Source organism: Panthera onca, chromosome D4 (assembly GCF_046562875.1).
Source record: "Panthera onca isolate mPanOnc1 chromosome D4, mPanOnc1 haplotype 2, whole genome shotgun sequence".
NCBI classification, from domain to species: Eukaryota; Metazoa; Chordata; class Mammalia; order Carnivora; family Felidae; genus Panthera; species Panthera onca.
The window spans coordinates 46,361,279-46,432,849 of record NC_138351.1 but is presented as its reverse complement, the minus strand read 5'-3'; the positions used below and the strand labels follow the sequence as shown (position 1 = coordinate 46,432,849).

At 43.1% G+C, this 71,571-nt stretch overlaps 5 protein-coding genes across 5 annotated transcripts; all 5 read left to right on the top strand.

Annotated features, from left to right (window-relative positions):
* Positions 1-5,235: 5,235 nt before the first annotated feature.
* LOC144614055 (interferon alpha-like) lies at positions 5,236-5,987 on the top strand. Its single transcript, XM_078436156.1, has one exon. The coding sequence runs from the start codon at positions 5,244-5,246 to the stop codon at positions 5,985-5,987; it is 744 nt and encodes a 247-aa protein (XP_078292282.1). The 5' UTR covers positions 5,236-5,243.
* An 8,208-nt stretch (positions 5,988-14,195) lies between these two features.
* LOC145713082 (interferon alpha-like) lies at positions 14,196-14,926 on the top strand. Its single transcript, XM_081791057.1, has one exon. It carries the CDS (start codon positions 14,273-14,275, stop codon positions 14,837-14,839), a length of 567 nt encoding a protein of 188 aa, XP_081647183.1. The 5' UTR covers positions 14,196-14,272; the 3' UTR covers positions 14,840-14,926.
* A 5,544-nt stretch (positions 14,927-20,470) lies between these two features.
* Positions 20,471-21,107, top strand: LOC144614059 (interferon omega-1-like). Its single transcript, XM_078436160.2, has one exon. The coding sequence runs from the start codon at positions 20,473-20,475 to the stop codon at positions 21,064-21,066; it is 594 nt and encodes a 197-aa protein (XP_078292286.1). The 5' UTR covers positions 20,471-20,472; the 3' UTR covers positions 21,067-21,107.
* A 21,909-nt stretch (positions 21,108-43,016) lies between these two features.
* Positions 43,017-43,790, top strand: LOC144614060 (interferon alpha-like). Its single transcript, XM_078436161.2, has one exon. The coding sequence runs from the start codon at positions 43,172-43,174 to the stop codon at positions 43,739-43,741; it is 570 nt and encodes a 189-aa protein (XP_078292287.1). The 5' UTR covers positions 43,017-43,171; the 3' UTR covers positions 43,742-43,790.
* A 5,353-nt stretch (positions 43,791-49,143) lies between these two features.
* LOC144614061 (interferon omega-1-like) lies at positions 49,144-49,843 on the top strand. Its single transcript, XM_078436162.2, has one exon. The coding sequence runs from the start codon at positions 49,144-49,146 to the stop codon at positions 49,732-49,734; it is 591 nt and encodes a 196-aa protein (XP_078292288.1). The 3' UTR covers positions 49,735-49,843.
* The last annotated feature ends 21,728 nt before the right edge of the window (positions 49,844-71,571 follow it).

Here is a 71,571-nt window from a genome sequence, read left to right as displayed (position 1 = left end):
TCCCATCGCCCATTATCGCATCGTCGCATCGCCCCATCGTCCCATAGCCCCATCGCCCCATCGCGCATTGCCCCATCGTTGCATCGCCCCATCGTCCCATCGCCCCATCGTTGCATCAGCCCATCGTCCCATCGCCCCATCGTCCCATCGTCCCATCGCCCCATCCTCCCATCGCCCATTGTCCCATCGTCGCATTGTCCCATCGTCGAATAGCCCCATCGTCCCATCGCCCCACCGTCCCATCGCCCCATCGCGCATTGCCCCATCGTTGCATCGCCACATCGTCCCATCGCCCCATCGTCCCATCGCCCCATCGTCCCATCGTCCCATCGCCCCACCGTCCCATCGTCCCAATGCCCCATCGCCCCATCGCCCCATCGTCCCATCGTCCCATCGCCCCATCGTCCCATCGCCCCATCGCCCATTGTCCAATCGTCGCATTGCCCCATCGTCGAATAGCCCCATCGTCCCATCGCCCCACCGTCCCATCACCCCATCGCCCATTGCCCCATCGATGCATCGCCCCATCGTCCCATCGTCCCATAACCCCATCGTCCCATCGTCCCATCGTCCCACCGCCCCATCGCCCATTGTCCCATCGTCGCATCCCCCCATCGTCGCATAGCCCCATCGTCCCATCGTCCCATCGCCTCACCGTCCCATCGCCCCATCGCCCCATCGCCCCATAATCACATCGTCCCATCGTCCCATCGTCCCATCGTCCCATCACCCCATCGCCCCATCGTCCCATCGCCTCACTGTCCCATCGCCCCATCGCGCATTGCCCCATCGTCGCATCGCCCCATCGTCGCATAGCCCCATCGTCCCATCGCCCCATCGTCCCATCGCCCCATCGTCCCATCGTCCCACCGCCCCATCGCCCATTGTCGCATCGTCGCATCGCCCCATCGTCGCATAGCCGCATCTTCCCATCGCCCCATCGTCCCATCGCCTCACCGTCCCAGAGCCCCATCGCCCATTGCCCCATCGTTGCATCGCCCCATCGTCCCATCGTCCCATCGCCCCATCGTCCCATCGCCTCACCGTCCCATCGCCCCATCGCCCATTGCCCCATCGTTGCATCGCCCCATCGTCCCATCGCCCCATCGTCCCATCGTCGCACCGCCCCATCGCCCATTGTCGCATCGTCGCATCGCCCCATCGTCGCATAGCCGCATCTTCCCATCGCCCCATCGTACCATCGCCTCACCGTCCCATCGTCCCATCGTCCCAATGTCCCATCGCCCCATCGTCCCACCGCCTCACCGTACCATCGCCCCATCGTCGAATAGCCCCATCGTCCCATCGCCCCACCGTCCCATCGCCCCATCGCCCATTGCCCCATCGTTGCATCGCCCCATCGTCCCATCGCCCCATCGTCCCATCGTCCCACCGCCCCATCGCCCATTGTCGCATCGTCGCATCGCCCCATCGTCGCATAGCCGCATCTTCCCATCGCCCCATCGTCCCATCGCCTCACCGTCCCAGAGCCCCATCGCCCATTGCCCCATCGTTGCATCGCCCCATCGTCCCATCGTCCCATCGCCTCACCGTCCCATCGCCCCATCGCGCATTGCCCCATCGTCGCATCGCCCCATCGTCGAATAGCCCCATCGTCGAATAGCCCCATCGTCGAATAGCCCCATCGTCCCATCGCCCCACCGTCCCAATGCCCCATCGCCCCATCGCCCCATCGCCCCATCGCCCCATCGCCCCATCGCCCCATCGTCCCATCATCCCATCGTCCCATCGTCCCATTCCCCCATCGTCCCATCGCCCCATCGCCCATTGTCCCATCGTCGCATCACCCCATCGTTGAATAGCCCCATCGTCCCATCGCCCCATCGTCCCATCGCCCCACCGTCCCAATGCCCCATCGCCCCATCGCCCCATCGCCCCATCGCCCCATCGTCCCATCGTCCCATCATCCCATCGTCCCATCGTCCCATTCCCCCATCGTCCCATCGCCCCATCGCCCATTGTCCCATCGTCGCATCGCCCCATCGTCGAATAGCCCCATCGTCGAATAGCCCCATCGTCGAATACCCCATCGTCGAATAGCCCCATCGTCGAATAGCCCCATCGTCGAATACCCCATCGTCGAATAGCCCCATCGTCGCATCGCCCCATCGTCGAATAGCCCCATCGTCCCATCGCCCCACCGTCCCATCGCCCCATCGCGCATTGCCCCATCGTCATATCGCCCCATCGTCGAATAGCCCCATCGTCGAATACCCCATCGCCGAATAGCCCCATCGTCGCATCGCCCCATCGTCGAATAGCCCCATCGTCCCATCGCCCCACCGTCCCATCGCCCCATCGCCCATTGCCCCATCGTTGCATCGCCCCATCGTCCCCTCGTCCCATCGCCCCATCTTCCCACCGCCTCATCGCCCATTGTCCCATCGTCGCATCGCCCCATCGTCGAATAGCCCCATCGTCGAATAGCCCCATCGTCGAATAGCCCCATCGTCCCATCGCCCCACCGTCCCATCGCCCCATCGCCCATTGCCCCATCGTTGCATCGCCCCATCGTCCCATCGCCCCATCGTCCCACCGCCCCATCGCCCATTGTCGCATCGTCGCATCGCCCCATCGTCGCATAGCCGCATCTTCCCATCGCCCCATCGTCCCATCGCCTCACCGTCCCATCGCCCCATCGCCCATTGCCCCATCGTTGCATCGCCCCATCGTCCCATCGTCCCATCGCCTCACCGTCCCATCGCCCCATCGCGCATTGCCCCATCGTCGCATCGCCCCATCGTCGAATAGCCCCATCGTCGAATAGCCCCATCGTCGAATAGCCCCATCGTCCCATCGCCCCACCGTCCCAATGCCCCATCGCCCCATCGCCCCATCGCCCCATCGTCCCATCATCCCATCGTCCCATCGTCCCATTCCCCCATCGTCCCATCGCCCCATCGCCCATTGTCCCATCGTCGCATCGCCCCATCGTCGAATAGCCCCATCGTCGAATAGCCCCATCGTCGAATAGCCCCATCGTCCCATCGCCCCACCGTCCCATCGCCCCATCGCCCCATCGTCCCAATGCCCCATCGCCCCATCGCCCCATCGCCCCATCGTCCCATCGTCCCATCGTCCCATTCCCCCATCGTCCCATCGCCCCATAGCCCATTGTCCCATCGTCGCATCGCCCCATCGTCGAATAGCCCCATCGTCGAATAGCCCCATCGTCCCATCGCCCCACCGTCCCAATGCCCCATCGCCCCATCGTCCCATCGCCCCATTGTCCCGTCATCCCATCGTCCCATCGTCCCATTCCCCCATCGTCCCATCGCCCCATCGCCCATTGTCCCATCGTCGCATCGCCCCATCGTCGAATAGCCCCATCGTCGAATAGCCCCATCGTCGAATAGCCCCATCGTCCCATCGCCCCACCGTCCCAATGCCCCATCGCCCCATCGCCCCATCGCCCCATCGCCCCATCGCCCCATCGTCCCATCGCCCCATCGTCCCATCGTCCCATCGCCCCATCGTCCCATCGCCCCATCGTCGCATCGCCCCATCGTCGAATAGCCCCATCGTCGAATAGCCCCATCGTCGAATAGCCCCATCGTCCCATCGCCCCATCGTCCCATCATCCCATCGTCCCATCGTCCCATTCCCCCATCGTCCCATCGCCCCATCGCCCATTGTCCCATCGTCGCATCGCCCCATCGTCGAATAGCCCCATCGTCGAATAGCCCCATCGTCGAATAGCCCCATCGCCCCATCGCCCCATCGCTCCATCGCCCCATCGTCCCATCGTCTCATCGTCCCACAGTCCCGTCGTCCCTTGATTCCGACGCCTGATCACCCCGTCGTCCCATCGCGCTAGCGTCCCACTGTCCGCTCATCCCGTCGCTCCATCGCCCCCTCCTCCCACCCTCCCATCTTCCTGCCTTCGGGCCCTGTCCTCCGTACCCTCTTACCCCCCAATCCTGTCCGAGCCGGTCTCGGCCGCGGCCTCGGGCGCACACGCTACCCTAGGCTGACAGCGCGATTCAACGCGCTCGCGCGGGTTCGGAGCCTCCAGTTCGTTTAGGAAACGATTGTTGGAAAAAATGGCCCGGCTGCACTTTCGGCGCAAAAGGAGCGTTCTGGACACAGGGAGCCCAGAAAACTCAAGGTCCACGCCTCCCTCCCCGTGGAGGATGTTCCTGGAGGAGGAAGCACAGAGGAGGTGCCCGCCAGGCGTGAAGGGCGGGGAGAAGCAGGGCTCTGCGGGGATATAAAGGCAGCACACAGTTGGCGCCGAGAGCGCCTCAGCCCTCGCTTTGCCCTGGCGCTCTTGGAACGGCTCAGCCTGGAGTCCCCCGAAGCTGCCCAGAAGCTGCCCCGACGCTCCGCTTTCGGTTTCAAAGTCACAGCTTCTTTGCCCCAAAGCCACTTCCGAAAAGGACGGCCGCGGGCCACCTGCCGGCCGCCTGGAAAACCACCGAAATCGTCAATGGCCCAGTAGCTGGATCGCCAGAGGACTCTCCCTCCATCATTTGCTACATTTCAAAGCTGTGTTGTGAGAGGTGGGCTTCCCTTACCTAGAAGAGGCCACGGTGCTTACGTTGGAGCCTTAGCGTGAACTGGGCTCTAAAACTAAATGCGAGTAGTTTATATTTGATCATTTAGTTCTACTCAAGTTATTCAACTCATTTATAATTATGTCAATTGCTGAAAAGAAATCGATGTTGAGAATATCTTGATGAATATCTAGCTGCTAGTGAAATGAAAAATTGTTTTTTGATACGAAGCAAAATTAAAAGTTAAGACCTAAAAATACATGTTAAGACAATACTGTAATTTTTCATTTGTTTTTAGAAGTTCTTGAAAACGTTTTAAGTATATCATTACATGTATATTATTATTGTCTTTGTATAATTTTCAATTTGAATATGTAACTTAATACATTACTATTTATATACGTAAATATGTTAAAATTTGCTCTGCAAACTTAGCTATAGAGATACATAAAATGTTAATAACTTTAAATTTACTTTTAGCTTAAAATTTTTATCAACTTTAACCCTGCCTTGGATAAAAAAGGAAGTTTGGCACTCTCTTTTTCTATGTATAAAGGATAGATACAGAGAGAGTACATAAATAGATATAGAGTATAACTGTGTCATTAAAATTTCATTAGGGGTTCAATTAGCAAAAAAAAATCTAAAAGGGCTCAGGGGTCAGGGGAAGGGGACAATAATTAAAAAAAAATGGTTGAGAAGCACTGCTCTAAACCCATTTGGAGAATGCAAAATGAAAAACAGAAAACAAAAATAGGAAGTAAGAGGAGATTCGGAAAATGGAAACTCACGTGTTCCCATTTAGGAGGTGCGCACAAGGGAAGATGTTCAGAGAACCTAGAGCCACGGGTCACAGAGTCGCCCACCCCAGCCAGGCCGACAGCATCTGCAAGATCCCCGATGGCGCTGCCCTCTTCCTTCTTGGTGGCCCTGGTGGCGCTGGGCTGCAACTCCGTCTGCTCTCTGGGCTGTGACCTGCCTCAGACCCACGGCCTGCTGAACAGGAGGGCCTTGACGCTCCTGGGACAAATGAGGAGACTCCCTGCCAGCTCCTGCCAGAGGGACAGAAATGACTTCGCCTTCCCCCAGGACGTGTTTGGTGGAGACCAGTCCCACAAGGCCCAAGCCCTCTCTGTGGTGCACGTGACGAACCAGAAGATCTTCCACTTCTTCTGCACAGAGGCGTCCTCGTCTGCTGCTTGGAACACCACCCTCCTGGAGGAATTCTGCACGGGACTTGATCGGCAGCTGACCCGCCTGGAAGCCTGTGTCATGCAGGAGGTGGGGGAGGGAGAGGCTCCCCTCACCAACGAGGACTCCATCCTGAGGAACTACTTCCAAAGACTCTCCCTCTACCTGCAAGAGAAGAAATACAGCCCTTGTGCCTGGGAGATCGTCAGAGCAGAAATTATGAGGTCCTTGTATTATTCATCAATAGCCTTGCAGAAAAGATTAAGGAGCGAGAAATGAGACCCGTTCAACATGGAAATGACTAAAGTGTGACGAATCATATCACACTTTCCACGTGTTCTGCCATGTCAAAGAGTCATTTCTGCTGTGATTGTGACATGAATGGCATCAATCTGTCAATATTTTCAGGAGTCTTAAGTACATCATGTCAACTCTACAAGCACTAGTCACTTTCCGATGACCTTGCTGATCTATTTAACAATTTATTTATTTACTTAACTATTTATAAGATTTAAATTATATTTGAATAATAATGATGTACTTTCACTTTGTGGTTAAGAGAAAAATATATTCTTTATATTTATTCAACTTATTATTTTCTTTATTAAATATTTTCTATAGAAAAATTCTTGTCTTTGTTTATCATTTAAAAAAGAAACAACTCTGATGAAAGAATGGATTGTGCAATTCACTTATTCATTACATTATTCACGTTATACATTAAAAATAGACTTTCTCTAAGCCAGTCTGTATGCGGCTGTCAGGATAGGGGTGGACATAACAAATCCAGTTCTGCTTTTGCACCAGTGAGTTTTGTGGAGAAAGCAACCTAAAGACAATAATCACACTGAATTTATATCTGTTATATTAAACGGTAGGATGAGGAGAAGGGGAAAAATGGAGTTCTCTCAGCAGAATCTGCAGGAAAGCATGCCAGGAAACAGAAACAAAAGCCGTAGATATCTCCTATAATTGACTGGTAGACTTCCAAGTGCGAATATTCTTTGGAAAATGGATATTTGAGTCTGCAATTTACAAGCAACTCCATTAACTGAAAGCCTTAAAACAGAAGCGGTCACACGGGAGGAGGAGAGCATGAGCAAAGAACTTCAGATTGATTCCTCGAAACTTCAGATGGTAAAGGGAGAAAAGAGCCACAACAGAAACAGAGACACTTCAGATGGTAAAGGGAGAAAAGAGCCACAACAGAAACAGAGACGGAATGGCCATGAGGTAGTAGGGTAAGAGAGAATATCGGTAAAAGTCTATTTCAAGGACTGAAATGGCTTCAAAGAATTGCATCATTGTAAAATGTGGATGTCAAGTGCCCACCGCACTGGGATGAAGGGGGCATTGAAGCTTTGGTGAGAGCTGGTTTGGAAGAACTCACAGAAACCATATTGGAGGGTGGGAGGGAATGAGTGAATAAGAGAAGAGAAGTTCAGCTATAAGGAGCAAATAGTTGTGAGAGATGTGCCTGCTGCAATGCAACAGGAGAATAGAATGGGAATTGGGAATTACGTGAATTTTTTTTTTTTTTCCTGCAGAGTTCTCCGTTTTGCGCTATGTGTGTCTCTGGATAGATACATGGATTGGATGTATTGGCAAATCATGTTCATATGCTTAACGTTGTGTTTATTTTAAAGCATGGCACCTTTCATTCCTTACCATGATAATCTATTATCATTTTGATGCGTACTATGCGGAAGGTCAGGAAGCTGTTCTGCGGACGGAAACCTTCCAGTATGTGGGGAAGCAGATGGAACTGACCTTAGCGAGGGCTGGGTGGAATTCACAAGCAGGCACCACAGTGAGCGGGTGGAAGGTGGTAGCAGAAGCCAAGGGCTCCTGCTGGCTTCCTCTCACCTGGGAGCCACCCTAGCGTTTCCACGGCCATCACCACGGTCAGTTTGCCTTTGATTTCCTGGTGCCTCGGTGCATCCCAATGCCGTGACAGCTTTCTAGGAAAGCTGAGTGGAGAAAGAAAAAGATGCTGTATCAAAACTGATGGGAAATAATGGTATAGGCCCTTCCCGTTTTCACTCTTGCTTCCCTCTTTTGGTACTGACCTCAAGATGAAGGAGAAAGGAATTCAGAAGAGAAGTCCACCCGTGCCTATAAAATTACTAAATTAAAAAGAACATATACAATGTAGAAAACTCCAAGCTAGTAAAGAAAGGGGTTCGTTTTCTCTAGTATGTGGCCTCCCTGCCCCACATCTTCGCTGTGAGATGGATCACGATGGACCAAATAGCTCAGGAGAAAAGAACTGACTCGCTAACCCCGGAACCCTTATTAGTTACTTCAGTGCAAGCCTCCAGCAGCAGGAAGATCAACACTGAGTCCCCTGCGGCCTCAGAAACTGAGAGCATGAGAAGGACTCCACAGGTTAATAAACTGAACTCCACATAGAAATCAACATTTAGCAAAATAAAATTCCTGTTGCTATTTACGGTTACAAAAAAAAAAAGATAGTTTACCCACACCAGTGCCCCCTACACACATGAAGTGCATAACGTTTGTGTCCTCTGGAAGCTATGGAAAAATCTGACTCTTGAGCACCTGACAGAAAGAGAAGGAATTGGTCACAGAAACGAGCTTGGGTCGCAGACAGTTGATTATTTGGGGGACAAAAGCAGTCACCCTCCAATAAAATTTTGCTCAAAGCTGGAAGTATGATGAGCTGACCCCTGGCGGCCAGTTACAGAGAAAGAGAGAGTGAGCGAGGGGAGCCAGGTGTCACACACAGGGCTATGGGCACGCTGACCCAAAGGGACCAGGCATCTTGACTGATGCGCAAAAAATAAAAATCACAACAACAGAGCTCAGGATCGGAGGTAAAAGTATGTCCTGAGCAAGGAGAACACCACCTACCTACTTTTGATCGTAACACAAAAGATTTCCGTCATTTGAAAGCTTTGGATCCCTTTACGCTGAAACATTTGAAGTACTGGGGCAAATTAAACTTCAATGAAATAGTGAAATGAGTAATTCATAGGGTTAATGTTTTCTAATCTAATCTACTCTAATCTAAGGCTTACATAAAGGAAGGAAAAAAACTTGAGAAGAATAAAACGTATACAGGAACATTCAGAAAATGAAAACGGTTTTGTATTAAAAGACATGTGAAAAAGAACTTGAGATGAACTAGGGCCCAAGATGCCCCCCTCGCTCGTCACCCAGGCCACCAGACCCCTCAGGTGCCCAGCACGCACCCCCTCTGCGGGCCTCCTGCTGGATCCCTGTGGCCGCATCTCCTTTCTGGGCTCTGACCTGCCTCCCGGCCACGGGCGGCTTCACAGGAAGACCTACTGCTTCTGACACAGATCAGGAGGACGTCCCAGTTCTCCTGACTGAGGGGCATCCCCCCCGGGGAGAGGGTGGGTGGCTGCCGGTTGCAGGAGGCCCAGGCCACCTCTGTCCTCAGGAGCTGCTCCGGCAGACCTTCTAAGTTCCTCACAAAGTGCCATCTGCTGCCTGGAACCCGATTCTGCTGGACAAACTGCCCGGGGCTCCAGGGACAGCCGGAACCTGGGACACCTGCCTCAAATGCACACACCCGGACACTCCTGCAAGAACCTTTCACTAGAGGACAAAAGTTCCATCCGGGACTTCATCTCAGTCTAAAGAGAAGCAATGGAGTGATTGTGCCTCTAGAAAGATGCCTGAGTGCAAATCACGTGATCGTTGTCTGCATATTCAAATTCGTAACAATTAGTAAGGAGGAAGGAAGGAGACCCCAAAATGATTCTCTTTAATACATGAAGTCACATTCCCAGGTATTTAGTCATTTCACCGACTTTATTTCTGCTCTCGTCTTAGAATGTATCGAGTTAAATTGTTCAAAAATGTGCTCCAATGTTCTTCTCCAGTGATTATCTCTCGGGCCTCTTTCCTTGGGAGACACTTACCTCTAACGATGGGACATACGTATTCATGTATTGGCGGACGTTCTGGTTCCCATCCAACATGTAATCAGCTGGGCTGGTCGTCAGCCTTGACCTTCCATCAACTACAACACAAGTGCCAAACAAGCTGAAAAGCAACAACTCTTCTTAGATCCATCAGAGAATTGGGGTTCGAGGTGCCAGCTGCCGCCCTTAGCTCTGCAGAAAGAGGGGGATGCAGACAGAGACCCTGGATGACTGGGAGCAGAAATGCAAGAGTTTAAAGCACAGCTGAAGCTCGTATTGGTAGAAACACTGAAGCTGAAATGGAAGAATTACTGGCAGTTCCATATGGATGAGCTTGAGATCGAAAAACTGCAAGATATCCTGTCTTTGGGGGCCACAGGCTTTTGTGAGTGTTACCTTCGGGAGAAACCTTCACCAGGTTCTCACTGTGAAGATGAGAAAACAAACTCCTGGTGCTTCCAGCAGAGGAAAGGAAAGAGAAATCACTGGCTGGGAATCCTCTCAGTCTTCTGTTCCCCTCAACAAAGGCCTGCTCTCCAGGGAAATGATTTTCCTAGAGCCTCCCCCCACCCCCACCGGGGGAAGGGAAGTCCAGCCCTCTCTCCTCTTCCACTCGGGGGACAGGGAGGACAAAACTGCAAGCCCCTCTAACTTTCCTGTGTCCCCTTAGCAGGGTGGTCACGTTAGAACATTTAGAAGCACTTAGCGGAGTATTTTCCACTGAATGAAGGCTTACCATCATGTTCTTATTTATTCGTAGAGGTCTATAAGAGCATAAGTAACTTCTCCTAGCCCTCTCTCTGTAACTGACTGCAAAATGCTGATAGTCTAAAGAAACAGAATTGGGATCAAGTGGCTCATCAATGTAATTATATACCTACTAATATACTATGTGCACATAGATACTATGTATATACACGTGCACTATGTATTCTGATACTAGCACGTTCCCCTTTCCTCCCGCTTCTCCAGATCTCATTCTTCACCTGCATCTCACAGTGTTTCCTTCTGCCCCAGTGTAGAAACCCCCAGTGAGCTCTGCTCTCCTCAGTCTCTCCTCCTGAACCTGCCCTGCCCATTCACACAGCTGCTTCCTTTTCCGCTGTGGTTTCTGGCCATGTGCAAAAGTCACTAACTGAAATCAAGAGTTGTGTGAAAGTTCTAGGTTTTTGGAAACTCTCATAGGAGAGTTCTTGTTCTCTTCTTTTTCTTCTCGTGACTATTTTTGGCCATGACAGAATGCTCCTCCTGCAATGATGTAACTAGCTTAGGGAAAAAGGAAAGAGAAAGCAGCATCATTTTAGTCAGGGGTCTGTTAAAATATTTACGAAGGAAGAGTGCCACCTACTGGCCAAGATGGACAAAGACAATGACCGGGTCTGGAGACGTGGCTTGTGGTCTACAGAAGTCTGTTCCCAGGCAGGAGTCTTTTCTACAGAGAAAAATGGCTCTTTCCTGGAAAGAACGGACTCCAATAACATAATAAGCCAATTTCCTTACCTTGGATACAGTTTTGAAAAAGCACAAGTGTTCTCTTTTTTTTTTTTTTTTTTTTTTTTGAGAGAGAGAGAGTGAGCACATAAGGGAGGGGCAGAGAGAGACTGGGGACAGAGGATCTGAAGCAGGCTCTGTGCTGACAGCAGAGAGTCTGATGTGGGGCTTGAACTCATGAATCGTGAGATCATGACCTGAGCTGAACCAACTGAGCCCCCAAGAGCCGTTAGCTTCACAGCAAAATTGAGTGCGAGGTATCGAGACTTCACATACTCCCCGGTTCTGTATATGAATAGTCTCCCCCATTATCAGCATTGCCACCCCAGGTGGAATAGTTGTTACAATTGCTTCCAAGGGTATAACAGTAAGTTCCTAGGGTTGTGAACCAGCCTGGAATATTGCAGTGGTCTGTGGCACTGCAAAGCTCAACATTGGGCCAGTCTAACAAAACATTATTCCTTAATATTTATTTTCTCTCATTGGATTTTCTTGGGTATCATACGAGAAGCACGGACATTGGATTTGTGGAATATACACAAAACATCTGCAAGATCAGTGTGACAAACCTGGGGCTAAGCCGTCTCTGTGATTGGAAGAGTTTCTCTCCATTGTTTCTTGGATCTCAAAGTCATTCTGGGAGAGGTGGCCTTTGCTTATTTGTGAGCTGCTATGGGCTGTCTTGTGCATGTTGCTTTTGTCTGAGCCTCGTGTGAAATGGGCTTTGGGAATTAAATACAAATATATTATATTTTATGATTTAATTCTACAAAACTCACTCAACACATCAGCAATTATCTAGTGGGAAACAGAAAAATATTGTGACAATATCTTCAAGAGTATCTAGCAGCAGGTTAAGTTAAAAATTATTTTGTCAGGGCGCCTGGGTGGCTCAGTCGGTTAAGCGTCTGACTCTTAATCTCAGCTTAGCTCATGATCTCACGGTTTATGAGTTTGAGTCCCATGTCGGGCTCTGTGCTGATGGCGCGGAGCCTGCTTTGGATTCTGTCTCTCCTTCTCTCTGCCCCTCTTCTGCTTGTGCTCTCTCTCAAGTAAATAAATAAACTGAAAAAAATTATTTTGTCATGAGGCAACATTAAAATTCAGTACACTGGAAATAAATCAGGGAATAATTTAAGTGAATAATTAAAATTTTTTCTTGCTTTTAGCAATTTGGAATGGTTTTAAATATTTAAGTACATTGAAATAGTTATGTCTTTATAGAAATTTTAATTTACTTATGTACTTTATATAAAATTTATATAAGTAAATAAGTTATAAGTCACAAATTAAATTTAGGTCTGGAATAGAATAGAGACTCCAGAATCGGACCCACAAATGTATGGCCAGCTAATCTTTGACAAAGCAGGAAAGAATATCCAATGGAAAAAAGACAGTCTCTTTAACAAATGGTGCTGGGAGAACTGGACAGCAACATGCAGAAGAATGAAACTAGACCACTTTCTTACACCATTCACAAAAATAAACTCAAAATGGATGAAGGACCTGAATGTGAGACAGGAAACCATCAAAACCCTGAGGAGAAAGCAAGAAAAAACCTCTCTGACCTCAGCCGCAGCAACTTCTTACTTGACACATCCCCAAAGGCAAGAGAATTAAAAGCAAAAAATGAACTATTGGGACCTCATGAAGAGAAAAAGCTTCAGCACTACAAAGGAAACAATCACCAAAACTAAAAGGCAACCAACGGAATGGGAAAAGATTTTTGCAAATGACATATCGGACAAAGGGCTAGTATCCAAAATCTATAACGAACTCACCAAACTCCACACCCAAAAAACAAATAATCCAGTGAAGAAATGGGCAGAAACACGAATAGACACTTCTCTAAGGAAGACATCCTGATGGCCAACAGGCACATGAAAAGATGCTCAGCGTCGCTCCTCATCAGGGAAATACAAATCAAAACCACACTGAGATATCACCTCACGCCAGCAGAGTGGCTAAAATGAACAAACCGGGAGCCTATAGATGCTGGCGAGGATGTGGAGAAACGGGAACCCTCTTACACTGTTGGTGGGAATGCAAACTGGTGCAGCCACTCTGGAAAACAGTTGGAGGTTCCTCAAAAAATTAAAAATAGATCTACCCTATGACCCAGCAATAGCACTGCCAGGAATTTACCCAAGGGATACAGGAGTACTGATGCATAGGGGCACTTGTACCCCAATGTTTATAGCAGCACTTTCAACAATAGCCAAATTATGGAAAGAGCCTAAATGTCCATCAACTGATGAATGGATAAAGTTTTGGTTTATATACACAATGGAATACTACTTGGCAATGAGAAAGAATGAAATCTGGCCATTTGTAGCAACGTGGATGGAACTGGAGAGTGTTATGCTAAGTGAAATAAGTCATACAGAGAAAGACAGATATCATGTGTTTTCACCCTTATGTGGATCCTGAGAAACTTAACAGAAGACCATAGGGGAAGGGAAGGGGAAAAAACAAGTTAGAGAGGGAGGGAGGCAAACCATAAGAGACTCTTAAAAACTGAGAATAAACTGAGGGTTGATGGGGGGTGGGAGGGAGGGGAGGGTGGGTGATGGGTATTGAGGAGGGCACCATTTGGGATGAGCACTGGGTGTTGTATGGAAACCAATTTGACAATAAATTTCATATTAAAAATATAAATAAATAAATAAGCAAACATTAAAAAAATCAAATTTAGGTCCATACTTAAGCATCAATGGCATTAAATTTTAACTTTTAAAAATTTTTAGTAATTCTTAACCCTGCATTGGATAAATAGAGTAAACTTTATATTTCCTTTTTTATGATTTTTTATGTATAAAGTACAGTTAAATATACAGTACATAATTACACATAATGTGTATCTGTGTTATTAAATTTTCTTAGAAGGTTCAATTAGATAAATATGTACAAAAACTCTGGAGGCAGGAGGTAATGATGAAAAAAAAAAATGGTTGTGGAACCCATGCTCTAAACCCAAGTAGAAGGTGCATAAAGGAAAGCAAAAACAGAAGTAGAAAGTAAGGACAACGTTCAGAAAGTGAAAACTGCTATGTTCCCTACTTAAGCCACGCGCACAAGGGAAGATGTTCAGAGAACCTAGAGCCACGGGTCACAGAGTCGCCCACCCCAGCCAGGCCGACAGCATCTGCAAGATCCCCGATGGCGCTGCCCTCTTCCTTCTTGGTGGCCCTGGTGGCGCTGGGCTGCAACTCCGTCTGCTCTCTGGGCTGTGACCTGCCTCAGACCCACGGCCTGCTGAACAGGAGGGCCTTGACGCTCCTGGGACAAATGAGGAGACTCCCTGCCAGCTCCTGCCAGAAGGACAGAAATGACTTCGCCTTCCCCCAGGACGTGTTTGGTGGAGACCAGTCTCACAAGGCCCAAGCCCTCTCTGTGGTGCACGTGACGAACCAGAAGATCTTCCACTTCTTCTGCACAGAGGCGTCCTCGTCTGCTGCTTGGAACACCACCCTCCTGGAGGAATTCTGCACGGGACTTGATCGGCAGCTGACCCGCCTGGAAGCCTGTGTCATGCAGGAGGTGGGGGAGGGAGAGGCTCCCCTCACCAACGAGGACTCCATCCTGAGGAACTACTTCCAAAGACTCTCCCTCTACCTGCAAGAGAAGAAATACAGCCCTTGTGCCTGGGAGATCGTCAGAGCAGAAATCATGAGATCCTTGTATTCGTCAACAGCCTTGCAGAAAAGGTTAAGGAGCGAGAAATGAGACCTGTTCAACATGGAAATGATTCTCACTGACTAATCATACCACACTTTCCACCTGTTCTGCCATGTCAAGGACTCGTTTCTGCTGTAGTCGTGACATGAAACGAAATAACTTGTCAAATGTTTTAGGAGTAATAAGCGACATCATGTCACCTCTACGAGCACAAGCCACTTACCGATGACCGTGCTAATATCCTTTTATCTATTTAAGTATTTATTTATTTATTTATTTATTCATTTAAATATTTATGAGATTTAAATTTTTTCAAGTAATATGATGTGCACCCTTATGTTTTGGTAACATAATAAAATGTATTCTTTATATTTAATCAGTGTATCATTTTTTTATTTCATTTACTGTAGGAAGTGTTTATAAAGAGTAACATCAGGTCTCATGGTGCAACTTGATGGAAAACCGGATGAGAGGATTCATTTACCCATCAGATTCTATTAAAATCAGAGGTAACAACTGTCTTCCTCTAAGACAAGTTGTTCGTTGCCCTTACGACATGGGATATAACAAATACAGTTCTTGCTGTCTTTACTTTTGATTTTTGTAGGGATAGAAACCTAAAAGCCATCATCATACTTAATATTATAATGAAGCAGGGAGAGAAGTGAATTCTCTCAACTGATGGTAGAATGAAGAATGTCAGGAAATAAAAATAAAAGCTGTCAGTCTCCTCTACATTGACTGATACACATGGAAGTGCCAATGCCCATTGTCAGTGGATAGGCGAGCTTAGATTTTTTTAAAAATGCCATAGGACAGGTCGATACATGGCAACAGGAAGCCAGAAACAGAGGTGGTCATGCGGGACAACAGTGTAGTGTGACCAAAAGACTTACACTTGATTCTAAGGCACAGCAGGGGAGAGAAGAACCACGAAGGATACACAGGTATACTGACCATTCAGTAGAAGGATAACAAGAGAGGATGCTGAGTGTATTTAAGGAAATACACGTGCTTAGAAGAATGTCAGTGGATTCATGGAAGATGTGCGTCTAACTGCCTGCTACGACAGAAAAATGGATACCATCGTGAACTTCATGAGAGTTCGTTTGATGGAATTACTAAGCAGGAAACCACACTGGAATTCCTGAAAGCCTCAATAAGAGAAGTTAGCGCCTCTGAAGTGAAAAAGAATACAGCGTGCGGTCTGGAAAATAACGTGGGGCAGTTTTTCTGTGCATCGTTCTGCCTTTTATGCCATATATCTATTTCTCACTGATTTCATGGAATTGATGTGCTGGCAAATCATAATTATGTGTCTAGTATTATATTTATTTTGAACCACAGCTCATTTAATTAGTTACGATTTTTATGCTGTCTTCATTATTATTACTTTGTACATCAGCAAGCTGCTCATCTTTAAGAACCGACTGGGCGGGAATAGATAATTAATTCAATCCTTCACCAAAATATCTATTACCACTGAGAAAATAATACTTCCTAGAATTACTGGTTTTATTAATTAAGTTACTTCACTGATCATTATGACACTGGCTTGCTGCGGCAGCCTTATAGCACGTTTCACTTTCTAGGGGAGTTTGACACGATAAGAAATCTTTCACGTTACTCACGGGTAATTTCTGCTAATTTTTTTTTAAAATTTTTTAACGTTTATTTAGTTTTGAGACAGAGAGAGAGAGAGAGCATGAACGGGGGAGGGGCAGAGAGAGAGGGAGACACAGAATCGGAAGCAGGCTCCAGGCTCTGAGCCATCAGCCCAGAGCCCAACGCGGGGCTCGAACTCACGGATCGCGAGATCGTGACCTTAGCTGAAGTCAGACGCTTAACCGACTGAGCCACCCAGGCGCCCCCCCTTTTTTTTTTTTTTTAATTTTTTTAACGTTTATTTAGTTTTGAGACAGAGAGAGACAGAGCATGAACGGGGGAGGGGCAGAGAGAGAGGGAGACACAGAATCGGAAGCAGGTCTGCTAATTTTTTGAATATCACCATCTTTGGTGGGTCCCCAAATAACACAATTATTACATAAAGACTGACAGTCTTTTGGGGCACCTGAGTGCTCAATTAAGTGTCCAACTTTTGTTTTCAGCTGAAGTCATGATCTCAAGACTCCTTAGATGGGCCAGGTGTCGGGCTCCAGGCTGACAGCAGAGAGCCTGCTTGAGATTCTCTCTCTTCTCTCTGCCCCTCCCCCACCCGTGCTCATATTCTCTCTCTCTCAAAATTAATAAGTAAACTTAAAAAAAAAAAGACTAGCAGACTTTCTTCACATGAGAGTGCAAAGCTGGGTTAGGCATCGTCTTCATACTTAAGGCAATAAAAAATTGTTTAAAATCAGCTGTAACCGCAACATGAATAATGGAAATCCATGGAGCAAATGTGAGTTGTGTATAATTCAGGAACAAAAACAGAGCTAAGAATTATAACAGAATATTGTGAATACTAACTAAAGTCATGCACTTGAATGGCACCAAGCAACGCATCTTCCATAGAGTAACGACCAAAAGTATGGTTCATATTTTCTTATTTTTCTTCAGACGGCTCTATATGAGAATAGTGTTTGTCTCTTTCAACAAAATTCTAGGCAACTGTGTGTCCTACCTTTCACTAACTGACCTTCAAAGGAGGCAGCATAAGAAAACAGCATTTTGTGGTGAATTCTGGAGAAGGCTGACTGAGTCACTCCTTATTTCAAACAAGTGTCTTATTTATATTCAATTAGGAAATAGTGGCTTGTATTAATATCTGAGAGTTGAGAATAAGTATCTAGATGGATGTACAGGGGCACCTTGGTGGCTCAGTCAGTTGAGCATCTGACTTTGGCTCTGGTCATGATCTCGCAGTTCGTGAGTTCGAGCCCCACATCCAGCTCTGTGCTGACAGCTCAGAGCCTGGAGCCTGCTTCGGATTCTCTGGAGCTTGTTTCAGATTCTGTGTCTCCCTCTCTCTCTCTGCCCCTTCCCTACTCGTGCTCTGTCTCTCTCTCAGAAATTAAAAAAAAAAAATTAAAAAAAACTTAGATGGAAGTACAGAAAAACATGATGTTTCTTTAATATTGTGGCACCTGCACCTCTCCCCTCAGCATTCCAGGACACATTCCCCTGTCCTAATCGTTTCTAGTTTCCTCCCTGTCCCAGAAGGAAGTCCCCACACACCCTGTCACTCACTCCCTTCAACTGTCAGCCTATTCACACAGCAGCTTTCTGGTCTGTTGTGGTCTCAGCTTAAACGTTTCCCTGAAGAGCAGCATGTCACAAGTAGAAACTAAAAATCAAATGAAATCTCTAAGTTTTGCAGAAACATCTTCAAGAAAGGCTTTTTATTTACTACCGTCAAATGTGATGTATTAGCACTTGCGGGGAAAAAGACAGAAAGGAGGATCCGGTTGAAGGGTGGGCTACCGAAGCTCCTCTCAGAGAAGACCACCCCCTGGTGGCCACGTGCAGCAAGGGCAGAGACCAAGACTGGAGGGCTGGCTTGGGATCCCTGCAGAAATCCCGCCACTTCTTGAGGATGTCCCCTCAAGCTGCAAAAAGCTACCAGCTGGCAACAACAGATTCTAACGCTGTCTATGACAAGGACTAAGTATTGCCCTGAAACTCTCTATAGCCATATTCAGTTTCAATCCCAGAGGTATTAAGTGCTAAATACTGGAAAGTGTTGGAGAACCGAGTCTCAGGGTGGGAGGCACGGGCGGGCGAAGGGAGTGATCACCATCCGCCAGCTCTCTCCTTTGAGCCTCAGGCCAAAGCAGCTATTTTCCTGATTTGGGGGAATTCAGTGTGGCCTTCACTCTTCCCTCTGCCAGAGCTCCCGGCCCCCAGTTTGCTGCACCGATTGTGTTAACCAGCCCTTTGCTTTTTTGCCAGCAGAGAAGTCACTTCCCTTTTTTCATTTTCATGACATTCAGACCTATATTTTCTTTTGCCCAACACAATTGTTGTGTTTTGCTTTCTAGGAGAGTTGAAATGAGAAACAAAAAAACAAAAACCTGATATCTTGGAAATATAGAGAAAAATGGTGCAGCCCCTCATTCTTTTACTTGCCTTTGTATTAACCTGCGGATGATATAAAACATGATGCAGGAAGAGCAAGACAGACTATGTCCAGTAAACCACTGCGTAAAAACTAAGTCATTAAAATTCTTTTTGTTGCTGTTTTTTAAATTTAAAATGAAATAACACAAGTAAGTAAAGGAGAGAAGGCTGTTTCTCCCCGACATAATAGCCGGGGCCTCACCCCCTGCATTCTGACCCTCAGACAGATGAACAGACTAAGAAGCCAAAGAGAAATACCCAGACTGAATGAACAATGGAGAGTTGCTAGTTTCTGTGCTGGAAGCTTCCACTGAGAGGCATCATCAGTGAGTCCCCCGAGCCCAGCTCAGAAATGTTGAGTCTAACTAGTGCTCAATAGTTGAAGTAAAAGATTGAACAATAAAAGCTGTGGTGGCAAAATGACAAGTATTTGCTTACTGAAGGTGAAATGATTACAGTTGGGCTATTCCCCTACTTTTGTCTCAAAAGTTGAGACAAATTTTGCCCTAAGCATCTGAGGGCTATTGACACTTTGATACCTGCTCAGGAGAGGAGGAGGTCAGCCCTGAGAGCTAGGGTCCCTCACAAAAACACTCCAGGGACAAGGCCAAGGATCTAGGGGCAATAGCTGTTTTGCTAACAAAGAAACCAGCCCCTCCACAGTAGGGGAATTCTAATGTCCTCAGGAAAAGGTGAGCCTGCCCTCGGGGAGTGAGTCCAGGAGAGGTTGGGTTGAGGACACTCAGTCACTCCAGAGGAACATGTTAGTAGAGGTGATAACAACCTTGCGCGTGAGGGTTTGCTGAGAAAATAAAATGATCTGGGATTAGAATCTTCACAGCTACATGTCCCAGACCGGAACCGGGCTTCCTGCTGGGGACACTGGCACAGCCTGAGGAGCACTGTAGACGGGTTACGAAATGGCAGAAGGATAGTGTCTGTATTATTAGTCTTGACCCTGAGGCCCCAGTGAAGCATAACTGCATGGACCTGCATCAATTATTTCTAGAATGAAGAGAAACATCCAAGAAACTCATTCACTTATCACCACAAGTCTCTAATGTGAATACAACAGTAGTTAAAACCCAGTCCTGGTTCTAAAGAGCTTATTTACCGTACATCGTCTGGTCAGAACCTAGCAAGATACAAAAACCCACAGGAATGAAGGAGTCTGTCTCTGTATGAAGTAAAGAGGGTAAAAACCTAGTCCACGATCAAGGCCAAAGTTTCTTTCTAACACAAAGAGCAATGTTCATATATGAAAACATATATGTGAGCAGGTGTGTGTATGAGTACCTACATGCCTACATCACTCCAGTCTTTAGGACAAAGATGTTTCTACTTTGATAAGTGTCCATTGGGATGGACATATCGGAAGTTTATTGGGAAATAAAGCTTCCATTGCCAACGTAGTATTTTAGATTGATGACATCTTCTTACACAATAAGGAGAATGCATAAATGAAAACAAAAAAAGGAAGTAGAAGTGGAGAGGATGTTCAGAAAATGAAATTGTCCGCGTTCCCTATTTAAGAGCCATGCTTCGAGGCCGTGCTCAGAGAACCTCGGCCCCGAGGTCCCCCAGCCGCCCAGCTCAGCCCGGCCAGCAGCCCCCTCGGCTTCCCCATGGCTCTCCTGCGCCCTCTGCTGACCGCCCTGGCGCTGCTCACCTGCCGCCCTGGAGGCTCTCTGGGCTGTGCCCTGCCTGGGAGCCACGCGCAGGTTAGCAGGGACAACTTGGTGCTCCTGGGCCAGATGCGGAGACTGTCCCCTTTCTTGTGCCTGCGGGCCAGAAAAGACTTCCGCTTCCCCCGGGAGATGCTGGAGGGCGGCCAGCTCCGGGAGGCCCAGGCCGCCGCCGCCGCCGTCCTGCGGGAGCTGCTCCAGCAGACGTTCAACCTGTTGCACACGGAGCGCTCCTCGGCGGCCTGGAGCCCCGCGCCGCTGCACGGACTCCGCTCTGGCCTCCACCGGCAGCTGGAAGCCCTGGACGCCTGCCTGGTGCAGGCCACGGGCGAGGGAGAGCGCGCCCCGGGGATGCACGGCCCTGCCCTGGCCATCAAGAGGTACTTCCAGGACATCCGCGTCTACCTGGAGGACCAGGGATACAGTGACTGCGCCTGGGAAGTTGTCAGGCTGGAAATCATGAGAGCCTTGTCCTCCTCGGCGACCTTGCAAGACAGCTTGGCCATCAAGGATGGAGACCTGGGGTCACCTTGAAGTGATTCTCAATGACTCACGTGCCACATCACCCTGCACTATGCCTGCTCACTTCAAGAGACTCTCACTGCAGCCTTCATTACAGAATTTATTGACTTTAATTCCACAAATATTTTGTGAGTAGTATTAAGCAAGAATATGTAAAAAAAAAAAAAATCCGGCTTCAGGATTATCAGTCCTTAAGAGATGATTGCCCTGATGTTATTTATTTATTGTTTATTATTTATTTATTTATTTATTTATTCATTCACTCTTTTGACTAATTTATATTTATATTTCCATATAAAGGTTTTTGTCTTTACATTGTGTTAAAATGTATAAAACGTATTCACCTTTTCATTTTATTAAATATGCATTTTGTCTTAATAAATTCTTATCAAAGACAACTTGTTGAGTCTCTTTATTCTTAAAACCTAAGTCCAGGGTGCCGGGTGATTCAGTCAGTTGGGTGCCCAACTTTCACTTGGGTCGTGATCTCACAGTTCATGAGTTTGAGCCCAGAGTCGGGTTACTGATAAAGGCCCTACTCACTTTTCCACCTTCCCCCGCTTGATGAGAGAGCATCGCTCTCCCTCATCCCAAGCCTCACCATGGTGCCCTTCCCCCGGGTGCAAAACCTCTGTGACCCCAAACAGAGGGACAGTTCCAGAAGGCTTAGCTTTGGACAGATTTCCTTGGCGCACAGCAGAGAAGGCTCTAGTAAGATGCTTATACTTTATCAGTGACCTCTCCTCTCTCCTGACAGTATTTTCCTTTCCACATATAAAAAGTGAGCATCAGATGTGCCTCATTTTCATCTTCTTCATCCCAGCCCTACAACCACCTGTAGGTATTTTTTTTTTATTTTTTTTTCAACGTTTTTAATTTATTTTTGGGACAGAGAGAGACAGAGCACGAACGGGGGAGGGGCAGAGAGAGAGGGAGACACAGAATCTGAAACAGGCTCCAGGCTCGGAGCCATCAGCCCAGAGCCTGACGCGGGGCTCGAACTCACGGACCGCGAGATCGTGACCTGGCTGAAGTCGGACGCTTAACCGACTGGGCCACCCAGGCGCCCCCACCTGTAGGTATTATCTTGCTTCTGTCATTCTGTTCATACCCAGACTATTTGAAGTTCTCTGTGGTGTCTGTTCCCAGTTCGCGGTCAGGTCGTCCTGCCCTCACTGTAACGTGGCTTCAGCCTCCCTGTTCTCCTGAAACTGCTCGGCCCAGGTTTACACTAAACCACATCTTACTGAGGTCAGAGATTGCTGTCAGCCAGCCCTGGCTGCCATTTCCAAACATCTGAGCCCTTTGGCCACGCCTCCACTTTCAAGTCTGACCTCCATGTGGCTTCTGTGTCTCTACTGTCTTCTGCTTTTCTGCTCCTGCCCCGCTCTTTCCTTTGTTGACTATTTTCTCTCATCTTGGGGCAATCTGGGTGTTCCTCAAAATTCTATGCTGGGTGCCACACCCCTTCCTCTCTGCACATACAGACCCAACCTCCCAAATAGTTCTGAGTGTCATCTCTGAGATATGACTTCCAGGTGTGTGTCTTTGCCCAGAATCGTATCACGAGCATTAGTCATCATCTCCAAACTCTTATTTCTGTCTGCGCTCCTACAATATCTCCACTGATCATGTTCAGAATCGACCATCTTGCATTTATTTGGCGAACTCCTACAGATCCTTGGATGCCAGCTTGGCAGATGCTTTTTGTAGAGTTTGTGCCCCTTTCATGCTCCTTTGTGCTCCCAGCGTCCTGTCCTTTCCCTGTCCTGGCCACAGAATGACATTACTTGAAAGCTCAATGACCCAGAATCACCAGACTGGAAGCTCTGTGACAGCAGGCAGTGTGTCTACTATTTCGTTGTATCGGGCACCCACCGCAGCGCCCACGGATAGAAGATGTATTCACTACTTCGTTGTTGAAAGTGAAATTCCAAGATTCTGTAATATCTTTCACTTTGGTGTCTAGTTCATGCAATCGCTGAAATGGAATCAACAATCATCAGACATGATTTCTCCAAGAAACTTTTAAGTCCAGTGGACCAGCTCCAGCTGCTCCAATCTGTCAGAGTGTCTGCTGCATCTCCTTCGTTGTTCTAGAAAGGACTCCTACATAATTACTTATCCCTTCAGGTTGGGGGAAGAGGAGAGACTACAAGGCAGTAGAAAACCCCATTTTTTAAAGAAATCTGTGGCGTCAGCACATAAATGACACCAGATTGTCATTTCTTCCTTTAAAAAATGGTGACAATATTAGTAGTGGTCACACAGGAAATTATAAGGATTAAAGGAAATAAAGTTTGCAAATTTTAGACTGAATCATAGTAGATGAGAGTCCACCTGACCGCAGTAAATGGTCGCTGCCTGCAGGGCTAGTAGGACATCCAATACCGGGTAGAGTCCACACTCAGCCAAACCAGCTCAAGCTTTCAGTGCAGCTCCCTTAACACCCTCAGGGGTGTGCATGGGGAGCTCCTCCCCCCACCGAGAACACTCCAGGAGAGGGCAGTGTCTGCAGGACTGGGAAGGAGCAGAGCCCAAGTTTCCCCTCTGGGGTCAGTACCTGGAACACAAAGGAGATCTCACAGCGCAAGGAAAGTCTTTGCAGGGAACCAGCATCTTGAAAGTTGTCTGCCAGAAATGGCCGTTCTATGAATAGTATAAGAGTGGTCAGAGCTCCTTCCCTCAGGCTCACTCATATTCAGACATTCTGGTGATATATTTTTTTAATTTTTTAAATTTTAATTTTTAATAATTACATCCAAATTAGTAAGCATATGGTGCAACAATGATTTCAGGAGTAGATTCCTTAGTGCCCCTTACCCATTTAGCCCATCCCCCCTCCCACAACCCCCCCAGTAACCCTCAGTTTGTTCCCATATTTATGGGTCTCTTCTGTTTTGTCCCCTCCCGATTTTTGTCTTTCTCTGACTCACTAATTTCACTTAGCATAATAGCCTCCAGTTCCAACCACGTAGTTGCAAATGGCAAGATTTCATTCTTTTTCAATGCCGAGTAATACTCCATTGTATGTATGTGTATATATATATATATATATATATATATATATATATATACACATCACATCATCACATCTTCTCTATCCATTCATCCATCAATGGACATTTGGGCTCTTTCCATACTTTGGCTATTGTTGATAGTGCTGCTATAAACATGGGGGTGCATGTGCCCTTTCAAAACAGTATACCTGTATCCCTTGCATAAATCCCTAGTCGTGCAATTGCTGGGTCGTAGGGTAGTTCTATTTTTAGTTTTTTGACAAACCTCCATACTGTTTTCCAGAGTGGCTGCACCAGCTTGCATTCCCACCAACAATGCAAAAGAGATCCTCTTTCTCTGCATCCTCGCCAACATCTGTCGTTGCCTGGGTTGTTAATGTTAGCCATTCTGACGGGTGTGAGGTGGTATCTCATTGTGGTTTTGATTTGTATTTCCCTGATGATGAGTGACGTTGAGCATTTTCTCATGTGTTCGTTGGCCATCTGGATGTCTTCCTTGGAGAAGTGTCTATTCAAGTCTTTTGCCCATTTCTTCACTGGATTATTTGTTTTTTGGGCATTGAGTTTGATAAGTTCTTTATAGATTTTGGATACTAACCCTTTATCTGTTATTTGCAAATATCTTCTCCCATTCTGTCAGTTGCCTTTTAGTTTTGCTGTTTCCTTCGCTGTGCACTAGCTTTTATTTTGATGAGGTCCCAGTAATTCATTTTTGCTTTTGTTTCCCTTGCCTCCAGAGACGTGTTGAGTAAGAAGTTGCTGCGGCCAAGATTACAGAGGTTTTTGCCTGCTTTCTCCTCGAGGATTTTGATGGCTTCCTGTCTTACATTTAGGTCTTTCATCCATTTTGAGTTTATTTTTGTGTATGGTGTAAGAAAGTGGTCCAGGTTCATTCTTCTGCATGTTGCTGTCCAGTTTTCCCAGCACCACTTGCTAAGAGACTGTCTTTATATCATTGGGTATTCTTTCCTTCTTTGTCAAAGATTAGTTGTCCATACGTTTGTGGATCCATTTCTGTTCCACTGATCCCAGTGTCTGTTCTTGTGCCATACCATACTATCAGGATGATTACAGCTTTGTAGTATAGCTTGAAGTCTGGGATTGTGATGCCTCCTGCTTTGGTTTTCTTTTTCAAGATCGCTTTGGCTATTCAGGGTCTTTTCTGGTTCCATACACATTTTAGGATTATTTGTTCTAGCTCTGTGAAGAATGCTGGTGTTACTTTGATAGGGATTGCATTGAATATGTAGATTGCTTTGGGTAGTATCGACATTTTAACAATATTTTAACAATATTTGTTCTTCCTATCCAGGAGCATGGAATCTTTACCCATTTTTTTGTGTCTTCTTCAATTTCTTTCATAAGCTTTCTATAGTTTTCAGTGTATAGATTTTTCACCTCTTTGGTTAGATTTATTCCTAGGTATTTTATGTGGTTTTTTTTTTGTGCAACTATAAATGGGATCAATTCCTTGATTTCTCTTTCAGTCACTTCATTGTTGGTATATAGGAATGCAACTGATTTCTGTGCATTGATTTTATATCCTGCAACTTTGCTGAATTCATGAATCAGTTCTAGCAGTTTTTTGGTGGAATCTTTGGGGTTTTCCATATAGGGTATCATGTCATCTGCGAAGAGTGAAAGTTTGACCTCCTCCAGGCCAATTCGGATGCCTTTGTGTTGTCTGATGGCTGAGGCTAAAACTTCCCAATACTGTGTTGAATAACAGTGGCAAGAGTGGACATCCCTGTCCTGTTCCTGACCTCAGGGGGAAAGCTCTCAGTTTTTCCCCATTGAGGACGATATTAGCATTGGGTCTTTCGTATATGGCTTTTATGATCTCGAGGTATGATCCTTCTACCCCTACTTTGTTGAGGGTTTTTATCAAGAAAGGATGCTTTATTTTGTCAAATGCTTTCTCTGCATCTATTGAGAGGATCATATGGTTCTTGTCCTTTCTTTTATTGAAGTGATGAATCACATTGATTGTTTTGCAGATATCGAACCAGCCCTGCATCTCAGGTATAAATCCCACTTGGTCATGGTGAATAATTTTTTAATGTATTGTTGGAGCCCGTTGGCTAATATCTTGTTGAGGATTTTTGCACCCATGTTCATCAGGGAAATTGGTCTATAGTTCTCCTTTTTAGTGGGTCTCTGTCTGGTTTTGGAATTAAGGTAATGCTGGCTTCATAGAAAGAGTTTGGAAGTTTTCCTTCCATTTCTATTTTTTGGAACAGTTTCAAGAGAATAGGTGTTAACTCTTCTTTAAATGTTTGTTAGAATTCCCCTGGAAAGCCATCTGGCCCTGGACTCTTTTTTTTTTTTTTGTCAGATTTTTGATTACTAATTCTATTTCTTTACTGGTTATGGGTCTGTTCAAATTTTCTATTTCTTCCTGTTTCAGTTTTGGTAGTGTATATGTTTCTAGGAATTTGTCCATTTCTTCCAGATTACCCATTTTATTGGCATACAATTGCTCATAATATTCTCTTACTATTGTTTTTATTTCTGCTGTGTTGGTTGTGATCTCTCCTCTTTCACTCTGGATTTTGTTTGTTTGGGTCCTTTCCTTTTTCTTTTTGATCAAACAGGCTAGTGGTTTGTCAATTTTGTTAATTCTTTCAAAGAACCAGCTTCTGGTTTCCTTGATCTGTTCTACTGGTTTTTTGGTTTCGATAGCATTGATTTCTGCTCTAATATTTATTATGTCCTGTCTTCTGCTGGTTTGGGGTTTTATTTGCTGTTCTTTTTCCAGCTCTTTAAGGTGTTAAGTTTAGGTTGTGAATCTGTGATCTCTCTTCCTTTTTTAGAAAGTCCTAGATTGCTATACACTTTCCTCTTATGACTGCCTTTGTTGCATCCCAGAGGTTTTGGGTTGTGGTGTTATCATTTTCTTTGGCTTCCATATACTTTTTAATTTCCTCTTTAACTGCTTGTTTAGCCCATTCATTCTTTAATAGTATGTTCTTTAGTCTCCAAGTATTTGTTACCTTTCCGAATTTTTTCTTGTGGTTGATTTCAAGTTTCATATGCATGGTATGATCTCGATCGTTTTGTATTTGTTGAGGGCTGATTTGTGTTCCAGTATGTGGTCTATTCTGAAGAATGTTCCATGTGCACTGGAGAAGAATGTATATTCCTCTGCTTTAGGATGAAATGTTCTGAATATATCTGTTAAGTTCATCTGGTCCAGTGTGTCATTTAAAGCCATTGTTTCCTTGTTGATTTTTTGATTAGATGATCTGTCCATTGCTGTGAGTGGGGTGTTGAAGTCTCCTACTATTATGGTATTACTATCAATGAGTTTCTTTATATTTGTGATTAATTGATTTATATATTTGGGTGCCACATTTGGTGCATAAATGTTTAAAATTGTTAGGTCTTCTTGATGGATAGACCCCTTGATTATGATATAATGCCCTTGTTCATCTCTTGATATAGTCTTTATTTTCTTTTTTTTTTTCTTTTTTTTTTTTTCTTTTATTTTTTAATATATGAAATTTACTGTCAAATTGGTTTCCATACAACACCCAGTGCTCATCCCAAAAGGTGCCCTCCTCAATACCCATCACCCACCCTGCCCTCCCTCCCACCCCCCATCAACCCTCAGTTTGTTCTCAGTTTTTAACAGTCTCTAATGCTTTGGCTCTCTCCCACTCTAACCTCTTTTTTTTTTTTTCCTTCCCCTCCCCCATGGGTTTCTGTTACGTTTCTCAGGATCCACATAAGAGTGAAACCATATGGTATCTGTATGGCTTATTTCACTTAGCATCACACTCTCCAGTTCCATCCACGTTGCTACAAAAGGCCATATTTCATTTTTTCTCATTGCCACGTAGTATTCCATTGTGTATATAAACCACAATTTCTTTATCCATTCATCAGTTGATGGACATTTAGGCTCTTTCCATAATTTGGCTATTGTTGAGAGTGCCGCTATAAACATTGGGGTACAGGTGCCCCTATGCATCAGTACTCCTGTATCCCTTGGATAAATTCCTAGCAGTGCTATTGCTGGGTCATAGGGTAGGTCTATTTTTAATTTTCTGAGGAACCTCCACACTGCTTTCCAGAGCGGCTGCACCAATTTGCATTCCCACCAACAGTGCAAGAGGGTTCCTGTTTCTCCACATCCTCTCCAGCATCTATAGTCTCCTGATTTGTTCATTTTGGCCACTCTGACTGGCGTGAGGTGGTATCTGAGTGTGGTTTTGATTTGTATTTCCCTGATAAGGAGCGACGTTGAACATCTTTTCATGTGCCTGTTGGCCATCCGGATGTCTTCTTTAGAGAAGTGTCTATTCATGTTTTCTGCCCATTTCTTCACTGGGTTATTTGTTTTTCGGGTGTGGAGTTTGATGAGCTCTTTATAGATTTTGGATACTAGCCCTTTGTCCGATGTGTCATTTGCAAATATCTTTTCCCATTCCGTTGGTTGCCTTTTAGTTTTGTTGGTTGTTTCCTTTGCTGTGCAGAAGCTTTTTATCTTCATAAGGTCCCAGTAATTCACTTTTGCTTTTAATTCCCTTGCCTTTGGGGATGTGCCGAGTAAGAGATTGCTACGGCTGAGGTCAGAGAGGTCTTTTCCTGCTTTCTCCTCTAAGGTTTTGATGGTTTCCTGTCTCACATTCAGGTCCTTTATCCATTTTGAGTTTATTTTTGTGAATGGTGTGAGAAAGTGGTCTAGTTTCAACCTTCTGCATGTTGCTGTCCAGTTCTCCCAGCACCATTTGTTAAAGAGACTCTCTTTTTTCCATTGGATGTTCTTTCCTGCTTTGTCAAAGATGAGTTGGCCATACGTTTGTGGGTCTAGTTCTGGGGTTTCTATTCTATTCCATTGGTCTATGCGTCTGTTTTTGTGCCAATACCATGCTGTCTTGATGATGACAGCTTTGTAGTAGAGGCTAAAGTCTGGGATTGTGATGCCTCCTGCTTTGGTCTTCTTCTTCAAAATTACTTTGGCTATTCGGGGCCTTTTGTGGTTCCATATGAATTTTAGGATTGCTTGTTCTAGTTTCGAGAAGAATGCTGGTGCAATTTTGATTGGGATTGCATTGAATGTGTAGATAGCTTTGGGTAGTATTGACATTTTGACAATATTTATTCTTCCAATCCATGAGCAGGGAATGTCTTTCCATTTCTTTATATCTTCTTCAATTACCTGCATAAGCTTTCTATAGTTTTCAGCATACAGATCTTTTACATCTTTGGTTAGATTTATTCCTAGGTATTTTATGCTTCTTGGTGCAATTGTGAATGGGATCAGTTTCTTCATTTGTCTTTCTGTTGCTTCATTGTTAGTGTATAAGAATGCAACTGATTTCTGCACATTGATTTTGTATCCTGCAACTTTGCTGAATTCATGTATCAGTTCTAGCAGACTTTTGGTGGAGTCTATCGGATTTTCCATGTATAATATCATGTCATCTGCAAAAAGCGAAAGCTTGACTTCATCTTTGCCAATTTTGATGCCTTTGATTTCCTTTTGTTGTCTGATTGCTGATGCTAGAACTTCCAGCACTATATTAAACAGCAGCGGTGACAGTGGGCATCCCTGTCGTGTTCCTGATCTCAGGGAAAAAGCTCTCAGTTTTTCCCCGTTGAGGATGATGTTAGCTGTGGGCTTTTCATAAATGGCCTTTATGATCTTTAAGTATGTTCCTTCTATCCCGACTTTCTCAAGGGTTTTTATTAAGAAAGGGTGCTGGATTTTGTCAAAGGCCTTTTCTGCATCGATTGACAGGATCATATGGTTCTTCTCTTTTTTTTTGTTAATGTGATGTATCACGTTGATCGATTTGCGAATGTTGAACCAGCCCTGCATCCCAGGAATGAATCCCACTTGATCATGGTGAATAATTCTTTTTATATGCTGTTGAATTCGATTTGCTAGTATCTTATTAAGAATTTTTGCATCCATATTCATCAGGGATATTGGCCTGTAGTTCTCTTTTTTTACTGGGTCTCTGTCTGGTTTAGGAATCAAAGTAATACTGGCTTCATAGAATGAGTCTGGAAGTTTTCCTTCCCTTTCTATTTCTTGGAATAGCTTGAGAAGGATAGGTATTATCTCTGCTTTAAATGTCTGGTAGAACTCCCCTGGGAAGCCATCTGGTCCTGGACTCTTATTTGTTGGGAGATTTTTGATAACCGATTCAATTTCTTCGCTGGTTATGGGTCTGTTCAAGCTTTCTATTTCCTCCTGATTGAGTTTTGGAAGAGTGTGGGTGTTTAGAAATTTGTCCATTTCTTCCAGGTTGTCCACTTTGCTGGCATATAATTTTTCATAGTATTCCCTGATAATTGTTTGTATCTCTGAGGGATTGGTTGTAATCATTCCATTTTCATTCATTATTTTATCTATTTGGGTCATCTCCCTTTTCTTTTTGAGAAGCCTGGCTAGAGGTTTGTCAATTTTGTTTATTTTTTCAAAAAACCAACTCTTGGTTTCGTTGATCTGCTCTACAGTTTTTTTAGATTCTATATTGTTTATTTCTGCTCTGATCTTTAGTATTTCTCTTCTTCTGCTGGGTTTAGGCTGCCTTTGCTGTTCTGCTTCTATTTCCTTTAGGTGTGCTGTTAGATTTTGTATTTGGGATTTTTCTTGTTTCTTGAGATAGGCCTGGATTGCAATGTATTTTCCTCTCAGGACTGCCTTCGCTGCATCCCAAAGCGTTTGGATTGTTGTATTTTCATTTTCGTTTGTTTCCATATATGTTTTAATTTCTTCTCTAATTGCCTGGTTGACCCACTCATTCGTTAGTAGGGTGTTCTTTAACCTCCATGCTTTTGGAGGTTTTCCAGACTTTTTCCTGTGGTTGATTTCAAGCTTCATAGCATTGTGGTCTGAAAGTATGCATGGTATAATTTCAATTCTTGTAAACTTATGAAGGGCTGTTTTGTGACCCAGTATATGATCTATCTTGGAGAATGTTCCATGTGCACTCGAGAAGAAAGTATATTCTGTTGCTTTGGGATGCAGAGTTCTAAATATATCTGTCAAGTCCATCTGATCCAATGTATCATTCAGGGCCCTTGTTTCTTTATTGACTGTGTGTCTAGATGATCTATCCATTTCTGTAAGTGGGGTGTTAAAGTCCCCTGCAATGACCACATTCTTATCAATGAGGTTGCTTATGTTTATGAGTAATTGTTTTATATATCTGGGGGCTCGGGTATTTGGCGCATAGACATTTATAATAGTTAGCTCTTCCTGGTGGATAGACCCTGTGATTATTATATAATGCCCTTCTTCATCTCTTGTTACAGCCTTTAATTTAAAGTCTAGTTTGTCTGATATAAGTATGGCTACTCCAGCTTTCTTTTGGCTTCCAGGAGCATGATAAATAGTTCTCCATCCCCTCACTCTCAATCTAAAGGTGTCCTCAGATCTAAAATGAGTCTCTTGTAGACAGCAAATAGATGGGTCTTGTTTTTTTATCCATTCTGATACCCTATGTCTTTTGGTTGGCACATTTAATCCATTTACATTCAGTGTTATTATAGAAAGATATGGGTTTAGAGTCATTGTGATGTCTGTATGTTTTATGCTTGTAGTGATGTCTCTGGTACTTTGTCTCACAGGATCCCCCTTAGGATCTCTTGTAGGGCTGGTTTAGTGGTGACAAATTCCTTCAGTTTTTGTTTGTTTGGGAAGACCTTTATCTCTCCTTCTATTCTAAATGACAGACTTGCTGGATAAAGGATTCTCGGCTGCATATTTTTTCTGTTTAGCACACTGTAGATATCGTGCCAAGCCTTTCTGGCCTGCCAAGTTTCAAAGGAGAGATCAGTCACGAGTCTTATAGGTCTCCCTTTATATGTGAGGGCACGTTTATCCCTTGCTGCTTTCAGAATTTTCTCTTTATCCTTGTATTTTGCCAGTTTCACTATGATATGTCGTGCAGAAGATCGATTCAAGTTACGTCTGAAGGGAGTTCTCTGTGCCTCTTGGATTTCAATGCCTTTTTCCTTCCCCAGTTCAGGGAAGTTCTCAGCTATAATTTGTTCAAGTACCCCTTCAGCACCCTTCCCTCTCTCTTCCTCCTCTGGGATACCAATTATGCGTATATTATTTTTTTTTAGTGTATCACTTAGTTCTCTAATTTTCCCCTCATACTCCTGGATTTTTTTATCTCTCTTTCTTTCAGCTTCCTCTTTCTCCATAACTTTATCTTCTAGTACACCTATTCTCTCCTCTGCCTCTTCAAGCCGAGCCATCGTGGATTCCATTTTGTTTTGCATTTCGTTTAAAGCGTTTTTCAACTCCTCGTGACTGTTCCTTAGTCCCTCGATCTTTGTGGCAAGAGATTCTCTGCTGTCCTGTATACTGTTTTCAAGCCCAGCGATTAATTTTATGACTATTATTCTAAATTCACTTTCTGTTATATTATTTAAATCCTTTTTGATCAGTTCATTAGCTGTTGTTATTTCCTGGAGATTCTTCTGAGGGGAATTCTTCCGTTTGGTCATTTTGGAGAGTCCCTGGCGTGGTGAGGACCTGCAGTGCACTTCCCCTGTGCTGTGGTGTATAACTGGAGTTAGTGGGCGGGGCCGCAGTCCGACCCGATGTCTGCCCCCAGCCCACTGCTGGGGCCAGAGTCAGACTGGTGTGTGCCTTCTCTTCCCCTCTCCTAGGGGCGGGATTCACTGTGGGGTGGCGTGTCCCGTCTGGGCTACTTGCACACTGCCAGGCTTGTGTTGCTGGGGATCTGGCGTATTAGCTGGGGTGGGTAGGCAAGGTGCACGGGGGCTGGAGGGGCAGGCTTAGCTCGCTTCTCCTTATGTGATCCACTTCAGGAGGAGCCCTGTGGCAGCGGGAGGGAGTCAGATCCGCTGCCGGAGGTTTGGCTCCGCAGAAGCACAGAGTTGGGTGTTTGCGCGGAGCGAGCAAGTTCCCTGGCAGGAACTGGTTCCCTTTGGGAATTTTGGCTGGGGGATGGGCGGGGGAGATGGCGCTGGCGCCTTTGTTCCCCGCCAAGCTGAGCTCTGCCGTCCGGGGGCTCAGTAGCTCTCCCTCCCGTTGTCCTCCAGCCTTCCCGCTTTCCGCGCAGAGCTGTTAACTTATGACCTCCCAGATGCTAAGTCGCGCTTGCTGTGGGAACACAGTCCGTCCGGCCCCTCCGCTTTTGCCAGCCAGACTCGGGGGCTCTGCTTGGCCGGCGAGCCGCCCCTCCGCCCCGGCTCCCTCCCGCCAGTCCGTGGAGCGCGCACCGCCTCGCCGCCCTTCCTACCCTCTTCTGTGGGCCTCTCGTCTGCGCTTGGCTCTGGAGACTCCGTTCTGCTACGATATAGTCTTTATTTTAAAGTCTAGATTGTCTGATGTAAATATGGCTACTCCAGCTTTCTTTTGTTGACCATTAGCATGATAGATGGTTCTCCATCCCCTTACTTTCAATCAGAAGGTGTCTTTAGGTCTAAGTGGGTCTCTTGTAAACAACATATAGATGGATCTTGTTTTCTTATCCATTCTGTTACCCTATGTCCTTTGATTGGAGCATTGAGTTCATTGATGTTTAGAGTGAGTACTGAAAGATATGAATTTATTGGCATTATGATGCTTGTAGAGTTGGAGTTTCTGGTGATGTTCTCTGGTCCTTTCTAATCTTTGTTGCTTTTGATATATATATATATATATATATATATATATATATATAGGTGTATATATATATATATATATATATATAGGTGTATATATATATATATATAGGTATATATATATATATATATATATAGGTGTATATATATATATCTATATGTCTTTTGGTGTGTATATATATATCTATATATCTTTGGATATATATATATATATATATATATATATATATATATATATATATTTCATCTTTTTTCCCCTCAGTGAGTCCCCCTTAAAATTTCTTGCAGGGCTGGTTTAGTGGTCACAAACTCCTTTAATTTTTGTTTGTCTGGGAAACTTTTTCCCTCTCCTTCTATTTTGAATGACAGCCTTGCTGGATAAAAAATTCTTGGCTGCATATTTTTCTGTTTCAGCACACTGAATATATCTTGCCACTCCTTTCTGGCCTGCCAAGTTTCTGTGAATAGGGCTGCTGCAAACCTGATCTGTCTTCCTTGTATGTTAGGGACTTTTTCTCTCTTGCTGTTTCACGATTCTCTCCTTGCCTGAGTATTTTGTGAATTTGACTATGATATGCCTTGTTGATGGTCAGTTTTTGTTGAATCTAATCTGAGTCCTCTGTGCTTCCTAGATTTTGATGTCTATGTGTTTCCCCAGGTTAGGAAAGTTTTCTGCTATGATTTGCTCACATAATCCTTCTACCCCTATTTCTCTTCCTCCTCTGGGACCCCTATGATTTTGATGTTGTTCCTTTTTAATGAGTCACTGGTTTCTCTAATTCTTAAATTGTGCTCTTTTGCTTTAATCTCCCTCGTTTTTTCGGTGTCAGTATTCTCTATAAGTTTGTCCTCTATATCACTGATTCTCTGTTCTGCCTCATCCATCCTTGCTGCCGTGGCATCCATCCGTGATTGCAGCTCAGTTATACCATTTTTAATTTCATTCCAGCTATTTTGTTACTTCTTTTATAGAAGGGATTCTAATCTATTTTCGACTCCAGCTAGTATTCTTATTATTGTGATTCTAAATTCTGGTTCAGACATCTTGCTTGTATCTGTGTTGGTTAAATCCCTGGCTGTTGTTTCTTTGTGCTCTTTCTTTTGGGGTGAATTCCTTCATTTTGTCATTTTGAAGGGAGAAAAGAAATTAATGAGGTAGAAAAATTGAAATTAAAAAAATTAAAATTAAAAAAATAGTTAATTTAAAAATTAAAAACATACACACACACAAATCGAATAGATGATACTAGATCCTAGGTGTGTTTTGGTCTGGGTGTTGAAAGTGGTTTGACAGATTAGAGAAAAAAAGGGGGGGGGGAGAAAAAGAAAAAAAAAAAGAAATCGTTTGAGAATTGAAAAAAATGAATACACTGAAGTAGACTAAAATGAGATGAGGGGGGTAAAATAGAATTTGAAAAAATATACACAAAAGTAAAGAATACAGTAGAAAAAAATTAAAGAAAAATATTTTTAATAAAAATTAAATATTATATGATTTTTCTTCTTATGTATTCAAGAAAAAAGAAAAGAAATGAAAAAGAGAAAAAAGATAATAAAAGAAAAAAGAAAAAAGGAAATTGTTTGAATATTTGAAAAAGTGGATACACTGTAGTAGACTAAAATAAAATGATGGAAGTAAAATAGAATTTGAATAAATTTACATAAAAGCAAAAAATATATTAAAAAATTAAATTAAAATATTTTTAATAGAAATTGAAAGTAAAAATGAAGTTTTTCTCTTTCTGCATTCAAGAAAAAGAAAAGAAACAAAACAGAGAAAAAAAGAGAAAGAAAGAAAAAAAGGAAATTGAAAATTTGAAAAGGTGAATACACTGAAGAAGACTAAAATAAAATGATGGAAGTAAAATAGAATTTGAAAAAATTTACACAGAAGTAAAAAATATAATAATAAAAATCAAAGAAAAATATTTTTAATAAAAATTGAAAACAAAAATGAATTTTTTCTCTTTCCGTATTCAAGAAAAAGAAGTGTAAAAGAGAAAAAGAAAAAAAAAGAAAAGTGAATAAATCAACCTGCTAACAGATTGAAGTAGGACTGAAATTACTTCGTTTTCCCCTAGAAGTCAGTCTGTGTAGTGCTTTACAGTCCATAAAGCAAGCCGGCCGTGAGACTTGTGTTCTTGAAGAGCAAAGTTGGCCCAGTTGGGTGGGGATCAGTGTAACAGCTCCGCTCTCCACTAGATGGCGCGGCTAGCCTACTGGGGTGGATTATTGCCACGCTCATAGGTGCGTATGCGCATGCGCGGGACTGGTGAAAATGGAACGACCCAGCTATCCAGTGTGTCCTCCCTGATTAGCGATCGCGCACTTGTTCTCTGCCTTCAGCTCTCGTCCACTCCCCACTTTTTCACTGTCTGTGACCAGGCCCCAGACAGTACCTCTCTCCCGAGTTTTGTCTCAGATGGGGCTGTTTTCCCTGGCCCCTTACTTGTGAAGGACTGCAGCTTTGACCTGTTCCGCCCCTCTGCAGGAGGGTCTCATCGACCAATGGCTGAATGTCGGCTGCACCCAGGAACGCTTGCTGGACCCTGCTGCTGCCGGTGCCCTGAGACTACGGCCAGGTGCCAGCCTATCCCAGAAAAAGTTCGCGAGATAGTGTAGCAGCAGGGTTTCAGGGATTATGGAAAATCACAACACACATCTGGCACCAGGCTTCACCCTAAACGACCTGTTCTAGCACCAGCGAATGTGGCCGTTTTCTGCAGTCTGCTGGGACCAAGTGGCTTCAACAGTCTCTACCAAATGTCCTTCCAGCAGTGGAACCGCTTTTCTCCGTGTGGCCCGAGAACCTCCCGGACCCCACTCTGTTCCTGGGGATTCGCCCTTCTCACCAGAGCACTGCCAGGTATCGAGCTGCAGAGTTTCAGACTCTGCACTCCCCCTATTTATAGAGTCTTAATGGAATTTAAACCCTCTCCTGTCTCCTTTCTCCCTTTTTAGTTTGGTCCTTGCAGTTGTTTCCAATTTTCCACTTTCTCTCCAGCTGCTTTTGGGGAGGGGTGCTTTTCCCGTATTCTCCCCCCTTCCCCAGTCTCGGTCCTCTCTCCGCCCCCAAAAGTGGTTCCCTACCCTTCGCAGCTTCTCGCTCCCCAAATTCACCTCTCCGCGCCGCGTACCTGCTGAATTCTGTGGTTCAGGTTGTGCAGATTGTTGTGTTAATCCTCAGATCAGTTTTCTAGGTGTGTAGGATGGTTTAGTGTTGGTCTGGCTGTATCTCATAGACACAAGACACACAAAAAACTTCCATGCTGTTCCACCATCTTGGCTCCTCCCCGTCTTGTGATATTTTTGGAGGCACAGTGGAGAAGACAAAATTCGAAGAAACCAGGAAAACAGTTTTAGAAATTATGAAAGAGAGGGTGATGAGAAATAGGACACTCAAAGATTTTTACCCATTGACTCTCACAACCCTAATTCAAAACCTATCTCTTGGGTTAGTATTAGGATAAAGTAAGTGAGTACTTCCCTCAAGCACAGAATTAAAGAAGGTACCAAATGTAAAGAATCCATATAAATAATATCTAAATCAATGTTAAACCATGTATACTAATGCAAAACCTTCATGAAGTACAAACACCAAAAATTTAAATAAAGGCAAGAAATCAGCCTGCACTTGAAAGTTCCTGAGAGTCTTCAAAGGAAGGAGCAGGATGCATAGGAAATTTGGGCAAATTCCATCCAGTCTTTCAAATTCTTACAAAGAAAATGAAAAAATTGACCCGCTAAATGCCCTTAATGCTTGCAGACAACTCTTTAACCATAGAGTCAAGGTGAGGTCCTATGAAAGACGCTTCACTAACCAAACGTTAAATACAAATTATTTAACACTGTCATGGGGACACAAAAGATCATCAAACATACAGTTCTGCCAACTGGAAGAAGTAAAGGAGTAACCTTCACTGTATTATTGAGTTTGTGTCCATCAGCGGTAGCAAACTAAGGTTATGTCCAAGTGTTGTTTTAATGTAAATAAAATATAGCTTCAATCCTATTGAAAAGGTTCCCTAAAATATTGTTTGAGTATTTTTATTGTGAAGAAGTTTTGATATTTATGTGTGACATTTTGATTTATTATGCACTGTCAACTATTTCATGGTGACCAAGTAGATGACAGTGCTGAGTGAGTTTCGCTATTACTCTTTTGCAAAGTGCAATCATATTCCCTCCTTCCCATGGGCAAACGGTGCTAGTAGTCAGCCGAGGGCTAGTGGACACAAGACTCCCTCACAGAGAGGATCCAGAGGATATGGACTCCAGACTTGCTGTGTCCACCAGGTCCTCACTGTGGCCCAGGCGAATGCTGTCATCCCTTCCACCCTCCGCTGTAGCCCAATCGTCCCACCCTCCTGTCTCCTATCCTCCCATTGCTTCATTGTCCCATTGCCCTATGGTCTTTAGTCCTGTCGTCCTGTCGCCCCTTCGCCCCAAGGATGCACCTCTCCGTTGCCCCAGCACCCTTTGGCCCCATCTCACATTGTCCCACCCCCCCATCACTCGTGTGCTTTCCTCCCGTTGTCCCAGCACCTCATCACCCTCCCATCATCCCATCCCCCAGTCGCCCCATCCTCCCACTGTCCTGTCATCTCTCGCCCCCACCAGTGCCCCATCATTTCAGTGGCCCATCATCCCATCGCCCTATCATCCCATCCTCCATTCATCCTGTCCTCCAGTTACCCTATCTTCCCAACGTTCCTTCCTCTCACCCCTCCACCAGCACCCCATAGTTGCAGTGGCCCATAGACCCATCAGTGCATCCCTTCCATTGTTCTGTCATCCCGTTGCCCAATCGTGCCATCATGCCGTGGTCCCTCTGTCTTTTTGCCCATGTCCCACAGTCCGATCACCCCATTGCTAAATGTGCACCTACATGTGTAGCTGTATGTTTCCCATCTTGCTATTATTTTCTTTGTTCCTATGGCTCTCTGTGTCTTTTCTTTCTTAATTTCCTGCCTCCTTGGATGAATCAATGGTTTTTCAATGGTTCCATTTTATCTCCATCATGGACTCTGAGTTATTCTTTTTAATTTTAGTTTCCTTTATACTCGTTACCATATATTATTTCAAATTATCACACTCGACCCTTTCTGTAGCTTTCCCTATATTGTTGTAAGACCCTTAAACTAGCATGCTTCATTTGTCATCATCCCACCTGTGGCTCTGTGTGTATGGCCCCTGTGACTTACCTCTTACCGCTATATGTGTTTTAAATGGCTGGACACAATTTTCTTATTTTGTATTAGACAATTCAATACTTACTGTTCTGTATACCTCAAAATTTCCATCTAGTATGATTTTCTCCTTTGCTTCAAGAGTATCTTTTAACCATTCTTACAGTACAAGTCTTACCATGAATTCTCTCAGCTCCTATATTTCTGGAAAAGTCTTTATTTACCTTTAATTTGAAGGATTTTTTTTGGGCTGAATTGAAAAGTGCAAGTTAAAAAGTTTTATTCCCTCAGCCTTTATATATGCCATTTAACTGATACTGACTTTGCATAATTTCTGTTGAGAAATCCAAAGGTAGTTTTCTTTTCTTTCATCAAATGTAATCTCTTCTGATATGTAACCACTTTAATATTTTTGTTTTACCAATTTTTCTCAGCAATTTTATGATGATGTGCTTTGCGCTGGTTGTGCTTGTGTGTGTGTGTGTGTGTGTGTGTGTGTGCGTGCGCGCGCACGCACTGCTTAGAGTTTATTGAGGTTCTTGGAGCCAAGGTTGGTGTTTTCATCTAATTCACAAAATTTCCTGCCATCATCTCTTCCAGTGTTTAGTGGGCCTTTCTCACTCTTATGGCCCTGGAAGAATCTGAGACCCTCATTTCGTTCCATGCTCCTGTTGGACACATTCTACTCTTGTGCATTTAAGGATCCTGATCTTTACATCTCTACCTCATTTATCCTTCTCTAAAGTGCATGTGGGTTTTCATTTATGTCTTCCATTTCTATCCTTTAGGAAGCCTTCAGGAAGAAAGGCATGTTTCTTGTTGAACTCAAGGAGATGTTGTTCTTTGCCTCGACATCACAGACAGTTTTCCAGTTGTTTCTCCTAAGAGCACATATTCAGACCTTCTTGATACATCGTGACTGAAACCGCACTCCGTTCCTTTTTCAAATCGAATCTTACACCAATTATGTATTCCATCATGATTTCATTTTCCTCTCTCATATAATAAGAGAGTTGACATTGATCTCTGTCTGGATTGGCAGGTAATCATTGTGGAACCATTTCCGGACAGTTGATCCCACCAATTGAACATCAGATATATACTTTATCCTAAACTTAACTGTCACTGATAACACAACCATTTTGGATATCATGTGTTTTACCAGTCTCGTCCCCAGTTTTCTTCCTTGTTACATTGCATTTTCTGTACTTATGAATACCTCTTACTTTTTCATAGACAATGTTATGTCTGGACTTCTCTACTGTTCCTTTGTTTTTGATTAAATGAAGATTTGATGTTTAGGGAGAGCAATGATTTCAGAAAAATCATAACTTCTTAGACATCATTAAGTAATGAATTTGCAATGGATATGATAGCCAGGGATGCTTCTGTCATAAGATGAAAACATGAAAGGTAATCAGAAAATTTCTGTTCTCCAATATCTAACAAGCAAAGTTAAAAAGCAAGAGCATCATCAGTAAAAGCCAGAATCAAGAAAGGGTATAATTTGGGGATTCAAATGTATGAGAATTTCATAGTAAGAATTGTTAGTGAGATTTATGCCTGTGATAAAGGATTATGTACTGCATGTAGATTTTACCCAGGAATTTAAATGTTTGATCTTGAATAATTCACTTAACCCCTCTGGATCTCAGTTTCCCCATAATAAAGTAGGTTGGAAATGTTCCTAGAATTGTATTAAATAATCTAGAATATTTCAAAGTACTTAACAGAGTGTCTTCCACTGAGTGAGGACTTAACAGGTGCTGACAAGTTTCTTATTTTTTCATAGGCGTCTACAAGAGGATAGTAAATTGATAGCCTTGTCTCTGTTACTCACTAAAGAATGTTGATAGTCTAAACACACAGAATTGGGAACATGTGAATCTCACTTGTATGTAATTGTATACATGATAATATAATGTACACATTATACATTCTGATACCTAGCACATTCCTTCTTCCACTTTGTTTCCCTGGACCTTATTCTTTCACTCCCATATCATAATATTTCCTTCATCCCAAGAGTAGGAACCACCCCGCCTGCCCACCCCCCACCCCCTCGCTGCAATGAGCTCTGCTCTCTACATTCACTCCTCACTAACCTGTCCTGTCCATTCATAGAGCTGCTTCCTCTTCCGTTGTGGTTTCTGTCTGGCAATTTTACTTCCAAGTACAAAGCCACCAACTGAAACCAATAGCTGTGTGAAAGTTCTAGGTTTTTTTGCAGACTCTCCTAGGAGAGGCCTTGTTTTCTTCTTTTTCTCCTGGTGGCTATTTTTGGACATGAGAAGATGTCCCTGCTACAATGATGTAATGGTGGCAATAGGGGAAAAGGAAAGAGAAAGGATCATTTTACTCTGTGGCCTGTCATGATATTTACAAAGGAAGAATGCCACCTACAGGCCTAAGAAGGACAAAGATAGTGACCAAGTCTGGAGATCTGGCTTGTGTTCTAAGTGCAAATCTGCAGGAGATTTTTCTCAAGAGCAAAAAAGTCTCCTATCTGGAAAGAACTGACTCTAATAGTATAATAGGTCAATTTCTGTAGTTTTTATATATTTTTGAAAAAAACCATACTTTTCTTAGAGAGTTGGTAGCTTCACAGCAAAATTGACTACAAGATAAGGAGATTTTTCACATACTCCCTAGTTCTGTATTTGCATAATCTCCCCTATCATCAACATTCCCTCACCAGATGGAACAGTGGTTACAATTGCTTCCAACCTTGGGGCACCTGGGTGGCTCAGTCAGTTGAGTGTCTGACTTTGGCTCAGGTCATGATCTTGTGGTCTGATCTGTGAGTTTGACCCTCACATCGGGCTCTCTGCTGACAGCTCAGAGCCTGGAGCCTGCTTCAGATTCTGTCTCCCTCTCTCTCTGCCCCTCCCCCACTTGTACTCTGTTTCTCTCTCTCTCTCTCTCTCAAAAATAAACATTTAAAAATTTTAAAAAAACACAAAAAAACAATTGCTTCCAACCGTGTAACTGTTAGCTCTTAAGGTTGTGAACATGTCTTAAATATTTCAATGATCTGTGGCACTCCAAAGCTCAACCTTGGAGCAGTCCAACAAAACCTTATTCCTTAGTATTTATTCTCTCATTGTTTTTCATGAGTATCACACAAGAAGCATTGACGTTGATATCGTGGAAGAGACACAAAATGTTTCCAAGCTCAGTGTGTCAAACGTCGGGATAATGGGGCTCTGTGATTGGAGGAGTCTGTCTCCATTGATTTCTGGGTCTCAAAGTCATCTTGGGAGAGGTGTCCTTTGCTTACCTGTGAGCTGTCATTGTCTGTCTTGTGGATGTTGCTTGTATCTGAGCCTCAATATTATACAGGCTCTGGGAATTAAATAGAAGTAGATCATATTTTATGATTTAATTCTACAAAACCTACCAAAACTTCAATAATTATATCTAGTACTAAACAGAAAAAAAATATGTTGACAGTGCCTTCAAGAGTATCTAGAGGCAGGTGCAGTTAAAACTTATATTCTCATCAACACAGCATTAAAATCCAGGACACTAAAAACAAATGTCAAGTAAATAAGATATTTTTACAATTGCTGTTAGCAATTTGGAATTATTTTAAATATTTGAATACATTGAAATCATTAATATCTCTTTTTAGAAATTGATAATTTGCATATTTGGTTTACATTTTATAATTAATATAAGTAAATACATTATAAATTACTCATCACATTTAGTAATACATTTAAGCATCAATGGATTTAAAATTTAGCCTGTAGCTTAAAATTTTTAGTCATTATTATCCCTGTACTTATAAAGAATAAAAAGAGTAACTTTACACTCTCTTTTGTATGTACAAAAATCAGATATAAATAGAGTATAAACTATATATAGAGAGTATAAACTATATATATTATATATATAACATATATATTTAACATTATATATAACATATATAACATAACATAACATTATATATATAACATATATATATTATATATATATATATAATATATATATATACATATATGGTATCTGCGTTATTAAGATCTTGGATGGTTCAATTAAAAAAAAAAAAACAAAAAGACTCTGGACACATCACCAATAATGAAAATAATATATATGGTTGGAAACAGTGCTCTAAACCCGTGTAGAAAGTACATAAAGGAAATCAAAAACAGAAGTGGAAAGTAAGGGCAACCTTCAGAAACTGAAAACTACTATGTTCCCTACTTAAGCCACGCGCACAAGGGAAGATGTTCAGAGAACCTAGAGCCACGGGTCACAGAGTCGCCCACCCCAGCCAGGCCGACAGCATCTGCAAGATCCCCGATGGCGCTGCCCTCTTCCTTCTTGGTGGCCCTGGTGGCGCTGGGCTGCAACTCCGTCTGCTCTCTGGGCTGTGACCTGCCTCAGACCCACGGCCTGCTGAACAGGAGGGCCTTGACGCTCCTGGGACAAATGAGGAGACTCCCTGCCAGCTCCTGCCAGAAGGACAGAAATGACTTCGCCTTCCCCCAGGACGTGTTTGGTGGAGACCAGTCCCACAAGGCCCAAGCCCTCTCTGTGGTGCACGTGACGAACCAGAAGATCTTCCACTTCTTCTGCACAGAGGTGTCCTCGTCTGCTGCTTGGAACACCGCCCTCCTGGAGGAATTCTGCACGGGACTTGATCGGCAGCTGACCAGCCTGGAAGCCTGTGTCATGCAGGAGGTGGGGGAGGGAGAGGCTCCCCTCACGAACGAGGACTCCATCCTGAGGAACTACTTCCAAAGACTCTCCCTCTACCTGCAAGAGAAGAAATACAGCCCTTGTGCCTGGGAGATCGTCAGAGCAGAAATTATGAGGTCCTTGTATTATTCATCAATAGCCTTGCAGAAAAGATTAAGGAGCGAGAAATGAGACCTATTCAACATGGAAATGATTCTCACTGACTAATAATACACACTTTCCATGTGTTCTGCCATGTCAAAGACTCTGATTTCTGCTGTAATGGCGACAAGAATGTAGTCAATTTGTCAAATGTTTTCAAGGAGTATTAAGTAACATCATGCCTACTCTACAATCACTAGTTGCTTACAGATAACCATGCTGATGTCTATTTATCTATTTAAATATTTATTTATTTAAATATGTATAATGTATAAATTATTTCAAGTAATACTATGTGTACCTTTATGTTGCAGTAATATAATAAAATGAATTCTTAATATTTAGTAAGCATATCTTTTTTTATTTCACTTTTACTGCAGGAAGTGTTTGTAAAAAGTACCACCAAGCCTAATGGTGCGACTTGATTGAAAAATGGACAACAAAATTCATTTACCCATCAGATTCTATTAAAATCAGAGGTAACAACTGACTTCCTCTAAGGCAAGTTGTTTGTCGCCCTTAGGACATGGGACACAGTAAATACAGTTCCCGCTGTCTTTATCTTCGATTTTCATAGGGACAGAAATCCAAAAACAATAATCCTGCTTAATATTACATTGAAGAAGGGAAAGAAGTGAATTCATTCAACTGATGCTACAGTGAGGAATGTCAGGAATAAAAGTGAAAGCTGTCGGTCTCCTCTACAGTTGACTGATACACATGGAAGTGCCCATGCCCGTTGTAGTGGATAGGTGAGCTTATATTTTACAAAAAACGCCGTGGCTAGAGGTCCATTCTAGTCCTGGGAAGCCAGAAACAGAGGTGGTCATGGGGTGAGACAGTGTAGTGTGACAAAAAGACTTATGTTGATTCTAAGAAAAAGCAGGGGAGAGAAGAGCCACAAAGGATAGGCAGGTATACCGGCCATTCAGTAGAAGGATAACAAGAAAGGATGATGTTGAGTGTGTTTAAGGAAATAAATGTGCTTAGAAAAGCATCAGTGGATTCAAGGAAGATGTGGATCTAACTAGCTGCTATGTCACAAAAATCGATACCACCCATGACTTTCAGGAGAACTGGTTTGGTGGAATTAATAAGTAGAAACCACACTGGAGCATGTGGTAACATAAATAAGAGAAGTTAGTTCCTCTGAAGTGGAGAAGAATATAGTGTGGGTTCTCAGAAAATAATGTGGGTTAGTTTTTCCGTGCAGAGTTTTCCCTTTTGTGCCATATGGTTTTCGTGAGTGATTTCATGGATTTAATGTACCAGTAAATCGTATTAATGCATTTAGTATTATATTTCTTTTGAGTCATGACTTACTGAGTTACTTAAATTGTTTATCCTTTCTTGGTTATTACTACCTTGTGTATCAGCAAGGTGATCAACCTTAAGAATTCACTAGGCAAGAAGAGATAATTAATTTAATCCTTCATCAAAATATCTATTACCACTGATACAATAATATTTCCTGGAATTATTGGCTTTATTAACTAATTTGCTTACCTTTCGTATTGTGACAGTGGTTTACTACAGCCACTTTATAGCACGTTTCACCTTCTAGGAGAATTTGATATGATAAGAATTCTTTAACGGTACTCACTGGTAATTTCTCCCAGTTTTACGAATATTACAATCTTTGGTGGATCCCAAAATAACACAATTGTCATGGACATGAAGACTGACAGACTTTTGGGGCACCTGGGGATGCTCGATTAAGCGTCCAACTCTAGTTTTCAATTCAAGTCATGAGCTCAAGGTTTATGAGATGAGCCAGGTGTTGGGCTCTATGCTGACAGCATGGAGCCTGCTTGACATTTTCTCTCTCCCTCTCTCTACCCCTCTCCAACTCATGCTTGTGTGCGCTCTCTCTCTCTCTCTCTCTCAAACTAAATAAATAAACTTTAAAAAAAAGGACTAACAGACTTTCTTCACATGAGAGTGGGAAGCTGGGTCAGGCATTGTGTTTCTTAGTATTTAAGGCAATGAAAAGAACTGGTTAAAATCAGCTAAAGACACAACATGAATAACAGAAATCCATAGAGAAAATGTGAGTTGTGTATAATTCAGGAGTGAAAAAAAACATTTAACAATTAAACAGAATGTTCTAAATAGTAACTGAACTCAGGCACTTGAAAGGCACCAAGATCACATCTTCCATAGAGTAGCAATTGAAAACATGGTTCGTATGTCCTTATTTTTCTTCATACAGTGGCTATAAATGAGAATAGTGTTTGTCTCTTTCTGCAAAATTCTTACTGTGTGTCCTACCTTTCAGTAACTGACCTTCAAAGGAGGCAGCCTAAATAAACAGAAATCTGTCATGAATTCTAGAGAAGGCTGACTGATTCATTCCTCATTTCAAAGAAGTGTCTTATTTATATTTAATGAGGAAAGGTGGCTTGTATTAATATCTGAGTTTCAAGAATAAGTATCTAGATGGGAGTACAGAAGAATATAATGTTTCATTAATATTCTGGCACCTGCCCCACCCCCAGCATTACAGGATACATTCCCCTGTCCTAATCGTTTCTTCCCTGTCCCAGAAGGAAGTCCCCACACACCCTGTCACTCACTCCCTTCAACTGTCAGCCTATTCACACAGCAGCTTTCTGGTCTGTTGTGGTCTCAGCTTAAACGTTTCCCTAAAGAGCAGCATGTCACAAGTAGAAACTAAAAATCAAATGAAATCCCTAAGTTTTGCAGAAACATCTTCAAGAAACGCTTTTTATTTACTACCGTCAAATGTGATGTAATAGCACTTGTGGCGAAAAAGACAGAAAGGAGGATCCGGTTGAAGGGTGGGCTACCGAAGCTCCTCTCAGAGAAGACCACCCCCTGGTGGCCACGTGCAGCAAGGGCAGCGACCAAGACTGGAGGGCTGGCTTGGGATCCCTGCAGAAATCCCGCCACTTCTTGAGGATGTCCCCTCAAGCTGCAAAAAGCTACCAGCTGGCAACAACAGATTCTAACGCTGTCTATGACAAGGACTAAGTATTGCCCTGAAACTCTCTATAGCCATATTCAGTTTCAATCCCAGAGGTATTAAGTGCTAAATACTGGAAAGTGTTGGAGAACCGAGTCTCAGGGTGGGAGGCACGGGCGGGCGAAGGGAGTGATCACCATCCGCCAGCTCTCTCCTTTGAGCCTCAGGCCAAAGCAGCTATTTTCCTGATTTGGGGGAATTCAGTGTGGCCTTCACTCTTCCCTCTGCCAGAGCTCCCGGCCCCCAGTTTGCTGCACCGATTGTGTTAACCAGCCCTTTGCTTTTTTGCCAGCAGAGAAGTCACTTCCCTTTTTTCATTTTCATGACATTCAGACCTATATTTTCTTTTGCCCAACACAATTGTTGTGTTTTGCTTTCTAGGAGAGTTGAAATGAGAAACAAAAAAACAAAAACCTGATATCTTGGAAATATAGAGAAAAATGGTGCAGCCCCTCATTCTTTTACTTGCCTTTGTATTAACCTGCAGATGATATAAAACATGATGCAGGAAGAGCAAGACAATGTCCAGTAAACCACTGAGTAAAAACTAAGTCATTAAAATTCTTTTTGTTGTTGTTTTTTAAATTTAAAATGAAATAACACGAGTAAGTAAAGGAGAGAAGTCTGTTTCTCCCCGACATAATAGCCGGGGCCTCACCCCCTACATTCTGACCCTCAGACAGATGTACAGACTAAGAAGCCAAAGAGAAATACCCAGACTGAATGAACAATGGAGAGTAGCTAGTTTCTGTGCTGGAAGCTGTTGACTACAGTACAGTATTAATAAACTCTTGCCGCCTACTGTATTTAATGTAACTGGCAATAAGGCAGCAGAAGAAGGGTCTATATCTGCAGGCAGCCTGACCTAGAATGAAGCAAAGCATTCCTAAGCTTCCTCTTGTATGGAAAAGCAAAGGACTGTCCACAGGTGCTTAGAAATGACAAAAAATACACGAGAGCCAGTTGTGGACACCTTCCAGCATTTTGAAAAATCCCAAATTTCTGCCAAACACCGTGGCCTGAGACCAAGCATCTGAGCATGGGAGAGGATCACCCACAATCCAGCAGTGAGAGAGAGAGAGAGAGAGAGAGAGAAAGAGAGAACCATTGGCTCAGTGGTGATCATGTGACACTCAGCATCACCTACTACCCTTACTGCAAGACATCGCTCCTTTATCAAGTTAAAATTTATTAGAAATGTTTGCTCCTCTTGACGAACACTCAGAGAACAAGTTACTCACAATCCAAGGTTTTACTGTATTTGTTTACTAAAGGTGAAATGATTACAGTTGGGTCACTCCCTTACTTAGAGGAAACTAACTGTGACCCTCAGCATCTGAGGGCTGTTGACACTTTGATACCTGCTCAGGAAAAGAAGGGGTCACCACTGAAAACTAGGGTGTCTCACACAAACACTCCAGGGACAAGGCCAAGGATCTAGGGGCATTAACTCTTTTGCTAACAAAGAACCTAGCCTCTCCACAGCAGAGGAATTCTAATGTCCTCAGGACAAGGTGAGCCTGCCCTCGGGGAGTGAGTCCAGGAGAGGTTGGGTTGAGGACACTCAGTCACTCCAGAGGAACATGTTAGTAGGGGTGATAACAACCTTGCGCGTGAGGGTTTGCTGAGAAAATAAAATGATCTGGGATTAGAATCTTCACAGCTACATGTCCCAGACCAGAACCGGGCTTCCTGCTGGGGACACTGGCACAGTCTGAGGAGCACTGTAGACAGGTTACAAAATGGCAGAAGGATAGTGTCTGTATTAGTCTTGACCCTGAGGCCCCAGTGAAGCATAACTGCATGGACCTGCATCAATTATTTCTAGAATGAAGAGAAACATCCAAGAAACTCATTCACTTATCACCACAAGTCTCTAATGTGAATACAACAGTAGTTAAAACCCAGTCCTGGTTCTAAAGAGCTTATTTACCGTACGTGGTCTGGTCAGAACCTAGCAAGATACAAAAACCCATAGGAATGAAGGAGCCTGTCTCTGTATGAAGTAAAGAGGGTAAAAACCTAGTCCACAATCAAGGCCAGTTTCTTTCTAACACAAAGAGCAATGTTCATATATGAAAACATATATGTGAGCAGGTGTGTGTATGAGTACCTACATGCCTACATCACTCCAGTCTTTAGGACAAAGACGTTTCTCATTTGGTTGATAAGTGTCCATTGGGGTGGACATATCAGAAGTTTATTGGGAAATAAAGCTTCCATTGCCAACGTAGTATTTTAGATTGATGACATCTTCTTACACAATAAGGAGAATGCATAAATGAAAACAAAAAAAGGAAGTAGAAGTGGAGAGGATGTTCAGAAAATGAAATTGTCCGCGTTCCCTATTTAAGAGCCATGCTTCGAGGCCGTGCTCAGAGAACCTCGGCCCCGAGGTCCCCCAGCCGCCCAGCTCAGCCCGCCCAGCAGCCCCCTCGGCTTCCCCATGGCTCTCCTGCGCCCTCTGCTGACCGCCTTGGCGCTGCTCACCTGCCGCCCTGGAGGCTCTCTGGGCTGTGCCCTGCCTGGGAGCCACGCGCAGGTTAGCAGGGACAACTTGGTGCTCCTGGGCCAGATGCAGAGACTGTCCCCTTTCTTGTGCCTGCGGGCCAGAAAAGACTTCCGCTTCCCCCGGGAGATGCTGGAGGGCGGCCAGCTCCGGGAGGCCCAGGCCGCCGCCGCCGTCCTGCGGGAGCTGCTCCAGCAGACGTTCAACCTGTTGCACACGGAGCGCTCCTCGGCGGCCTGGAGCCCCGCGCCGCTGCACGGACTCCGCTCTGGCCTCCACCGGCAGCTGGAAGCCCTGGACGCCTGCCTGGTGCAGGCCACGGGCGAGGGAGAGCGCGCCCCGGGGATGCACGGCCCTGCCCTGGCCATCAAGAGGTACTTCCAGGACATCCGCGTCTACCTGGAGGACCAGGGATACAGTGACTGCGCCTGGGAAATTGTCAGACTGGAAATCATGAGAGCCTTGTCCTCCTCGGCGACCTTGCAAGACAGCTTGGCCATCAAGGATGGAGACCTGGGGTCACCTTGAAGTGATTCTCATTGCCTGACGTGCCACATCACCCTGCACTATGCCTGCTCACTTCAAGAGACTCTCACTGCAGCCTTCATTACAGAATTTATTGACTTTAATTCCACAAATATTTTGTGAGTAGTATTAAGCAAGAATATGTAAAAAAAAAAAAAATCCGGCTTCAGGATCATCAGTCCTTAAGAGATGATTGCCCTGATGTTATTTATTTATTGTTATTTATTTATTCTTGTAGCTTATCATATTTATATTTATATTTTGATATAAAAGATATTTCCCTTTACACTGTATTAAAATTGATAAATCATATTCACCTATTTTATTAAATATGCATTTTGTCTTATTAAATTCTTATGAAAGACAATTTCTTGAGTCTCTTTATTCTTAAACCCTAAATCCAAATCTTGGTTGTTCTAAAGCAAATGGAAGAATGGATGGTAGTATTCATCTACTTACTCATCCTTTCAGTTCATGTCATATGTAAACAGGAAATCAAGACGGCAGATGCAGAATCACCTTCACAAAGCACAGCGGAGTAAATCGAACATGGCAACTTCTGTGTCAAAACTTTTAGTCTCACAGGGAAAGAGGCATTAAAAGAGGATAAATATTTTAAAAATTTTAATTATATTAAAAAACACAAAATGATGTAAAGGAAAATGTTATTCTTACATAGAAGCTTTAAATACAATAATTTTGAGACGGGGGAAGATGCACTTGGGAAATACATAATTGCAGAAGTCTTGCTGGCTGTTGGGCATGGGGTCAGCAATGAACAACAAATGCTATGCGGGGGTGGTATTAATTTGAGATTCTTTATTACATAATTGGGAATGAGCACATGGGAATGGGTGTGGTAATTTTTGTCTTTTATTTGAGAGAGAGAGAGAGAGAGAGAGGGAGAGAATCTCATGCGGGCTCCATGCCCAGTGTGGAGCCTGATGCGAGGCTTGTTCCCATGACCCTGGGATCATGACCTAAGCCAAAATCAAGAGTCAGATCCTCAAACAACTGAGCCACTCAGCACCCCTGGATATGGTCACTCTTTTTTTTTTTTTTTTTAAAGGTTAAACTTTGATTTAGAAAGGCTGAAACAATTGTATGTTAATTGCAACAGCTAGGTTGTACAAAAATATGACTTGAAAATTCCCTTTTGATATTCTTGAAGAACTGGATTCCCATTACATACATGCCTTATTCTCTCTTCAGACCTCTGATTTCAGACTGGAGCTGAGCAGAGAAATGGCTGAGGGTCCCTCAAATCATTCTTGGGCTCCAGACAAGGTGCTGGGCCTCTAAGGAAATAAGCAGGTTATGGGTAAACCATACCTGTTAACTCTGGAGGCTTTTTGGTAGCATGCAAGAACAAACTGCTCCATCCTTAACTCTTTCCAGGAGTTCGACCCAGGGTACGTCAGTGGGCATCATAAGCTAGGTGAACGTATCACCATCAGGACAACCGGTGTTCACCCTGGGAGGCAGCTGGGTTCCTCCAGCTTGGTGAGGATGCTCATGTAATGCCTAGTTTGCAGGGATAGATCTTGCCCCATCCTCCAACCTGTGAGGTCTTTTGAGCTGAACCACATTCTAACACGTCGGCCCTCTTCCGCTCTTTAGTGTTCCAGTGTGCACCTGAACCCGAGTGCCATGAAAAAATTAGCTGGATATGGTCACTTCTAAGTAGAGTGGGCAATGAGAAGAGACCTAAATGTAGTCCTGCAGACCCTCAGCATTTGGAGGCAAAGCAGAGGATAGTCTGCCAGGGGCACAGAGGTGGCGTGGCCAGTCCAGCTGGAAGGACACATGGGGACGATAACACATGGGGGGAGAGACCCCCACAGGGAAGAAGGGTCAGAGTGGTGCTCACAGGGTAGGTGCAGACGAACTGCCCAGGGGGTCTGAAAACAGATGCCATAGGTGACCTTAGCATGATCTGGTTTAGTGGAATTAATGAGGCAGAAACAAGATGGGTGTAGGTTGAAGAGGAAACACAAGAAGAGGAATTACTGGCACTGTGTATAGGAAATTATTTTGGGAAGCTTGTTTGTGAAGTGGAGACAGAAATAAGGTGGGACTTTGAGGAAAATGTGGGTCGGCGGTTATGAAGAGTTTGGGCGCCCCCTTCTGGCGGTTGGGGCGCAGCGAGGGGGCCTTGGAGGCGCTGCGGATTGCTGTCCACGCGTGTTTCACTATGGCCTGAGGAATCACAGATCGCAGTGACATAATCTATTCGCTAATAGTGCTGGTGATGCTTTGTGCCAGCCCCCCTGAATCTGATGGTTGTGAAAAACAGGAAATCATGCTTTTGAGATATCTGAAAAATGATAGCTTCTCAGTCACGCCAGAATAACAGGACCTGGGTTTTTTGGGTTTTTTTTTTTTTTTTTTTTTTTACCACAAAATAGATATCAACAGCCAGAAGGCACAAGCCACCTGTTTCTGCCATCAGATTCTCAAGCTGTCCCACAAAGACTACAATACAGATCTTCAACCTGTTTATACAGAAAACTACAGCACGGCTTGGAGTGGATCTGCTGGTTACATTACTCCCGAGGAAGTCTGGAACAACAGCAGAAAACGAAAGTAGAAATTCTTCTGGTTTGTGCTTACTTGAAGGTACCTAAAAGCACTTGCAAGGAATCAGCAACCGTCTAAAGAGCAAGGAATGTAGCTGCTGAGCCTTGGAGGTTTTTAGAGGGGTGGCTGAAGTGTGCTTTTCCCTCTTTAATACATTCCAAAAACAATCAGGAAATGAGAAAATTATTTTCATGACTCTCTAATCACTGTATTTTTGTTTGTCAAATCAAAGAAAGCAATCTGCACTGTTTTTCTGCACCAGCTATAAAAGATCTGAAATCAGGGGCGCCTGGGTGGCAGGGTTGGTTAAGTATCAGACTTTGGCTCAGGTCATGACCTCGCCATTTGTGAGTTCCAGTCCCAAGTTGGGCTCTGTGCTGACAGCTCGGAGCCTGGAGCCTGCTTCGGATTCTCTGTGTCTCCCTCTCTCTCTCTCTCTGCCCCTCCCCTACCTGAACTCTGTCTCTACCAAAAATAAACATTAAAAAAATAATAAGAGATCTGAGATCAAAACTATATTTTAGGTATAAAGTCTCCAAAAAATGTTCAGAAAAGTAAATGATCTGTTTCTTTAAAAAATAACCTATGATAATACATTTTTCATTTATCTTTTCAAATTTTTGGAGGGTATTTTTTGTCCCTAGAATCTGAAATATAACATATCATGGAAAACCTTCTTTACGTTATTTTGTTACAGACCTCTGTGAAGATAATGTTAGATGTTCAAACAGATACAAATGAAAATATCAGTATTTTGAACATAACACATGTTTATCTTCCCTTCATGTAACACTTCAAAGCAAGTATTACTGAACAAATGACTCTTCTGGTAGGTTCTCCCTCAAACAGTGACTCAGGGATCCAGCTACCTTCTATTTAGTGCCTTCAATATGTGACTTTAAATATGGCTGTGGTATTTGGGCTTCTTCCACTTAGTTGTAAAAAGAAAAAGTACCATTGATCACATGGGCATATTTTCAAGGGCCAGATCTGCACAGAGCAAACGTAACTTCCACCCACATTCAGTTGGCCAGGATTCATTCACATGGCCACATCTAACTGTAAAGAGACTGGGAGAGGGAGTATAATTTTGTCACCAGTGGGGAAAAGGTACAAGTTTAATTTACTATTTACTATTTACTAAATTTACTATTAATTTTTAAACTATGTGCACTAATGCTGTTCTTTAGAAGAAATGGCCAATTTTCTTGCTTTTGCATCCAAAAAATGCTGAGTGCAGATCTGATTCCACAAATGAAAACCAGGCAAGAGACCTAACAGAAGAAGGCATGGGTGTTTGTATTATTGGCCCTTTAAAAGGGAGATTCACAGGGATTCCCAAGGGCATAGGTTAAAGTTGAAACACACATGGGGCGCCTGGGTGGCTCAGTCGGTTGAGCGCCGACTTCGGCTCAGGTCACGATCTCGCGGTCCGTGAGTTCGAGCCCCGCATCGGGCCCCTGTGCTGACAGCTCAGAGCCCGGAGCCTGTTTAAATTCTGTGTCTCCCTCTCTCTGACCCTCCCCCATTCATGCTCTGTCTCTCTCTGTCTCAAAAATAAATAAACGTTAAAAAATAAAAATAAAAAAAAAATAAAGTTGAAACACACAGCTTCTGGATTGGAAGTTCTTTTTTTTTTTTTTTCTTTTTTTTACATTTATTTATTTTTGAGAGACAGAGCATGAGCAGGGGAGGGGCAAAGAGAGGAGACACAGAATCTGAAGCAGGCTCCAGGCTCCGAGCTGTCAGCACAGAGCCCGATGCGGGGCTCGAACTCACGGACCGTGAGATCGTGACCTGAGCCGAAGTCGGACACTCAACCGACTGAGCCACCCAGGCACCCCTGGACTGGAAGTTCTTTTGAGGTCCCTCTTACAAATCAGTCCCCATTCAAACTCTCTCCTGGCTTGAGACCATGCTGATCTGTAAGACTCTGGCAGATTACTTCCGGCCTGTTGTTAACTACTGTAAAATTTGGGATTGCAAGTAACTTGTTCTGGAAGTGTTCCACAAGACGAGCAAACATTTCTAATAAATTTTAATTTGATAAACAAGCACTGTCTTGCAATACAAGTAGTATGTGATGCCAAATGTCACGTGATCACAACTGAGCCAATGGTTCATGAAATTCGCTTTGATATATGAGTGCTTTGGATTACAAGCAGGTTTCCAGAATGAATTATGCTCGCAAATTTTTACTGTACTTGGAAGCTTTAGGCTGAGAGATCTTATCCATTCACCTCTGCTCCCTGGGCAATGTATATAGGGTAGAAGGAGTTGATCAGGATATACTAGCCGCTCTCACTGCCAATGGTGCTTCAACTTGAAAATATCCCTGTTAGGCAGCTAGAGGAGCACATACTGCAGACATCTCCACATCCCCAGATATCTGGGTGCACATTCAGCAATGTTCTGGGAAAAGCTGAACTATGTGAACCCAGACAATGACACTCAGAACTCAAGAATTGTGCCAAGTAGGAGTAACTGTATAAGGAATAAATGGTAGCATGCCTGCTCCTCTCCTTTATCTTCCAGAAAATCTGTTCACTGTCAATAATGCAGCATAACATAATTAGAGTGGTTGGAAATTTTTTTTTAATTTTTAACGTTTATTTATTTTTGAGACAGAGAGAAACAGAGCATGAACGGGGGAGGGTCAGAGAGAGAGGGAGACACAATCCAAAACAGGCTCCAGGCTCCAAGCTGTCAGCACAGAGCCTGACATGGGGCTCGAACTCATGGAGTGTGAGATCATGACCTGAGCTGAAGTCAGACGCCTAACCAACTGAGCCATCCAGGCACCTCTAGAGTGGTTGGAATTTTCAGTTAGACTGTCTTGGGTTTGAATCTTCATTGCTTGGTAACTGTGTGGCCTTGGATAAATTATTTAATATTTCTAAAGTTCATTGTCCTCATTGAAAAGTGTGAACAATAAAAAATGATAAATCTGCATTATTATAGAATAGTTGATATTATACACATTATGATCAGATAAATTTACAATCAGTTGAAAAATGGGAATAACAATTTGGACCCTTTGAGGTGTCCTTTGTTGGTGTCACCGGTATTCCTGCTCTGGTCCTCCAAACGAAATTTAGGCACTTTAGTCTCCCAAGGGGCTTTAGGGACTGAAAGAGGTTGATGGTGATTTTTGCCAATATTCTTAACCTCAGAACTGTGATTGTGTTCTTTAGTTCTTTTTTTTTTAATTTTTTTTAATGTCTATTTATTTTTGAGAGAGAGAGAGAGACAGAGTATAAGTGGGGGAGGGGCAGAGAAAGAGGGAGACACAGAATCTGAAGCAGGCTCCAGGCTCCGAGCTGTCAGCACAGAGCCCGACACGGGGCTCGAACCCATGAACCGTGAGATCATGACCTGAGCTGAAGTGCGACGCTTAACCCACTGAGTCACCCGGGCACCCCTGTGTTCTTTAGTTTCTAAAATTCATCAGTCTGTCCTGCCCATGTCTTGCCCATAAACAAAAGTGTCTACGAGGCAACCGTGTGTCAGGCATGGAGAAACCCTCACTACAACTACGTGTAGGAGTTGTTACTGATGAGAAAATACAGACTTAGGTTAAATAATTCTCCTTACAGTTCAAATGGTTCAAAATACTACCTGAAATTGAATCCAGGTCTTTCTGACTTTAAAATTAGCATAATCTTGGGGTGCCTGGGTGGCTTGGTCGGTTAAGCGTCTGACTTTGGCTCAGGTCACGATCTCACAGTCCGTGAGTTCGAGCCCCATGTCGGGCTCTGTGCTGACAGCTCAGAGCCTGAAGCCCGTTTCAGATTCCGTGTCTCCCTCTCTCTGACCCTTCCCTGCTCATGCTCTGTCTCTCCCTGTCTCAAAAATAAATAAAACATTAAAAAAAAAATTAGCATAATCTTGCCCATTTTTCTGAGACAGAAAGCACAGTTAGAAGCCAATCTCCTAGACTGTAGCTGACATAGCATGTTTGAACACAGGCATCTTGTTCGATGTGAGCTGCAGCCTTGGAGTCACGACAAGGATGGATCCAAAGTTTAGAACCACTGACTGTCCTTGACATGGGTGTTACTGTGCCTGGTTCTTCCAGTTTATCATCAGTCGTTAATATGCTCCAGGTGTGGCAAAATAAAAGCCTAATGATGCCTCTCCTCTTGATGTCACTAAGAGGGCCAAAAGCATCACCACTGCACAATCTTCCAAGCTAGATGGATCACTGTGTCCCCACTCTGCATCCCCCTTATGCAAGTCCCATCTGAAACAGAAGTCTGATAAAATCTTTAAATGAATCTGAAAGGGCAAGTTACTCATTCATCATACTCCGCTCCTTCCAGCCTCAGAAAGACAAATTCTTAGCTTAGGACAGACAAAGATGGCCATCTAGGTAGAGGGCTGTATGGCATTCTCACCATATGAGGATCCTTTGGGGGAAGTATGTTCAGCTGCCACACAGAAAATGTCAGCAAACCATTCCGTTGTGAGTTTCTCAGCCCCCTGGGATCCCATATCTACTACCTAATCGTAAAACCCACTCATTCTTGGGCAGCATTTTGCAAAGTTTTCTCTCACCCAGAATCTCATTGGAGCTGCAATGAGGAATGATTTTCAGATCAAAGTGGGAAGTGATATCTTCAAGGACACTCATCCAGGCTGTGGCGAGAGGCAGAGATAGGACTCACAGCCAGTTCTGAATGTATAACTAGTGTTCTTTTGCCATATTGAATCTGTCTAAGCTACACCTTGTCACCAGTCACGCGAGATTGATGAAAACCCTCAACACTAATACGGCTTTCGAAGAAACTTTTATTTTTCAATCTATTTCTTTTTTAAAAGTGAGCAAGCTCATTGATGCTTATCCTGGTGGATCAGCATCAGAAAGAAGAGAGTTCAGCACAGTCAGAAAATGAGGAAGAGAAAGAAAAATGTATCTGGCCATTTATGCACCATCTACAAGGTAACTAATATTACTTCCTAAATTGCCCTGTCAATTTGTGGAAACAGGGATGCTATCAAGTCCATGTATAAATGAATAAAGCAGAACCCCAAGAGATGAAGTGACCCATCCAGTGCACAGCAAGTGAAGCTAGGAGTTGAGCCCAGGTGTGCTGATAGAGACTCTTAATACCTGGCAGAACTGAGTTAATGTCATGCTTCCTCCCCTCCCAGATGACTGTGGCAATCAGGAGAGGTCAAGTGCCCACAAATCACGCTTGCCTTGCTCCCTCTCTACCTCATGCCCCAACCCCCTTCTCCTTATCCTCCTACAGCATTTATCTAGATAATGAGCAAATCTTCTGTAACCAGCATGAGTACATTCGAGACCCCAATGATTCCCCCTCAGTTATACTGAGATATAACTGACATATAACATTGTATCAGTTTACAGTATACAAGATAATGATTTGACATGTGTTTATATCGTGAAATGATTACTAAATTTAACTAACATCCACCACCTTATATGGTTACAATTTTTTTTCTTCTGATGAGCGCTTTTAAGATCTACTCTCTAAGCAACTTTTAAATATGATAGAGTATTGGTAACTATAGTCATCATGCTGTGCATTACATTCCCAGAACTGATTATCTTCTAACTAGAAGTTTGTGCCTTTTGGCCACCTTCACCACCCCCTTACCCATCCCCGCCCCTGCCTCTGGCACCCACCAATCTGTTGCATACTTTTATGCCCTTCGTCTGTATTTACTCATTTGACACACTAATCCTTGAAAAATACCATTATTGTCCCCCACATTAAAGATGAGGAAACTAGAGAACGTAGTGTTTATGTCATTTACAAAAGTTCCACTAACAGTGGATAGCAGAGCTGGGATTCAACCCTCAAACTCTGGCTCCAGAAACACATTCCTTAACCACTAAAATACATGGTGCAAACCATCAGGACAAGTCGGGGCAGAGTCCAAAACAATAAAATGAGATGTTTTGAAGAATAACCACTAACTTTCCCATAGGACCTTGCATATGTTTTCCCACACAGTCTTCCAATGTATATTTCCTCACATGCAGCAAGGAACATGGCGGGGGGGGGGGGGGGGAGGCAGTATGAGGTTCTGAGATGAGAAGGGTTTTGCCCAAGAGCCACAGCTGGTGAGAAGAGTCAAATGTGATCTCAGGACAGACTAGGGCCTATTATTTTCTTATCCATTTCACAGAGGACAATAGTAAATAGAGGCCAGGATTAAATGTGTAATAGTATCCCACCTCAAGTGAGCCCAGCTAAGCATGTTGCAGGTGTTTGGTGTTTAAAATGTAAGAAGTTCTAGAAGTGCCTTCTCTTTGTACTGAATGTAAAGAGCCTAAATGTCCAAAAACTGATGAATGGATAAGGAAGACGCGGAATGTACACACAATGGGATACTACTCAGCGACCGAAAAGAATGAAATCTTGCCATGTGCAACAACGTGGATGGAACCAGAGTGTATGATGCTGAATAAAATAAGTCAGGCAGAGAATGATAAATATGATACGATTTCACTCATACGTGGAATTTAAGAAACACAACAGATGAACCTAGGGGAAGGGAAGGAAAAATAAGATAAAACCAGAGAGGGAAGCAAACCATCAGGGACTCTTAAATACAGAGAACAAACTGGGGGTTGCTATAGGGGAGGTGGTGGTGGGGGGGATGGGTTTAATGGGTGATGGGCATTAAGTAGGGCACTTGTTGGGATAAGCGCTGGGTGTTACATGTAAGTGATGAATCACTAGGTTCTCCTTCTGAAACCAATACTACACTGTGTGTTAACTAACTTGAATTTAAATAAATAAATTAAAAATAAAATAAAATAAAATAAAATAAAAGTAACTGTTCATAGCCAGTCTTGGAATCTCGCTTCCAGGAAGTTTACTTCTAAATATCTTTTATTTTTAATGTTTATTTATTTTTGAGAGAGAGAGCGTGAACAGGGGAGGAGCACAGAGAGAAGGAGACACAGAATCCAAAGCAGGCTACAGGCTCCCCATGTTTTGAGTCATTTCCACATTCATCTGATTTCCATCCAGTAAAAAAATAAAAACAATAGTGTTTGGACTAGAAGTGTATTTACTAAAATTAAAAAAACACAGTGGCCAAGTGCATGGCATAAAAGTAAGTGCTCAAAGATTGTCATACAAAGTTCTAGGCCATAATTTCTCATTTCTTTGCCAACATGTGTCATTACTCTGGCTCCGGTCGATAAAAGACTGCCTCTTAAAAAAAAAAAAAAAAAAAAAAGACTGCCTCTTACACATTTTGTCATATCTGTAATACTTGACATTCTTTGAGAATTAACACCTGCTTCTCCCTTCTCTTAGCGCTAGGAAAATATTTTGTATTTATGGATTCAAGCTCTAAACGGATCTGCCAAGACAGAGGAGACTAAGGCTGGAGGTTTCGGGTAGTTCATTACAAAGTCTAATTGTTGGTCAGATACACTTGCTGCAGGGGAAAAAAGAAAACATGTAATTAGTGAAAAGAAAGTTTGTGTGTGGTGTGGTGTAAAGGCAACTTCCCTAGCAGACCCAGGTTATTAGATTTATTATTATTATTATTATTATTAAATCTCTTATTTAAAACTTAAACTTCTGTGGGTCTCAGGTGATTTATCTACTTGATGTTGGCTGCATATGAGAAAATAGGAGGCATGGTCCAATTGCTCTCTGAAGTTATTTCTCTATCTGGGATCCTATGAGAACGGTCTAGAAGAAATTTGTTTTTGGGCAGGCAGAGGGTACCCCTCTGTTCCTATTTGCTCTTCAGCTCCCTTGAAAAGGAAAATTGAACTATGTGTAGTAAGACCAACCATAGGATAGTCAAAGGATACAAGGTATCCTACAAGGTAGGGCCTTAAAAAGCTCCACAGCCTTGGAGATCTTCATTCTTCACCTGGGACGGCTGGAGTTCTAACGGATTCCCCATGAATCTCAGTCCCACCTTCTCATGCCTTATGTCTAATCCCCTGTTTTGAATTGTGTCCACATTCATCTGATTTTTGTCAAACTGCCTCTCACCTGACTGCTTTCTTGTGACCTTCCCCCTCAAGTCTGATGGGTAGCTGGAAGGTCACCTCTCAGTGACTCCAGGGGTCCCAGTTCATGGTCTTCCTCCTTCAGCACTTCACGGAGACCCAGGAATCAGCCATCCTGGTCCTGGCCCAGAATCCCATGGCCAGCTTGCTTGAATAGGGTATCAGGAAGTTAGCTCCAAGGGATGGAGATGAAATTTGGCTTCTTATAGTCCAAACACTTAGAACGATCCTCTGATTATTCCAGGAAGGTTGTTGGGAAAAGTCTGTCTGGGAAAAGTCACTTTTCTCTCGGCTCATCATAAACTAATCACCTCTCTGAATCTTCCTCCACAATGAATTTATTTTCTGACTCAACAAACTTTGTTCACTCTGTCCTTTGCCATCCACCCTAACCACCAGCACTCTGGCTGCCACTCCCAGAGAGTGGATCCTGAACACGTTGCGCCACGCAGACAGTGCTCATTGTCATGTGATCATGCCATAGCTCGTATGATTCTACCTGGAGAAAAATGTCAAGTGAGCATCTGCTTTTACTGAATGTTTTCCATGAAATAAATTATTGATGTGTATAGCAAAGAAAGTTCCTGATGGTGGAGGTGGGGGGAGAAAATTTGGATAGCAGAACTCTAGGATCCTTGAGAAAACAGGAACCAAAAGCCCAACCCCATTCATCCCCAGATTCAGTTATTAAAACTTGGTAATTGTCTTAGTGTGGTGCTTGAGACAAGGCACGTCAGCCCAAGGATGGCAAGAAGTCTTACAAACAAAACTGTTAATGAGATACAAATGTCTCTTTTTGGTTTAAATTAGCCTACTTATACACATATGCCAATTATATGTACAAACTTACTTCGGAGTAAGAAGAGGATGATGTAGGTCTAAAAACGTACATTTCACATTACTAGGATCATTATGAATTAGAATTTATTTTGCTTCACTTATACATCTGTGTCTTTGTTTTCAAATGGGCAGGACATCAAAGTGTTCTTTCTTTTATTTCTAATTTCCTGTGCCTTCTTCCCAGCAGGAGGTCCTGGAAGGGAGCGGTGGTCTCTGAGTCAGTATTTGACCTACATGCAGTAGATGGCAGTATAACACCAAACTTCCACACCTTTAGTTCTGGACGCGTCAGTCAATAGGCCAAACAAGACTCCAGAGCTGAGGGCTTGGACCACAGAGAAGGAATGTCGTCTAAAATCTTTATTCTTTCTTTGTTTTAGCTTGATCCAGTCCAGCAGTGGATAATAAATTACCAAAGAGAAGCCATTGAAGGCCTACAGGAAGAAATGAAGATCATAGAGTAAGGAAGTAACCCCTGCTGCTTATACTCTACACTCAAACTAACTTGCTTCTTCTCCCTTTTTGGGTAAAGGTTGGAGGGAGCCATCAAAAAGGCATAGCCTATGGGGCACTCATGTACATCTTTCAATTGTTTCCTTTTCTTTCTTTTTTTTTATGTTTTTATTTATTTTGAGAGAGAAACCACGAGCAGGGGAGGGGCAGAGAGAGAAAGGAAGAGGGAGACTCCCAAGCAGGCTCCCCAAGTCAGTGCAGAGACCGCCGTGGGGCTTGAACTCCTAAACCATGAGATAGTGACCTGAGCCAAAATCAAGAGTCCGATGCTTGACAGACTGAGCCACCCAGGCACCCCTCGGTCATTTTCTTAACTGTGAATGTGCCTTACCGTAGTTTCAATCTGAAACTTGAAAAACATGTCAGAAATATAATGACTGAGAATGGCAACAATATTATCCTCATTCAAAAGATTTTGCGGGACACCTGGGTGGCTCAGTTGGTTAAGCATCTGGCTCTTGATTTCGGCTTAGGTCAGGATCTCACAGTTCATGAGTTTGAGCTGCACATCAGGCTGACAGCACGGAGCCTGCTTGGGATTCTCTCTCTCCTTCTCTCTCTGCTCCTCCCCTGCTCGTGCACACACACATACTCTCTCAAAAATAAATAAATAAACTTAAAAAAGAAGATTTTGCATTCTAGGATGACAACTGCCTTCAAAGCCAATTTACAAAGTAGCAAGTTGGCGTCTGGGTGGCTAAGTTGATTGAATGTCTGACTCTTGATTTTAGCTCAGGCCATGATCCCAGGGTTGTGGGGTTGAGCCCCACATCAGGCTCCACACTAAGGATGGAACCTGCTTAAGATTCTCTCTATCCTTCTGCCCCTCTCCCCCGCTCACGCACGCTCTCTCGCTCGATCTAAAATTTAAAAAAAAGTTTTGGGGTGCCTGGCTGGCTCAATCAGTTAAGAATCCGACTCTTGAGCTTAGAGTCGTGATCTCAAGGTTCATGGATCAAGCCCTGCATTGGGCTGTGCACTGACCGTGCAGAGCCTACTTGGGATTTTCTCTCTCCCCCTTTCTCTGCCCTTCTTCCACTCACATGTTCTCTAAATAAATAAATAAATAAATAAAGTTTAAAAATATATTTAAAAAAACAAAGTAGCAAGAATATCAAAGTCATTGACCTTCAGTCATACGCTTCATCTGAAAATGTTTAATGCAAGCTGATTACCACCTCATTGACCACATGACCCTAAGAACTTCCAGTGGTTACATTTAGAATACAGGTGTTTATTTCACAAACTACATCCAAGTTAATACCATCCTCAGAGCATTCAAAATTAAATATTTTTGTTTTCTAAAACAAGAAGTAAGTTTCCATTCACTAACTTTTTAGACCTTCTTATCTGTTTATGTATAAGCATGAATTCCCATGCATATATATCTATATGATGTCTCTTATGCGCAATTATTATGACTAAAAGCAATAGTCCCTGTAAGAACTGGGAGTAAATAATAAAAGCAGTTAAAATTAATCTTAAATTAAAATTTAAAAAATTATATTTAAAGCATTGTGCAATGTTTCACTCAAAAATTAAGGGACATTTTAAATTGTTTTGAAAAATATATTGTCCTTAATAACAATTGGGGAGCTGGAGGGAGTATGACAAGTTTCAAAAAAAATAAAAGTAATCTGAAAAATAAGGCATAAGTCAATACATTTGAGGACCAAATACATAATGGTCAAGATTAGAAGTATAAACTGCTTAAACTTCCTTTCTAAAAGAAAAAAAAAAATCATTGATTGGTTTACAGCACCAATCTCATTATTAGTTTGCATAGGGGGAAAAGCCTAAAATCAAGTTATACTACATGTTTAGTACCAAACCAGTATTATAAGAAAAGATGGGCAAAGTTGGAGCAAGAAAACACAATGGAAGAAAGTATTTAGAGGTGGCAATATTAATACAAATGAGATATTAATAATGATTAATATCAATATTGATCTCCATGAGAATTGAATGAATTAAATTTGCGAAAGAAGATCACTATACCTAGGAAACAAATAGAATCTATAATTAAAAAGCTATGGAGCTAAAATTCAAATAATATAAAACATTAAGCAAAAGTTTTTAGCAATATATACAAATGTGAACAGAAACATGATGGTAGCATTGAAATGTTAGCACGTTGTCTATAAAACAATGTAGAAAAATAATAAGGACAAGAAGATTTAAAAGTAAATTATTGGTTAAGACTCTCGAGCACTATAACTTCTTTCAAATATTTATAAATCATTCACAAAAATCATCATATATTAAACTACAAAGAAGGACACCTGGGTGGCTCAGACGGTTAAGCATACGACTTTGGCTCAAGTCATGATCTCGCAGTTTGTGAGTTCAAGCCCTGCATTGGGCTCTGTGCTGACAGCTCAGAGCCTGGATCTGCTTCACATTCTGTCTCCCACTCTCTCTGCCCCTCCCCTGCTCACGCTTTGTCTGTCTCTCTGTCTCAAAAAAAAAAAAAAAAAAAAAATTACCCACTGAGGTCAACTCACAGCCTAAACAAACATATGAATTGAAAACAGACCCACCTCACATATTAAAGTCAAAAAAAAATTCTAAATAACATTAACACACTGTATAAAGAATACAAGGGGCGCCTGGGTGGCTCGGTCGGTTAAGCATCCGACTTTGGCTCAGGTCATGATCCCATGGTCTGTGGGTTCGAGCCCCGCGTCGGGCTCTGTGCTGACAGCTCAGAGCCTGGAGCCTGTTTCAGATTCTGTGTCTCCCTCTCTCTGTGACCCTCCCCCGTTCATGCTCTGTCTCTCTCTGTCTCAAAAATAAATAAACGTTAAAAAAAAAAATTAAAAAAAAAAAAGAATACAAGCTAGCATTTATTGAATGTTCACTCTCTGCATCAGGGACAGAGCTAAACACATTACAGGAAGTATTTTTATCTTCTCAACAACGCTGTCAAGCTCTTAAACAATAAACAACACCTTATTCTCTACTGCATAACCTTAGATAATAATATTTATTGAGCACCTACTGTGTGCAAGAGCAGCAGATAATAGAAGCTATTAAGCAGCAGAACTATGATTCAGAGCCAACCAGTATTTTCCCAATTCTATATGCTGTCCAATGTGACATCACGTTAATAATCTAATTCATCATGATTAAGAAGAATATCATGGAAATATAGAGATGATTTTATACTAGAAAATATATTTATATAATGTGTTATTTATCACACCAGAGCTTGTTAAGTGGTAGTTTCTTAAGGATTAGTTGCAATGTGGAGTCTAAAACTAAAACAATAAAGTTCAAAAAGTCTATTACAAAAAACCCATCAATCTGACTTGCTCTTTGAATAGATCTCTTTGACCCAGGCATAATTTTGTAATATATGCATCATTTTCATTTTCCAAATGAAAATATCTGTTCACTAAGATATTCTGACATTACAAATCTATATATATTTCAATTATTATAACCAAGTAATTTATTTGTTAATATCACCATTGTTGTCATCACAAAAGTCTTTTAAGTATTGAAAAGTTGTCAAGTTTGCAGTGATAGGTTTTCCAAAATTTTAATTTTCTTTTTTTTTTAAGTTTACTTATTTATTTTGAGAGAGAGAGAGAGAGAGAGAGAGGGAGAATCCCAAGTAGGCTGCACGTTGTCAGCACAGAGCCAGACATGGTGCTTGAAGTCACAAACCATGAAATCATGACCCAAGCCGAAATCCAGAGCCAGATGTTCATCCGACTGAGCCACCCAGCTGCCCCCCCCCCCAATTTTAATTTTCTATTGAAAGCTCAAATGCTATCATTGGAAACGAATGGTTTTCTTTAAGTAACAAATTCACTTTGTAAGTATCTTGAGAAAGTGTTTGTCAAATGCCTAAGTCTGAGTAACCATGCTTTGTCTGTCTGTCATTCTTTCAAATGAAAACGGATTCTGCGAAGAGTGGCTAGTTTAGCTCACAACTCTAACAATCATATAAATGGTTTTCCTCAAAACGATCATCTTGCATGCAGCAGAAGTGCTTGTCACTCAGAATATTAAAAGACTATCACAGAGAATATTCAAAAGATGTGTACTCACAAGTCAAGATTTAATCATTATTATTATTAATTATTAATAAAATTAATAACCTTTTTATTTCATCAAGGACATTATTAAGTGAAACTGGCTTTATTTGTTGCTCCAAGTATATTACAGTGAAAAATATAATAATTACTGGTACATTTTGGTGACACTGCCTTGATTGACACTTGGGCATTAGCAGTTTTATTCACTGTTGGTGTTACACCATTAGTGCAAATTGTTAATGTGGTAAACAAAGTAAATAATGTTTGGATGTTATTACCAAAGTATTTTTGATTTCCTGGATCCCCTTAAAGTATCTTGGGGACCTCTAGGGGCCCACAGGCCACACTTTAAAAAAATTTTTTTAATGTGTATTTCTTTTTGAGAGAGAGAGAGAGAGAGAGGCAGAGTGTGAGCTGGGGAGGGGTAGACAGAGAAGGAGACGCAGGATCTGAAGCAGGCTCCAGGATCTCAGCTGTCAGCACAGAGCCTGATGTGGGGCTCGAACTCACAAACCGTGAGATCATGACCTGAGCCAAAGTCGGACGCTTAACCGACTGACCCACCCAGGTTTCCCAGGCCACAGACCACACTTTGAGAACTGCAAGTCTAATGAATTTCCTTGCACCTGCTCTGGTCAGGCTACTCTCTTGCTTTAAATCCTGAAGTCGCTTTCCTTGGTTCCTAAGATAAAGTCTAACATCTTTAACATAGTCTATTGTTGGACTTCTTTTCATTTCTCCAGCGTCATGACAAGCCATACTTTCCATCTGTTGGTACAGTCCACCTACTCTGGTGTTTTGCGCTCTTTCTGAAGTACCAGCCCCTTTCCTGCTGGAGGGCCACTCCCTCCCTATGCAGCTCCTTTTAACTTCCCTGTGATATTTTGCCCTCCATGTGATACTTACCAAACACCTGCTCATCTTTCCAGTCTCATACTTCATATTACTTCCCTGGGGAAAACTGAAGGTAGTATAAATGAGCTACCCATGAAACTCACTGCCAGAACATCTTTTCTTTCTGTGTAGCCCAGATCCCAAATGTAAATACCTAATTACATTACAACTACTTCTTTATTTATTTAAAAAAAATTTTTAACATTTATTTATTTTTGAGAGATGACAGAACATGAGCAGGGGAGGGGCAGAGAGAGAGGGAGACACAGAATCCGAAGCAGGCTTCAGGCTCCCAGCTATCAGCACAGAGCCTGATGTGGGGCTTGAACTCACAAACCATGAGATCATGACCTGAGCCGAAGTCGGACGCTTAACCGACTGAGCCACCCAGGTGCCCCACAACTACTTCTTTAATGGCTATGTCCTTCGCTCTAATGTAAGTTCCAGAAGGACAGACACTACATACCCATAATTAAGACTCTATCCCCAAGGCCAATAAATGAATGAATGAACTGCACCACATATTTTTATGTTTAGTGTGCAGAATTAGAACCTCAGAGAAATTTAAAAAAAGAAGAGAAATGTCTTAAATTTAATAAGTAAAAAAACTCACATTTTTATTAAAGATGAAAATGTAAAAATACTTCTATATAAAAATAGAACATACGAGTGCAAATTCCATAAAAGTGAATAATAAATTAATATAAGTAAATATATACATAAACATTTTATAAAATGAGGTTCAGCCCCAGGCCACCAGTTACATTTTCTCCAATTCTGAAACTAGCTGGGCATAGACGTGTTTAACATTACTGATAAAAATACGCCAACTATGATTCGAATTATTTTATAACTGAAGCAAAAAATAACAGTTTTGGAAATAAATGAACAATTAAGAGTCTGAGCTAGGACATTAGTCACTGAAAACCAGGTTCCTGTTAATTCCTGAGTTTTCTTACGAGCTTGTAAATGAAGAGAAAGCGACTCCTGATTTCCAGTCTGACAATTTCCCAGGCGCAGTCACTGTATCCCTGGTCCTCCAGGTAGACGCGGATGTCCTGGAAGTACCTCTTGATGGCCAGGGCAGGGCCGTGCATCCCCGGGGCGCGCTCTCCCTCGCCCGTGGCCTGCACCAGGCAGGCGTCCAGGGCTTCCAGCTGCCGGTGGAGGCCAGAGCGGAGTCCGTGCAGCGGCGCGGGGCTCCAGGCCTCCGAGGAGCGCTCCGTGTGCAACAGGTTGAAGGTCTGCTGGAGCAGCTCCCGCAGGACGGCGGCAGTCTGGGCCTTCCGGAACTCCCCGCCCTCCAGCTGCTCCCCGGGGGAATTTGAAGTCAGTCCTGTACTTCAGACGGGAAAGAGAGATCGTCACCACTTGGTTGAGAGCTGTGAAGCTCTCCTGCTTTCCCAAGTCAAAGCTCTGAGGCAGGCCACAGCTAATGGAGGTCAGGGGGTGGGACAAGATCAACACTAGTGCCATCAGCAAAGAAATTGAAAAAGCCATTGGTAAGTTTCAAGACGTCCTTCTGGTTGAGATGGGAGATGATGAGCTTTTGTCCAGCTTCTCTGAAAATCCTCCATCTATGTGTCTCTTAAATATTAAGCATAAGAGTTTTCATTTTCTAAATTTCCCACAGAATTTTGTTCTTCTCCATTTTGGGCTTTCCTTTCTTTTGAAGGGTCTGAAGTTGACATCAGTTTCAACTCTTTCTGTGTTGTTACAATTGAAGAAAAACTTATTCACTAAAAAAGTAGAAGTTCTAAGTCAATGGAATGTTTATTATCGTAATAAAAACCAACTTTGAACTAATGATAGAGCTATCTGGATCTTTCTTCCTGATGTTAAGAACAACTTCTAAGGAAGCTTTACCAAGGCTTTCTTTTAAAATCTTCTTTCTCCCCTCTCCTCCAGATGGCCCTCTTAGAAGTATTGGTCAGGTGTGAAAGATAACCTGATTTGCATATGCATGGATGTCACCCTATTCTCTGCTGCAAAATATGTAGTTTGCCAAATTTGGTGTTATTTACTCTGCTTCACTGAGAAGACTACTGAGCATTTCTTCTGTGCCAATTATTACCGTGAGCTCAAGCTATACTAACATGATTAAACCTCCAGTCTTGCCCACAAGCGTAAAGAGTAACCATTGCTACCTTAAAGGTGTTCAAGTTGTTAGAAAGTGTGTTTGCTGCTTTGTGGCAGGCCTCTTTGTGTTAGCCCAGACCATTGTCTTAGCTCTGGAGGAGTCATGGTTAAACAGTCCTTGTTGTTCTTTGCTATTTTGGCATAATTATAAAATCGTTGCCTTTCATTTGTATTTGTCTTTTCTCTTTATGAAAGCTGTCCTAGTGCTTTTCTATTTCCACTCTGAGGTTTGTTGGGAAACAAGGAAGGGAAAATGTAAGAGAAAAGAAGAGATGACATTTCCTCTATGATTTTCAAAACATCAGAACTTCCCTCTCTCTCTTAACATTCCTAGAGAGTAAAAGGAAGCAGTCATAAAAACGTAATGCACAAAAGACAAATGGAAAGTAAATGCTGAAAATGAAAGGGAAAAAAAAGTGACGTCTTCTCTGTCCAAATGACAAAATGTCACTAAACCTCTGCAAGGGATTAAGAGCTCTATAGAGTGGCAGGTTTCAAACAAGTCTGTGTGAGATTGTTTCCCTGCAGAAAGGTCCCCAAGGAGGACAGCTGGCTTTTTTTAAGGTGGGCGGTTACCTAAAGGGCTAGTTTTCAGCTTTGCTGAATCCGCAAATCTGTCTATCCCTCTATCTATCTATCTGTCTGTCTATCACCTATCTACTTTTTTCTCTGTCGACAGAGGTGATCAGATTCCAAGGATTTAGTCGTACCAACTCACCCTCAAGAGACTGGGTTATAGATCAGACAGCCATTTTATTAATGTGTGAGAGGTCAGTTATTACCTGGAAGCTGATAGACGTTAGTGACTGGGACAGGGCACTCCCTGTCATGTGAACACCTGCTAGATGAACACAGAAGAGATGACATTAGAAATAAAAGTGTTTATTAGTGAGCTGAGAAGGAAGAGAAGCCGATCACTTCAGGGAAAACTTGCATCCAGTTCCCATAGTTGGATGGGTTAGTTTTCTCCGTTGTGATAACGGCTGACGGCTGTTGAGTACTTATTTTGCCCAGGCATTGTTACAGGTACATGACATCATCCCACCTTCACAGCAACCCAGTGAAATCGATATGATTATTATTTCCATATGACTGAGGAGAAAAACAAGAAGCCCAAGGTCACACACACACAGGCTGGAGCTATGATAGGAATCCAGGCAGTCTGGCCCCAGAGTCCACTCTCCTAGCCACTAGATGGGGCCTTCTCTGATCTTCTTCCTATCTTCCTATCTTAGATTAATACTTAGCAAGTTTTTTCTCTCCAGCTGCCATTCTTAGTCACCAAAAAGCACCATTCGCTTATTCCAGAGACACTGCAATACCCTTGAAGAGGATACAGCTTTCTTTTCACTTGCTAGATTCCAGTCTTACCTTTCAAATGGTGTGTTTTGTTGATCTCTACTGGATCTTTGAAACTCCCTGCTCCCATCTGACATATTTTCAGAAATCATCCAGATTAAAGAATCCATTTAAGTCCATCAACTGATGAATGGATAAAGAAATTGTGGTTTATATACACAATGGAGTACTACATGGCAATGAGAAAGAACGAAATATGGCCCTTTGTAGCAACATGGATGGAACTGGAGAGTGTGATGCTAAGTGAAATAAGCCATACAGAGAAAGACAGATACCATATGTTTTCACTCTTATGTGGATCCTGAGAAACTTAACAGAAACCCATGGGGGAGGGGAAGGAAAAAAAAAAAAAAAGAGGTTAGAGTGGGAGAGAGCCAAGGCATAAGAGACTGTTAAAAACTGAGAACAAACTGAGGGTTGATGGGGGGTGGGAGGGAGGGGAGGGTGGGTGATGGGTATTGAGGAGGGCACCTTTTGGGATGAGCACTGGGTGTTGTCTGGAAACCAATCTGACAATAAATTTCATATATTGAAAAAAATAAAAATAAAATAAAAAGGTAAAAAAAAAAAAAAGAATCCATTTAAGATGCATCTCACTTGAGTTGCTCTTAAACTCACGGGAGATTTTGTTTAGAAAACAATATTGCAGAATAAAAGTTATTCTTACTATCTCTGTTTTCGGAAGACTGTTGTTTTCTGACACAGCCCACAAATTTAAGGCCTACTCGTATTTGGAACATGTAGTCCTTTTTGTATTTGTTATGGGACAGAAAACTCTCTGTGTGCCTCCTCTGTGACACTCAAGATACACATTACTGCCTTCAGGGAGGTTATAGTCTATCAGGGCAGTCAGATGGTAAACAAATAGTTAAATTGATTACTTAATCACAAGCATAGAAAATGTAGCCAAAAGAGAATGCTTAAAGTTAAGGAGTAATATGGAGGCAGAACAGTGCAGCGGTGAAGTACCACTCATGCAGCAAATTGTGTCTTTTAGCAAGTTAAGTAACCTCTCTGAGTGTTTGGTTTCCTTATCTGCAAAATGCAAATAATTACAGTAATTCCCTCTTAGGAAAGTTGTGAAGATAAAATGAAATAATGTTTGCAAAACAGTTTGCTGAGAACCTACATATAATTGGAATTAATACTGCTGCCATTAATATTATTAAAAATAATCTATATATTAAGATTCAATGAACACATATCATGATATGCTTTGTTGGGTTTCTTTTAGATTTAAAAAAAATTTTTTTTTACACTTATTTATTTTTGATAGACAGAGCATAAATGGGGGAGGGGCAGAGAGAGAGGGAGACACAGAACCCGAAGCAGGCTCCAGGCTCCGAGCTGTCAGCACAGAGGCCGATGTGGGGCTCGAACTCACAAACCGCGAGATCATGACCTGAGCTGAAGTCAGACGCTTAACTGACTGAGCCACCCAGGCGCCCCTAGATT

Excerpts from the sequence above, each read along its gene's own strand:
- LOC144614055 (XM_078436156.1), top strand. The coding sequence starts at position 5,244 with ATGCAAAATGAAAAACAGAAAACAAAAATAGGAAGTAAGAGGAGATTC.
- LOC145713082 (XM_081791057.1), top strand. The coding sequence starts at position 14,273 with ATGGCGCTGCCCTCTTCCTTCTTGGTGGCCCTGGTGGCGCTGGGCTGC.
- LOC144614059 (XM_078436160.2), top strand. The coding sequence starts at position 20,473 with ATGGCTCTCCTGCGCCCTCTGCTGACCGCCCTGGCGCTGCTCACCTGC.
- LOC144614060 (XM_078436161.2), top strand. The coding sequence starts at position 43,172 with ATGGCGCTGCCCTCTTCCTTCTTGGTGGCCCTGGTGGCGCTGGGCTGC.
- LOC144614061 (XM_078436162.2), top strand. The coding sequence starts at position 49,144 with ATGGCTCTCCTGCGCCCTCTGCTGACCGCCTTGGCGCTGCTCACCTGC.